General features: G+C 43.3%; 2 protein-coding genes across 2 annotated transcripts; both read left to right on the top strand.

The window, feature by feature from the left end:
• The first annotated feature begins 33,412 nt into the window (after positions 1-33,412).
• On the top strand, positions 33,413-38,385 carry LOC149275570 (DNA repair protein XRCC1-like). The gene is made up of 17 exons (XM_089504557.1): positions 33,413-33,463; positions 33,607-33,699; positions 34,143-34,250; positions 34,452-34,610; positions 34,764-34,844; positions 34,936-35,050; positions 35,171-35,292; positions 35,429-35,564; positions 35,645-35,873; positions 36,040-36,156; positions 36,364-36,457; positions 36,596-36,773; positions 36,851-36,908; positions 37,375-37,505; positions 37,600-37,690; positions 37,931-38,006; positions 38,272-38,385. Exons 1-17 carry the CDS (start codon positions 33,413-33,415, stop codon positions 38,383-38,385), a joined length of 1,953 nt encoding a protein of 650 aa, XP_089360683.1.
• Positions 38,386-66,485: 28,100 nt separating this feature from the next.
• On the top strand, positions 66,486-71,585 carry ETHE1 (ETHE1 persulfide dioxygenase). The gene is made up of 7 exons (XM_089504555.1): positions 66,486-66,572; positions 68,095-68,239; positions 69,640-69,788; positions 70,115-70,244; positions 70,487-70,576; positions 70,674-70,790; positions 71,542-71,585. Exons 1-7 carry the CDS (start codon positions 66,486-66,488, stop codon positions 71,583-71,585), a joined length of 762 nt encoding a protein of 253 aa, XP_089360681.1.
• The last annotated feature ends 504 nt before the right edge of the window (positions 71,586-72,089 follow it).

Genomic DNA, 72,089 nt, shown 5'->3' with positions numbered 1-72,089 from the left:
GAGGATGCCTATGAAGCTCAACTTGTTTCAGTTGGTTTTTACTAACTGGACACAAAGTATCAAGTTGAGTTTAGTTACAGAAGCCAACTTGATTGAGTTGGCCTAAATGGGACAAGTTGCAGGCTCATAAACATCTACGTAGTCCTGAGTAGACTCCCAGTATTTTAGAGCTTAGCTCAACATGTCTCTCATCTTGCATTGAGAAAGGACAGCATCTTCTCAAATGGGCTTCAACTGGAGAAAATCACCTTCCCACCTCAGCAGAAGGCAAATTTAACCCCAAAACTCACCGAACTCTCAATAAAGTAGAGGACAAACTTGACTGCTAACATGGATGGAAACTTGAGATACAGCTCGACGACCAACATGACCAATTTGATTGCAGTAGAATCTACAGAACTCGACGGGAAGCTCGGAATCTTTCGGCACTAATGTCATTTGGTTTAAATTCACAGCATCTTATCGGTTAGGAAACAGGCAACTTTTGTTTCCTCGAGTGGGCTAAGACTTCTTTTTATTTAATACTTTATAAGATCACTAAGCTAAGTAGTAAAGTTTAGAAGCTAGTTTCCAAGTTGTTTTACCATCCCTTTAAATATCTTTCGCTGCGCGTTTGTCCTTGTTTCACAGAGAACGGAAATGTGGTGGAAAAAACATACAAAGGATGCTCCCAAGGTCTTCTGTGCAACGAGACAATGTATGTGAACCAAGGAAACAGGAAAACGTACATCAGCTCGCAGTGCTGCACCTCAGACTACTGCAACACCGGCACGTATTACGGTGAGGAGCCTCGGCACGGCCGGGGGACCCCAAGTCTATGGGTTTGGAAACTAATTGCTGTAACAATGTGGATTTGACGTTTTACTAACTTCCATCTACATTATGAGGGGCCGACCCCAGTAAGCTTCTCCTACATGATGGGCTATGTAATGTAGAGTTAATGTGGGTACAAAATTAGTGTAATATTGGTTGTTTTTGTCCTCTGGTCCAGCTCGAGTTCCAGTGGCTGCTTTGGATTGTTTGACCTGCGTGGGGGACAACTCTTCTTGCGCATTGCAAAACCTGACATCCATTAAGTGTACCGGGGTACAGGATCGGTGCATGACAATCACTACTGTATACGTCAAAGGTGAGAGACCCCCCAAAAAACGAGGGTGTTAAGAAGCGCCTAAACCACAATGTAGAATAGAAGCCACAAGCAGACAGAAAACTATTCTAAATTCATGGGCAACACATCAGTGGATATGTCTACGTATACACGGCGCACATAAACAAGTATATACAACATAAGCATACAAATATTAACATCATGCCATGTTCAGTAACGTACAATGAGCAAAAACAACACAGAAATAGAATGCAGATAAACTTGGACGCAATGGCTCAGAAGGAGAACTTCTTGTCTATCACAGCTTGTGGTTCAGCAGATGGCTTAAACTCCACTTCTTAAGATCCAGCAGGGTAATTTAACATTATTCAATAACATTATTCTTCCTTCTACAGGAACAAGTTCAAATTCGGTGATTAAAGGCTGTGGAACGGGTAACCTTTGTGATCGGAAGCTGGAATATAACACCGGGAATGGCCTGCTGTATACGGGCGTATCGTGCTGCGGAAAGAATAATTGTAACAACAGGACGCAAACAGGTAACTCGGTAACAACCTACTGGTAAGGAAAGCATTGACTATTGATAACTCAACACCAATACCATCATCTGATGGTCCAACACCTGTACTGGCCTACTGGTAAGGAAAGCATTGACTATTGGTAACCCAACATTGATAATATCTTCTGACTAATACTGCCGATGACAGACAGTGGTTAAGTAATAATGTAGATTAATCCACATTCCCATTCCCAAAAACGCAGACACCTCCATACTGCCTCTACTATACGTTAGTCCCAGACGTAGTGGGAATGGAAACATGGTGAAGGGAGCAACAACTTCAAAGGAATTGTTCTAGGGACTTATCTAATGCTCTGGGTGCTCTGCTGCTCCTCCACAAATGTTCTTCTGTTTAGTTTTAGAGTCAATGTCAATTCCCAAAAATGTTTATTTGTGATCTCTGTCATCCGCAGTCTCAGTAGATCAGAAGCCCAATGGCCTTGAGTGCTATGCGTGCAACGAGACAGGCAAAGGCGAGTGTCGGACCAATATCACCACAGTGAAGTGTACAGGAAACATGATGATGTGCATGGACGTCACAGGTGAGACGCAAAGGCTTCATGAGAAATTATTCTCCACTGTAAGGATAAATGAGTCATAAAACAACAACTGAATCAGGAGCTAATGCTTTTGCGGGACCCAGATAGACGTGTAGATCAGTTCAACCGCTACAGCTTGTATGTGGAGGACCAAAGCCGTGCTCCAGAATGGGGCTGGATGTTTATGAAGGGTGTTCCGCAATCTCCAGTTTGTGTCTTGTTAGCCAGAAAAGTATATTTTGCTGTAGTCGGTACCTTGACAGGTCCTTGAGAGGGTAGAGTAGATATACTATCCTATACCCGATGGACATGGACTAAAAATGACCAGGGCTGGTGATCAAAGACGGTTTGATGGGAATCATCAAGCTTCATGAGTTCCAAGTATGATGAAGTTCCAAGTATTTTATGTCATGTTGCCATTTATCCATTGACTAAACAGAACATGGAAACTTTAGTCAGAGTTGAAACCTTTTATTGGGCCAACACAGAAAAAGATAAAGAATGAGTAGAGAAAAATATACGTGACCCTACATCTTTCTGTGTTGGTCCAATAAAAGGTATCAAATAGATCGGTCTCCTTACTTGAATAAGAATCACCTTTGTAGGAGACTGTTAAGAAATGCCTAATCCTAATCACTAATTGCTGATTATTTTCACATTATTTGACCTTGATTGTGTCTTTGCAGGATTTCCACGGGCAAACATACTAATGCGTGGATGCTGTTCTAAGGATGTGTGTCTTGGTCTATCAGCATCTTTAGCGATCCAAGCCAGTCAGAAGCTCTTCTGCTGCTCAGGAAATCTTTGCAATAACGGCGATATTGCGTCGTATTTCAGATCCAGCTCAACCACGGCACTGAACAATGTATATTTATTGGGAATGGCTTTGCTCTGTGTGACGAGAGGTCTCAGGGTACTCCTGTGAAGTGCCAAAAAGATGCACACCATCAGCGTCAGAACACACCATGCGGGAACGTTCTACACCACATCTAAATCAGAATATGGTATCCATTTTAACACATAATAGACTGTGAAGGTCACCAATATAACAGCTATTCCTAGAGAAACTCAACAATTGCATGAAGATTAACTTTTACCCCAAGGGTTCTTGTTTAGGAGCGCCAGTCCATTTTTTGGACCTGATCTAGACATACAAGGTGAAGGAATCTGCAATACTGCTGAAAACATGGTCCACTGAACAAAAACGTTAATCCCGGGCGAGCGATCTGAACCAAGATATGACAGCTAAAATCACAGACCATATACACCATCAAGAGTAAATCCACAACAAGCAGCAATCATTAGCATTCAGATGTCGCTTCAAGTTATCTCCAAACCCATAGGTGTGAAACGAGGCTGCTGCATACAGTGATATCATTTGTTGAATGTAATTTTTTTTTTTCATTGATTTTAAAATGTTGCAATAAACTTTTTTGGAACTTCTTATGTAATGTTATGATGGCTACATAGAGATACGTTGCCTTGGTAGAGGGAATGTAATTTCCTTTAATTGTTTCGGAATGTTTTCTCCACCCAAGTTTGAGTCCGTCCTAACCATCTCCACCATGCCAGACCTCATTCCACTACATGTCCTGCCTATGCCGCCAGTGTATTATAACGAGGGACACGCAACATGTTTTGATCAATTACTAAGCCACTTGGGAAGGAATGTGTAAAGCTGTAAATATTGAAATAAAAATGTAGACATATTTTAAATAGCCATATGAAGAGCTTTAGGGGAAACTTTTTCCCCGCTAAGAGCAAATACCAAGAGACCGCTTATTACTATTAGAAGAACAGTATGTTCTTCACCGTAAGGGCAGCAAAGCTCCGGAATTCACTAACTATGGAGGAGGGGGGAGGCTTTTAAGAATAAACTGGGTTGCTTCTTTGGTAAAAGGTATTCATCATCACATCACGTAATTTAAAATGTGCCGATCCAGGGGCTTTTCCAACTGGTCGTGGAGTCATGATGGATTTCATTCCCACTTCTCGGCAAAATTGGTAAGTACCCACGGGATCAATTTTTCGTTTATTATGATGAATTCGGATGCAATGTAATGTTAGTAATGTGCAAACTCGGATCTCTACTGTATAGTAATATTATTTTTAATTAACAAACTGTCATTGAAAATAAAAAGACTCTTCCAAAGGTGGTGTCTCTCTTTCGTGGTATTAAACTCCAAATGAAATCATATTTATAATGAAACATTTCATGTTTTTGCTTCTAATGCTAGTAAAACATTGTTATGAAAAGCAAATAAAAGCCAATGAAACATTAGATATATTCCCAATACTCGTGTAGTCTTCTCCACTCCATTCATGTCTCTCCTACATAACTATGACCTCAAAATAAGGGTGAGAAGATATCTCGTCTCCGCACCTTGATTGACTTCCTTGAACTTCACAGGTTTTGCTATAATATATCATGATACTAATCATAATAATAATTGTCATGCATTGTCATAATAATAATAATTGTCATGCAGGTGGTGGCATGGCCCAGTGATGCTCACAGACCGTCCCTCCTGGTCTCGCGGAGCAGCCGTCTTTACATGAGCACTTAGTGTGAGTCCTGTCTCAGCAGACAGAGACCAGCGATCTCCAAAGCTACTGAACCGCAGAATCTTTGCGTATAAACCATGTCGAGTTTACCCAAACGGACAAAAGGGTTGACGTGGTATGACTGAGGACTCAGGATCTCAGACAGGCATTAATCTCGCTATTCCTACGACCTGCGTCTGCTTCGATTCTGCTAAAAATGACAGATTAATCTCATCGTAGGTCGCCTGTCGGGAGGGAGCTCAGACACTCCGTGGCTCTCTGCAGATGGGACCCAGACAGCCTTATGTTTATGTCGACAAAGTTGGATAAAAGGGTTTGATTTTTTTTTTAGCCAAATGAAAAAATAAAACAAGGTTCTGACATGGGCACGGTCTTAGAGGGGTTGTTAGGGGTGCCTGGAAGGAGTAGTTGGGTGAAGGCCAAAGAATCTGTGAGATTTGTAGTCAACCGAGTCAAACTGATACATTGTGTCATTAACGTACCGCTCACACTCTTACCATATGGTGGTGGGGTGTGAAATTCTTACCCGTATTGGGTGTTTAGTGTATATATTCACACTTACTAATGTTTTAGCGTGAGTTTGTTGTGACACCCATCACAGTTGTGATGTCACGACGCACTTTGTCCATGAAGTCACGTCATTGCCCCGTCTACCTTACATGTGGGCATTGTGGTCTAAAGTCATCTTCTGTCCATGTAAGACCCCAAGCCCACCTTAAATTGATCATGAACAGTTGCCAGCAGTCGTGGAAATAAGGACATTGATTAGAACAGCCAAAATTAGGGACATAAATCTGTTGGTAAACAGGGGTGTGTATGTGTTACATACTGCGCATGTTTACAGGGTATATGGCATGTGAGGTATGCACGGGTCTGTGGTGAGAATCATACATTTCTTCTGAGTCTAGCATCACCCCTGGCAGTAGTTAACGAGAACAGTAAATTTTCATGATGTCACCCACTGACGCTATTAGAACATAAGGAGTCAATACCTTTATTATAACGTTACTCGCTTTGGATCTCAGCCAAACTATAAAATGGCCAAAATATGCAATTTTTTTGCAGTAAAAACACAGATTGCCCAATTCCATCTTTGCCTCTCTAGTCTTATATGGAAAATATATAGATTGTGGAAGGCATCTGTTCCGGTTGGAAGTTCAAGTACAAGGAGCCGCATCTATTGACCATTAAGGAGTGGGTCTTGTATAATAGCAGGCTCTGTGTGAATGGTAGACACCGGTGTCTCTGGCTTGTCTGACAGTGAAAAAAAAATTTCCAGAGCCAAAAATTTGTTTTTCAGCCTTTTTGTGCCAGGAAGTGGACGTCGTTACTTCGTCGAGGCAGTCGGGGTGTGTCTTCTTTTTATCACTAAACCTGTTCTAAGTTATGTCTTTTTTTCTCATCACAAGAGTTGGTTTTTCCATGTAAGATAAGGCAACCTCTCCCCCCCCTCCTTCTAACCAGAGAGGTTCTAGAATTGAATGGAGGGAGAAAGCTCGGGGGCTTGTTGGATGCATTCAGATATGGCCATTGCCTGGGCAGCTTGTCTTCTTCTCATCAACGTCTATCAAGGTGAGTGGACTTTGTCAGTCTTACCCTTTGGAGCCTCGGTGCTTTATGATTTATATTTTAAGTATGCAGAGACCTCTTACACACCCAATGCCAATAACTACCTAAAATGTAGTATTTTTCGTGTCCTCTTTATGTGTGCGGTGACATTTAAGTTGGACCTGGTGGGTCTATCATTGGCTCGGTCTTATGTGGTCTTCTGGCCTTTGCTTTATAGCCGGTACCTAACTGTTTCCAGGACCTTTGACCTGGTTTAACTTATGGAGAGTAAGTACACAGCAGAGGGCCACTTGTTCCAGATTTTTTCTCTGCTATCGGGGGCCCGGTTGCAGCTTCATCCCTTGAAATAGCAGCTATATTGCACAGGTGGACATGTCAAGAAGAATCTAGTATCCAGGAGATTGCGACAGAGGTTACTACACTAATTAAGGGTGACAACATTTGAATTGCACTCTCTAGGATGATATGCAGATATGATAATGAATCTTAGTAGAGCTGACATTTTATTCTTTCCCAACAAAAATGATGGACGAGGCAAAATGTTACATAATCAAAGAATTATTTCAGGGAAGAGAATGGGCATTCAACAGAACTAAGAATGTTCTTAGAACCTTGACAGTAAGAGAGTTTGGAATATCTGGGTTGACGCCACTGGCACAAATGACACGTACTCCAGAGATGTCTTTGCTTGCGATGATGTGTTTGTTTATATTAATTCTTCAGGTTAATAGGCAGAGCCTTATCTATTAGAGACACAACTGTATTAAAATAATGGAATGTGGTCAAAGAAAATTAGATGGTTTTAATAACTTGTCTCGTAAAGAACAGTTAAAGCGCCTTCTATGATGCTATTTTTTCGCTTTGTGTTTTCGAGTGATTGCCTTTTGTTTTAATGGGATCTGTTTTTTGTGATATCTGTGACAAAAAATAACATTTACGATACTGTTGTGTTGAAACATTTTAAATGGCTTGGTTTCCATGGTGACTGCCCAGAGTCTATCCGTTAAAAAACAACTTTAATATATGGTTTGCTGCTTTGGTACCTGCTACTTCTGAACTGTTTTCACATGATTTTATGTTTAAAAGTATCCATTTATAATTACCTTTAACATAACACGCTGTGCAGTGCTGTGATTCAATGCACAGGGTATGACAATTCCGTTTGACAGCATGCAATGACATGCTGGCATTCCGTCAACGTGTTGCTTGGATCTCCTGGACTAAGGTCTTTCTATTTTTTTTTACCCAAAGGACTACGGCAGTCATAAGATTTCCAAGGTAGAAATATTTCTGCTTTCTCGCCCCTGGCTCATTTCTCTTACAAGAATGGCTGAGTTGGCCATAAATAATGGATACTGAGCTAACTCTAGCCCTTCTAGATGAATAATAGAGTTGTGAATCTAAGAGGAGTCCAACGACTGATTAAGGTTTGAGTCTTTACAGCAAAACGGGCAGACTAGACGGGGGCCAAATGGGGCCGATCTGCTGGAGCCAGAGCTTTACTGTTGGTTGGTGTTCCATAATGCTGAGTGGAGCTTAAATGGAAATCTCAATTGCAAATACCTGTTTTATCGACAAAAACCCAATGCAAGACCTTGTTGGAATGGGCTCCATGGGCAATATAACATTCTTTCTATATAATTTACCTTTAACGGCCAATCCAGAATGGATATATATATAAAAAAACAGCAGTGACCACAAAGGATCAAAGCAGCCACAGGATGTAAAATACGCCACAGATTTATAACCACGTCCTAAATGCTCAGGTATTTGGTTGAAACGTTTGGTTTCGATGACATTAAATTTTGGGTGTGCCTTAGGATCACGGGACGGAAGTATGGTTAATTACTATACGTTGGTGATAAACGGGTCATGGAGCGTCGCGAGCTTGTGTTCATGTATAAAGTATTTGGAAGTTATCTTAAGTACATATATATCCTATGGCTCGGGTGCGTACAAATGTCTAATCTATATTCTTGTTTGGAGGAATTCCACAAAGATCTATTCAGAAAGTTTATGTCGCTCATACATCACTGTTGAAGGTCTACCTATGGTCGAAGGCACATTCGTCTTAATGACCATGTCTTCATCTTAAGGACATCGCCAATGACCAGTTGATGGTCAAAATGAGGTCTCCCTGCCAGAGCTACACAATGGGCCCATATCTGGTATCTGGGGCATTGCTGAACACAATGCTATTTTTAAAGGGTACTGATGATGTCACAAGGTGTCATGGTATAATGATGTCATATGTTCCTACACTGGACATAAGGGGTCTTGGAGTGAGCTTCTAACATGGTGGTGCTGAACTTACCAGCAAGTTCATATCAGCTGTAGCGTTCTTCCTGGATCCATTAGGTATTGTAAAGACCCCCCCCAACTCCAAAAGCCACATGGCACACATACAATCCCTTAATGTGTTATTTCACAATGTATTGTGTGAATGATGTCTTCTTGACGTAAACGAAATGCCTTAATGACTGACTCCTTTTCACAAGCAGCGAACTGTTACGGTTGAGGAAAGGTCATACAATAAAGGCATTACCGATGTATTTGTAAAAATGTCAGGCATGTACTTTTTTGCCTTTTTGTTATCTTAAGCCCTCGCAAGGAAGCTTTTTAACAACTACTAGCCAGCCATACCCACAAAGCTAGCATTAATTCCCAAAATAACCCATGGCTTTTATTAAACACACGCCACCTTAATGTCATTGCCCCGCGGCAGGAGGCACACCTAGGAACCCCGGAGCTTTACGATTTGTTAAATATTTCCTTCTGCAAAATCATTACCGAAAAAAACAAACATAATGTAACATTGTTTTATTAACATTCTATGAGCAAAGATTCTAACAGATACATGGGTAAGTGTTTACTGATTTATGTTAATTAATAGAATATTAAGAAACCATATTTTTAAATGGACCTCCAAATTAAATGAGAGACTCATTGGCTCCTAGAACATTAAGTAAATACCACATTGTTCGTCCATGTGACGGGCAGTGGCTACAATATCTAATTTTCCAATTATTTTGATATTTATGCATTTTTCATTTAGAATTCCAACTTACATTAAATCAGTTTTGTGGACTGAATCATATTGTTACTGAGTTTAATCCCAATTAAAAAACTATTTGTTGTCCTAGGAATGGAGATGGATCGTTATCTCGTGGTCTAACCAATAAAGTGATTTTTATTTTTATTTTAGAGCTTATTTAACCCTTCAAGTTCTATAAGCTCATAAACACGTCCTTCAAAGCAGAATTAATAGCCACTCATTCCCGGGCCCCTTAATAAGTTTATATCCTCGAAACAGGCTCATCCGGTAAACAAAAGATCAAGAACATTCTTAATCACGCTCCTTTACTTGGTTATTAAATCCTTCATCTTTATTTTATAATTAATTTTACTGTAATCAGATTCGCGGAAAAGCATCAGCTCACCGTACAAAACTATTTTTTTTTTAAATGGGAAATTGAAATTTGGCCAAAATGCTGTAAAACCCTTTTTGTTGCGTTTCATCTTCCTTGACATAATAATAATTAATTATGAAGTAGTTTAAAAAATTGTTAAAATAGAGCATTGAAAAAAGGCTGGTTAACAGGATCGATATTGCTATTAAGTTCTATATCTATTAATCTAATTATGATGGGGATAAAAAAAATGTTTAAATATGCACTTTGATGCAAAAATCGTAACTTTGATCATAAATGAAGAGTTCGCTTTTAACATTTTTTATTTTTTAAGAAAATGCATAAATGAAAATAAATTTTATTTTACAATGTTAGGTAAGGCAGTAATAGAGCAGTGCATTGTGTCCAGTCAGACATGGTGTCCTGTGAGGCATTGTTTCCGGTGGCTCCTGCCTTGCGGTGATTCCCATGGACCGAATGGGTCACGTACCTGCGCCACGTGGGGTGGGAATGAACCAATGAAACCATTCTGCACCTGCACCTTTTGTATGAATAGGTTCTAAAATAAGACACGAGCTATTGCTTTATTCCAATGTATCCAAATGGGGGATGGAGCCAACAATGAATATGTTCTGTTTGTTCTCTGCATTAGAACAGAACAATAGTAGATACAATTTAACAATAATATAGGTTGCATACTTTGGGAGTCAGGTTTGGAGTGGAAAAACCTACAGATGCAACTGCTCCAAGGCAAGCCCTGTGGTTGATTCCGACTTTGATAGCCCCAAAAAAAGACTCATGTACGTTAGGGCTTGTAAACTGCTTCTATTCCACACAGAGGGCTAATGATTTACATATAACGGTGATGTTGCATGTAAATCCGGTGGAAATAGGCAGACAAGAGTCCTCTAATCAGGATTCAGGGTGACCGAAGGACCTCAGTAAGTTGGTCACGTATAATGTCTTTTATCTTGGCTTCTCCTCATTGGTAAGCGCGGCCATTCTAGAACCCATTTCTAACAGTCATTGTTTTTCCTGTGCAGTGTTCGGTTTGCGGTGTTTGCAATGTATTGGCAACGCGGCCAGCTGCCGCATGTCTGTAAGGACATGTCCCTCTTATGAGACAACCTGCGTCTCTCTGGCATACAAAGAAGCTCAAGGTAAGTCCTTATATCTGGATACAAGTCCTTATATCAGGACGCCCATAAGGAAATGTCCATCATACTAGGCACAAAATATCACTTGTGATGGGAAATACAAGATTTAGATGTTCCAATTCATGATGACCTTAACGGAATAACCGGCATCGCTGGTGGGTCAGACAATTAAGGTAAACCACTGACAGTTATACTGATAGAGAGTGGAGCAGATGAGATTGCGTAGGGTAAGAATGAGTGGACATGGGAGAAACCATCATGCAGTGAGGACATTCAACGGTTCCAAGGTGTGTATGTTTATGCAGAAACTATGTAGATCCGAATTATAATACTTGTTCCAGAAGCGACACCAGTAGTGGTCTTCTCGGCCATACATGCCTAGTTTCAGGAATGGCATTATCAGAATAAGAGCTGATAATATATGAAAATAGCAAAATGATGAGTCCCCTATGTTGGGAATTCGTAGAAAGACACAACTTTTGAGGGCAACGAAGATAAGCTATTGATAACAAGAATGTTTTGTAACATATGATATCAGTCAAGTTTGTGGGAATGGGGCTACAGTCACCAGAATATGCTTCTGGATGTCAGTAATTGTGATACCTTTAAACATTCTAAGAACCATCGGACCGAATATTAAGATGAGGACCAACATTAAAACATTGACAAACACATCCTGAGCATACTCATTCTGTTAAGGAGTTTACTCCCTCACCGTATAAATAGGCCTCTCTTTGTTTGACTGGAGAACTCTTTCCTTCTGGTGTTATCAGGCTTTAGGTCTAGTGACACTCTTATGAAGGGCTGCTCCACTCCTGAGCTGTGCAACCAGACGTCGGCCATTGACATTGGGAGTCGATCCATTTACATGAGTGCAACTTGCTGTGAGAAGGACTTATGCAACATCAACCGTTTCTCCAGTAAGTAGCAATTGTTTACTATGGTTACATGCTTTGACTAGCATTCAACTTTACTTATGTTGTACTCCATGGAGGGATCATCACAAATCTGAATTTTTTGTTTGCTCCTCAAGTATATTCCAATCCGCCATTTGTATACATATTGCTAATATTTCATCCTGGAGTGGAATTATTGAGGGTCGTTGAGCTTATTTCATAAACCTCTGGTCTTTATTCTATCAGCTACTCCTGTATTTTCCAACCGGCTGCAGTGTTGTAGAAACACAACATGTTCTGATACCATTTTCTGTGATGGCGTCAACAACTGGTGTGTGGATGTGGCTAGCAAGAACGTTTCAGGGGGTGAGTACCGGGTATAAGCCCCACTTGCCAGATATTTCGTATCAAGGGTTCCTCTCTGAAGGTATTTTGCATTGGGTTGCATTGGGTGTGTTGTGGTAGTTTCAGTATCACTTTGTCCTTACAATTCGAATGTCAGTTCTTTCTAATTAAAACTGTGACAGGCGAGGTGCCCGGGAGGCTATTGAATAAAATCTCCTGGCCTCGTTCTTGTTGCGATACATTAATTTTGTTGTTGCTTATTTGAGGTGCTTTTTTGAAGTGTGCACCAGAACTCTCTAGCCGTGAAATTGGCCAACCAATCAAACACTGCTGCAAACAGAGCAGAGGGGATCTCCAAAAATGAAGAACCTAGGTACAGCGAGAGCGGGCAAAAGTTTGACTAGCTATTTGGGAACTTTGTCTACACCTCACGTTACGTTACTGAGAGGAACTCTCAGCTTTAGAAGCTATGTCAATTCAGCAAAAGGTTCTTCGTTTAACTCAGAAGGAACCCAGTCCTCCGTAGGATATCAGCTCCAAGTCAAGCTCCAATTTGCAGTCGAGTTCAGCATTGACAAAAACTTTACGGGACACAAGAGAGGCAGAGGAATCCTTAATAATCTAATTAACACCCTGTGACAGGGCCAGGCTAGCTGGCTCATGTGTCATATGAAGTTTAGCCGGGTCACGGAGCACTTTTGTGTCCGGTTCTGTATACTGTGACCCGGCTAAACTTCATATGACACATGAGCCAGCTAGCCTGGCCCTGTCACACACCCCCACCCCCCCCCAAAAAAAATCTGATCTGTTTCTTTAATCGATGGAGAAACCCAGGTTATCTGTTTGACTTCGAGTTGCCTAAATGAGCCAGGAGACACGAGACATGGAAAAAGTCTGTTGGTGGGCAACGGGAAATGTTTTTTACCTTCACTGTTTCTCTTTACAGCGATTACTATCGAGACGAGGTATACGAAAGGATGTGGGTCAGGAGACGCATGTAACACTACACTCGCATATAACACGGGTTCCTTTCAGCATTTTACACAATACACATGTTGTAACCACAGAAACAACTGTAACAACATCCAGCAAAGTAGTGAGTATCTTGTCTTCTGTGGCTCCCAGATATTACTGTTATCCAGCTTCACAAAGTTAACAAAAACCATTAATTTCCTTTTTATAATTAGGATATACTCCCTGCTCAATGTATAGATCATCTCCTGGCAAGTGGTCCGCAAAGAGGACATCTTGGACCTTAAGAGGATGAGGAATGGAATTTTAGCAAATCATTATAAATATAAAAAAAGGGCAAACCTACATCATTATTACAGGTTTTAGCTCACTTGTGACATTACAGAGGATCATACTGATACATTGATGGAGATTTTTTCTCTGTAATGGCACAAGAGAGCTAAAACTTTAGATACTCCCAAGCGGAGGACAAGCTATGAAGCGGCTGTCCGTTCTTTGTTTTTTATGGGACAATTTGCTGGCATATTTAATTTGTTTACTACGTACCTCCAGATCCACCAAACTTTCACCTAAAGGTTCTGCTCATCGTCTGATTGATGAACTGGGCGCCCTTAGTTAATATTTGATCCATTGTTGAAGGGAAGCAAACGGAATGGAGAATGGAAAATTCTATACTGAAAAGTTAAACTAGGAGGCTCTTAAAAAAAGAATAACCAGATATAAACGTTATTGTTGGTAGTGTACTTTAGCTGTTTCCTAAAGAAGGTCCAAGAAGATCACTGAGCATCTGCTGTAACAATTTTCTGAAATGTATCTTGAGTGGGGGATCTAAGAATATTTTTTTTTCCTGTAAACCTTGATCTGTGACTTCTTTCTCCTGCAGTTCCCACTTTGGACAACAACAACGGCATCAGATGTTGGGGTTGCAGAGATGGCGGTAATAATGAGTGTGCACCCAGCAATCAGACGGTTGTCCAGTGCAAAGGAATTCATATCCGATGCATGGAAGCATTTGGTAATTATCAATGGAACTATGAACCTTTTTTATTAGCCCTATTAAAATGTATACAAACATTACCTTAGCTGGGGGCTAGTTTGTTAGAACGTTCCGATTTAAAATTCTGAAAGTGGCCAAAAAAGAACACATTTCTAATGGAGATAGGGGGCCCAATCAGATAAGGCAGAGCGGCAAAAGATTTAGATTAGAATTACAGTTCCTCCTGTAAATATTTATTTTGTGATTTTGTTATACTCAGATCAAACGAGAAATAAGACCGTCATGAAAGGCTGCAGTACAGTGAGCTTCTGTTCCTCCACCCCACCACATCTGGACATTCCCAGCATCTCGGAGGTGCAGTGCTGCGCCGGGAGCCTATGTAACAATTTCACAAGAGAGTACGACGTCCCCGTAACCGTGAGCAGTGGCCATCGCACCCACACGGACTCCGGAGTGTTCATCTTCCTCTTCAGCCTTCTATGCGCCTCAATACGACATCTTCTCTAGAACTTCCCACCACCTGCCGCAGCTTGTTTGCACAGGAGACTTGTTATTTGTATAGTTGGAAAGCAGGGATCAAGGCTCTAGAACATAGAAGAAAGGATATTTTCTGGCTCTCCACAAACCCCCGGATTGTTTTTTTTTAATCTTTAACCCAGCAGAGAACATTAGTGAAAGTTGTGTTCTCAGGTTCTAGATGTCTAACATTTCCTGAACACGATGGAGATGAAAAAAATAGCTGTAAAGGAAAAACATCCAAATACCCAACTTCACATATTTAGTATTGCAAAGCCAAAGCTTCCAAGGTAACACCTTGTACGGACTTCATGCAGAGCCTTGTAATGAAGCAAAAAAGCATCTAATATAGTGCTAGCGGTGGAACGAGGGGGACAGGTAACGACCTCAGGTCCTATCACAGATGCCGATGTCTTTGCCACCAACTACTCTTGGAGTGAGGTTGAGATGTAACTTGCGATAGGAAATTCCCACGATGGCTCGCGCTCAACAACTACATGACCACTAGCCCGAGGGCCACATTCCAGGCATGTTTTTCGGATTGGCTAATTTGTAAGAGAGAATGCTCGTGGTTCTAATAGTTCATAAAGATGGAGCTCGACCACTGTGCTGGATCGGAACCTACTGCCCCATTTTTTATTGTATTGATGTCTCGTCTTCACCCTCAGACCTCACCGGCCTACCTCGAAGACCTCTGCGGTTTCATTAAACGTTGTGCAATGACTCTGAAGCCGACACCTGCAGGCAAATGCTTTCATACTGTGATGAAGTTTTCATTCCTGAACTCTCACCCAAGCACGTCAACATGGCAGGTCTTTTACGTTTCACCCGTATTTTCAACTGAAGAAAACCTAGTAGTAGGTTCCATGCCTGACCAGAGGAGGTCTGACAACTCAAAACACACCATTTGTCACAACGGAGGCCGGTCGGATTCTTTGTCTTTTAGTCTATTTACTTACACCCTCTTGTAACTTTGTGCCTATTTACAATCAAATACACAGCATACTTCTGGGGGAAAAAAGTTTATCGAACAATAATTTATTTCCAAGGCTTCAGGACTCCAACGTTCCCACTTAATTGCCACCCAGTTAGTATTTCCGAGTAATTGAAGTATTTTATCTGTAAATGAAACATGTCGCAAGGCTTGAAAAAATGGTATTGATCCCCCGATTGATCGCAAAACAGAAGGGAGTTGTAATTTCTAATCAAAAAAATGAAAGACGATCACATCAATATTGTCTTTCTTCCAAAAAAAAAAATAAAAAAAAATTACAGGTTTCTAATTGTTTTGTTTCATTTAAAAGATCCTTTTTTTTTTTTTTTACATTTTCTGCTCAATCAAAAACGTGTTTGTCGATCCAAGAAAGGAATTCGTCATGCCAGGTTTAAACACAACCATTTCTTTATCTTAAATACTGAAGTTGCTTCTTCCCGTGCTCTCCGGCTGCTTAGCTCTGCGTTGGGAGAAGACAAGTACCAATTTTTTTTATTTTCTTCTCCGTTTGATAAATATTCATAACTGGAAAGTCTAAGAATAAAATGGAATCTACGTCGAGATCAATTCACAGCCCACCCTATAACACTAATAATAATATGCATTATACGGGTTGCGGTAAAATGTGTTGGTCTTCATAAATGTAGGTGGTGAAAGTATTATAGATCCATGGATCCAGTTCCAGAGACAAGCCAAAAAAACGTGCAAGAACATTCACCATTTCTTCTCCTAACTCTCTGTTCTCCGTCGCCAATGGTCCTGTTTGTGCTGCTTTGGTGGGACTTTTTTGGATGAGGAACATAAAATATGGGCAGGTATGGAAAGCTCCTCAACTAAGAAGTAGGACTCCTTGGAGGACCAGTAATGAAGAGATCCTGGAGAGATCCCAGGTTGAGATATTTTATGATGACTCTAAGCAATGTTCCATTTAATTTTTCTTAGTTGGCCTGCGCAGAAAATTTCTCTTGTGCAAAAATTTTCACAGAGCAAAAATGTTGCGCGCACAATATCCGCGCCGCATAAAGTTTCAAAAAAATTATTATTATTTTTTTTTTTTGGGAAAAACTTTTGTGCGCAAAATTTTTGGATGTGGGCGCTCTCTAAAAAAGCTAAGGGAACACTGACTCTAAGTAAGTGTGAGTTCTAGTAAGGAAGAAGTAGGGTGACCTCTTCCACCAGAGCTCGAGATCTCTCTTCTGTCCACTAATTAATGGCTGAGAAGCGGCAGGCTGACACGCAAACTGATTTTCGACGGCCGGGCTTTGGTCCTGGGGCAGGAGCAGCTCTCAAACCTCTGTTTGTACACCGGTAATACACGAGCAGCAGAAGGCTACTGTCACAGCACATAAAGCCATGCTGCTCACGCACATGTGCTGCTTTACTTTCAGTCTGGGAGTTTTTAGTGGAGGCTAGAGGGTAATTCATTAGCTGGGATAATGCCAGATCTGTAGGAAATATAATCTCTTATTTGCAAGGAGGGAGAAAAATAACATGATGCTAAATTTGCAAAAGCAAAAAAATATCCCATTATCCTGTGGAAATGTATTCACAATAAATTTAAAAATAAGAGATCAAAACGACTCTGAAATAATGACAAAAAAGGTCCTTCCAGCATGAGCCTGTAGCGCCCTCTGTTGGGTCTTCTCCGTATTTGCAGCATGAAGCATAATGCTCAATTCCATATAAATGCGTTTGTGCTAAACCTCCGCATTTTGGGTCGTTTTTGCAACACTTTTGCAACATAAAGAAAACCCAAAATAACATTTTAGATATACCCTTGCTCAATAACTCTGGGTGAATTATATCAACAAGAAGCGATAATGAACAGGGTTTATGGGGGAGCCAGAAGAAAAATCCTCACTTAGTGATCCCGCGAACCGCTAAGAATTGTCAGTGCCCCCTATGTAAAAAAATAATTTTGAGCGTCAGAGGTGGGCATCGGGGGCATGTTAGAGCGGAGGGCTGCACATTATTCTGGTTTTAAAAGGGTTCATGACAATTAGCTTTTTTATTCTTAGAAATATATTTGCAAAATTGATTTTATAATTAGGAGTTAAATTAAAAATATTAGTTTAAATAAATTAGATTATAAATATAATATTATGCCAGAAATCTATATAATGTGCTCAAGAAATAAAAGATCTAAGTAGACAAAGTTATTTTATGCCGAAATTTGCTACAAAATGTTTTGTTTTTTTTAAATTAGACCTGTAAAAAATAAAAAAATCAAGGAATTAAATTACATTTACAGAGATACATTGTGATGTGTAGCTCTTTTGTTGTTGTTTTCTTTTGAAACCAGAACCAAAAAAACATTCCACGGAACTCACCGCTTCCTGCGCGGCCTTTTAACCCCTTCCTGTTTGGCCATTTAGTTCAAGAAGACCTTAGGAGCCTCCAACCTCTAACAAAATGTCATTTTTATTTAAAAGGCACAGAACTATGGAAAATCTTACATATAACATTAGGTAAAGTAACAAAACTGCTATTTCTTAGAGGACCAAACAGGTCCAGATATTAATGTTCAAAGCTTTGTAATTTCTATGTATGTATCGATGCGCTTAATAAATGTATACGCAGCCATATTTATTAAAACTTGCTTTATCGCATACCCTGGTCTAAGAAGGTTTTTTTTTCTTCTTCTTCTTTGGCTCAAACTGGGAGATGAGCTTCTTAGGGGGCAGAACTATAAACAGATCTATTCCGATTGAAAGGGTTTCTTTTTAATATTTGCGTGAACTGGGGTAAAAGTGGGGCAAAAATGTGATTGTCCAGGACTTCAGCATTAACCCCTTAATGACAAAGCCAATACAGGCTCACAATGCATTGTTTTTAATGGGTTAAAAGGACAACCAATTGTCCCTAAGGGGTTAAAAAGCACCTGTCATCAAAAAACTAACCATATAAAATAAAAAAATTAAGCTCCAGATAAGATTTTTCTGCTTGCCAATAAAACTCTCGGCTGAAAGCAATGCTTACGGAAGCAAAACAAGAATAAAGCACTAGGTAAGTGTGTCTCGTGATACAGTAGTGATTTCCCTTAACGGCGTACAGATACATTTTCAATAACAGAAGTCGACTTTTAAGACGACCCTGGTGGGTAATTCTAATTCTTGTACAGGAGAAGAAACATTATTGCACTACGACATTTCTCCAAACGATCTGAGAATGCGATCAATACACAACGTTACACAAATAACCTGTTAACCTGCTTGTCTAATGCAGCCTGGAGAGAAATTACAGACAGGGTGATGATGTCATGGTAGACACAGTCGTGATATCGCAATGGCCGAGGATGTCACTAAAGGTTGTCCGCCAAATATAATGCGTTTCTCCTTTCCGGGCTCTTGGAATATCAGAATGGACATGGCTGTGATTTATTGTTATGGAATAAAAACACTCTTTCAGTATTATGTACGTTAAAGGCTTTTGGAAAAAGCCATCAGCATGTACAGCTTAGAATAAAGAAGAGGGAGGGGATGTGATGAAAAACATTTAATTACATTGAAAATCATTTTAAAAATGTCAGCCAGAACGTATGCTCTCTCCTTAAAGTATTTTTTTTAACATTCTAATTTTTATATCCGGTTGTAATGTCCTTCTACCGTCTTAGGAACTATGTGTATTTAGGAGTTGAAAGGATCATGTTTCATACTAATCACTGTATTTCCAGCTCCTGTGAGTTTTGTGTATTTTTCGATAAGGAATTCCTTTGTCTTAATGGCTCTCAGCTTCAAGCATTAGAACACAATGTTACTTTCTCAAAATAGCGAGTCTTTCCATCCGCTTGCTAAAACCCTTGGTGACTGGGCATCCTATTAGGCGTCTCCATGTAAGTCTTATTGTCCACCATACGATATTATTACCTGTTTCGTACAATTTATCCAATACTTTTGTCGATGATAATATTAACAGCAGTCTGCCATGTCTTAGCAACCTATAACTGCGCATGTATACGATGCTGGCGACATGTCACCAAGCCAAAAGAGAACAGACCCCCAGCTACCCTCGTAGCTTCTCTTACAGAAAATCACGAAGACGGGATCTATACAATTAGGGGTGTGCGCATAGATTCCACTCAAAAAGGATTCACAGAAAATTAAATAAAGGAAACGGCAGATGTGGGGGGGATGCATGCGTTATGGGGTCCCATTCATCAGGAACAGACAATTCCCAAAATGAACCAAAACCATGCACGCCTCAAATAAATGTGTGAATATTTATTTAGGAATAATGCCAACAATTCCACCCAATGGTCTTCATCTGATGAAGACCATTAGGTAGAAACGTTGGTATGGTTGCTATTCAAATAGAATTCCAGATTTCTTTTGCTTTACTCCTTAGATGACTTGACATCTCTCCACCACCATTGGCATTTTCATATCGCGACATGGGTACAGTACTGGTTCCATGAAAAACCTGGTATCGTAGTGATTGCGGATCTTTAACATCCCACCTACCTTGGCTCCTATGATCCATGAGAGAGGAGCTTATACATAAAAAAAAACACAGTTTTTACAAATAAAAGCTCCACACACAAAAAAAAACTACACAAATATTCAATGTATGTTCCATTTATAAATATACTGTATATTTTTTGGAAATTCCCTTTTGAAAGAATTATGCTAGAATACATTTAAAAAATGTAAAGCATGTCACGCTTTCCCTGTACATTTATAGCTTTCTATACATACATAATCCATGAGCAAATAAAAGCAACACCTGCATGGGGTAGACAGACCCTGCCTTGGAATGCACTCTTGGCTAAGAGAAGAACTGTAAATCCGTGTACTAACCAACCTAAAGAGCCACCCAGGTCCTTACTACTCTATGTTAAGGGTGATACAACACACTCATCCCAGTTGGTGTCCATGTTACCCCTGACTATAAGCTCTTGTGCTCAGGGATCTTTCATTTATTCCAAAATTCATTAATACATCTCCCCCTGCAGCCAAAATCATGGGTTTAGTGCTGAAACCAGCCACAAGGGTGGAAATCGTGCATGGTGCCCATAGGTAATATTTCCAGTAGTATTTCCCATTGAAATGTGACTCAGTGAGGCTTAGAATGTTGACGAGAGTAGGAAACATGGTTTGCGACATTGTGTTTTCAGGACCAAGGACAGAGACGTGGATGTCACGCTCCTAGTGAAGTTACTGGTTGACCCAATCTTTAAGGGATGTCATTTTAACAAACATTTTATCAGGAGCAGGGGTTCACCAGCTCTCCCGTGGTGCTGGAACGGGTCCAACGCTCTCATAATATTGACAAATCTGTAATTACTTCTCAAAATGCTTTACAGCTACAGGAACAATTTGACAAGGAGGCTTTATTGATGGCTTCGCTTATGACAACCAACAATAAAACCTTTAAAAACACTTAATTTTAAGCAATGGGGACACATGCCAAGAATACGAATTTATACTTGGTAAGACATAGGTAAGGGTTAAAGTGGATTTTCTAAAATCACTGACTAGTACGCAGGCAGAATTACATATTGGTCTTGGAGACAGAAGATTTCTGGCATAAGAAGGTATGTATGTACTGTGTTTCTTCTCAAAGTATCAAAAATAAGAACCAATGCCAACAAAATGTTATTATGTTACTGCAGCCCGATCTGGGAGTAACTATTCCAGTGTAACCATACAGACCAATTGAATCATTTAAAATAAACCCATGTGGTTAAAAGCTGATGTTGCACCAAAGGAGAGGAGGGTAGGAAATCCTTCTCTCCTGTGATTAACGTTGCAGCTGGCATCGGATAATGTATTTTAATGTCTTCCTGCCCCTACCCCGAGGGGACTTGTCCAGTTGCCCCTCCTACAATGCGCTGGACTGAGCAGCAGAGCACTGCAGCAGTCTACAGCACTGTGTGTCTTTGCATTTTACTGACAGGGCTTAATGGGTTAACAGATGCCCCTCCTTACTTGGTCCGTTGATGCATGAACAATGGCAGGAAATTGGTTAAAAAAAGGCATTTCCTACATACAGTAATGTGTAATGGAAGAGTAGCAAAACGCTATCTGGAAGTGATGGGGTTACCTCCTTCCTTTTCTGGCGAAAGTCCTAGCCGTGAAAGTGTTAAGCCTGAACGATTCGGATGCGACATGCGTCAATTGCAGCTGTGGGGATGTCCCATAAAACTGAAAGGCTTAACAAGTTTCTTACTGACTTTCCAGTGGTGAAATGGTTAATGGTTCGATCGATGCTTTACGATTGTCATAGGGAAAAGGTTAACCGATCCTCTCCTGTTTCTGGGTCTATGAGACCGAAAGGGTAAACACAGCCTTCCCCTCAGTCTGAGGAACACCATCCGTCTAAGCAATGGTCAGCGTGCCAGGTGGTGAAGGGGTTAACCACAGCCTTTCTCCTTCTCGCCATGTAGGCCTTGACACTAACTGGTATTCCTATGGCTTAGTGATGCCCTGTGTATCACTAATCATACAGAGGGTTAACTGTACGTTTTTGTCTGATAATGTGCAGTACCCCATCTAACTGCCCCTCATCTGGCAGATCTCTGTGGATTCACTGCACCCTTCCTCAGCTAGGGAGAGTGGGGTGTAGTTTTCCAGCAGTTAGTGGGTTAACTACTTCAGTGCCCAATTCGGTGATGTTTTTTAAATGTTGGTCATTGAATGAGTTAATGGCTTCCTTAATCATTCTGTAGATGCCACACATGCACTGAAGGGGTTAAATGCTTCCTGAGAGATACAATGTAGATCACTTAAACTGAAAGGGTGTCTCTGAGTGCTGAAGTGCAAGTGCCTGGCATTGAAGAGGTTAACCTCATTCCCTGCGCCATTAGGTGGGGTCTGCCAATAAGAGGGGTGACGGCCCCCTTTAGAAACGGGGTGCAGGTAACTTACTGGGGAAAGCTGGTCCCCAAGTCTGTGTGAGCAATGGCATATAGCTGTGTGGCTGCGAGGGGTTAATTGCTCCCCTCTAGTTGGTGCCCTGTGGTTTCTGGCAGCGTAGGGGTGCAGGCTGATGATTCTGCTATTAACGTTTAGCATTTTGTGAAATGACGCACAGTTATTCCTCCGGCTCGGCTCTCATTGGTCTGCTCCCACCCTTTCTGTCTTTTCCAAATCCTGCCCCGCTCCCCCCTGTCCGCCCTGCGTATAAAACGCCACACCCTGACGATGTGATATCAGGACCCAGCTTCCAGCGGCCGCATCTCTGCGAACCCTGCGTCATGAGCTGCTGCGTGGCTTTCCTCTGGCTGCTGGCCGCCTTTATGGGAGAAGGTGAGCACATCCTCGCACATCTGATTCCGAGCCGCCGGGCAGCGGGTGAGACGCAGGGCGTCTACGTCCCCCGTCGGAGTCTGCCCCCGAGCAGACATCTATAAACCCCCTTCCCTTGCCGCTTTCCGGGCTCCTAATGCCATTATCTGCAGTCGCCTGCCTGTGTATGTCTGATACAATCGTCTGCTTGCCTGCATTCTAGAACACAGAACATGTAAGGTGCTGTGAATTTTGCGTGGGTCGGTGTTTATCGTTGATCGAGCTGACTGCGTGTCTACAAGAATAAACATCTGCATGCGAGACCTGTGTGCGTTTGCAAGTTTTGTGTCTGCGCAGGTCTTCGAGGGGCTCTGTGTGTGTATGTCTAGCTGTGACGCACGTTGAACATGCTCAGTATCTTGTTTCTGGGTGTCAGACAGCTCAGACCTATGAGACAGACACGTGTTGGCAATAGACTCGTGCTAAGGGCGGGTGGGGGAGCAAGAATACAAAAATATATATCCTGGTTCACAGTGAGATAAGATACAATTTGATGGGGGAAAAAACTCAAGAAATGCGTGCGACATCATCAAGAAACGTAACATACGGCTTTATCGACGCAAAGGTGGGGGGCGACTGTAGAAATTTGGTTTCCAATTTGGAGATCTCTTCCCAAGAGTTCATGTAAACCAAGCAATGGTTCAGTCGTTCGGTTTTATGATCAACCCTAAATCTTGTAATGTTTGGGGGTCCGGGTGGATCATCTAAGTTAAAAATTCAGAACGGCCATAAAAAATTCCATAGACATTCCAAGTGTAGAATGTCCCGCAGAACGGGTCTAACAGACCCCAAATTCAGATGGGGGAAACCAGTTGCCGAAAGCTGCGGGTAGGACACATCTAATGGATGCCCAATGATAAGGAGATGACATCACAGCTATAAGAAATGTATCCGCTGGCAAAATTAGCCCAGAACGTTACTGCAGATCTGTGAATCACGCGGTCTAATTGACTTCCTGAAAGAAATCCAATTACTGCCAGATATTTTATGGTTCCAATTACTTTTGGCTTTGTTAAGACCGTGGGGTTTTTTTTTTTCGCCGTCTCACCCACCTTACGGAAAATAGAACAAAGTACAGACCCCACCCAATCCAAACCTCAATACAGATACAACTTGGGGTCTATTCAGTAAAGAGGGCAAACATCTCTTCAGTATGGAGGACCAACTCCAATGAGGTTCTCCTACGACATGGGCCGAGCTGGCCTTTTAATAGGACCTTATAAATAAGATCTCCTACAGGAAGCATTATGGAGGGCCAACTTAGCCCCTCTTCCAGGAGAACTTGCTTGGGTTTGTCTTTGATAATGGATAGTAATATCAGGCAGTTGAAATGTTGAACACGCCTATAAACTCCATCTTTGATGAATAGACACTATAGACATTTACCAAAAACAACCATAAACTTGGGTTAGTTAGATTATGGAGCTCTAGTTGCTGTAGGTGACAATTCCTGGAACTCTAAGCCAACCAAGAGAATGGTTGAATGAATAGCTTAGAACAAAGATATTTTCCGAATATTTAAGTACAACACTGAAAAGACGCAGCTCTTACAGATGGGTAACCAGACCACCTCACCTACATCGAGGTGTGGAATATGTTACTGTATGCAGGGGGAGCGTCTATCGAGCGTCTATCAAAGCTTCTAATCTTTCCTCAACCACGATAAAAACTACTTTTGTGGACCAAAGACTTTCATTTGTTTCTCAAGATTACCCTTTGTGGCTGCCATAACCTGATTTATGAACCACTTTTGTCACACTAAGTTTGGTTGATAAAGAAAAAAAAAAATAGACATCTTTGTTCTTCTCAAACTTGCACATTGTGTGGGTCTTCTGTCTCTGCCGATGTCATTGAGCTTGCGGTTCTGTGTGCGTTCCATTTAACATCTCGGGAATCGTACCACATTTTGTGTTCTGGTGAACGCTTATCTTTTTGGGTCAAGGAATTTGCTTTGATGATCTTCTCACAATGCCACCTTGCATGGTACTGATGGTAATGAATGTCTGATATTAGACATTATCTCTGTCCAGATGTAACAATCTTGCACAGATCAAAGTTTATTTCTGGAAGTTCCAGCGATAGGATCAGCTTTAATAACCAGTTCACCCCTACCCAACCTCGCCTAACTAGTTCAGTAATAAGTGGAGGAAAGCAAGCGCCACGTTGCATGCCTTGATTCGTGGATGCTAACACCTTTAAGTTGTTTTCAATGTCATGGTTCCCAGGTGGTTGTTGGATGGGCCATTGCTTCTCATTATCCTAAAATAGACTCAGAGACACCTGATCCGGCCGAAACTAGGTCATATGAGTGTAGAATTTTTCCATCCACCTGGAAGCTGCAGCATCATGTCACGAAAAGTGAGACACTTAATAGAACGTTGTACTAGGTTCTCAGAGGGAAGAGGGGAATGACACGTTATATCAAAAAGAATTGCTCCCACAGAAGAGCTGGTCTGTAGGCTAGGGATAGAAGCACCGCATGGAGAGAGATGGTTTGTAGGTAAAGCTGGCATATCATTGAATAATAGTCTAGGTGAAAGTCCAGGTCTAAGTAAGGCACAGGACCAAGTCAGAGAGTAGATCAGTAAGTTAGGGCTGGTAATGAACAACAGAATAAGAAATATATGTTGTGAAGGTCAGGACCGGCAGCAAAGGATCACTAGAATCCTTCTGAAGTGATGACATACATTTCCTAAGCGCTAAGAGTCCTGTCTGTCCTACTTTAACTGGAACGGCCCCAGATTTTAAGGAACTGTCCTGGAAAGCTCGGCGATGTGGTCCCAGTTTTTATCATGCATTTATTTCACTGTTACAGATATTATCGGACTGGGCAGGTGCAGCCATGAGTGAAAGCGTTGGCATCAGGCCTATTTAACCTTGTTCTAAATTTAAGGATTTTTAAATGAATCCCGAACAAAACAATCTTCCAAAAAAAAAAAAATCCCATTTCAGCTCAAATGAATCAGTTTGTCTCCTCAGCCTTCTCTCTGGAATGTATCCACTGCACCAGTACGACGGGGAACAGCTGCACAGGAACCAAGAAAGCCTGCCCCGCAGGAGAGGACCATTGCATCTCCATTTATACCGAGAGTAGCTTACGTAAGTCCCCGCATTTCATATCTTAACTACTCTGTATAGGACGGTAAATGCGTAAAAAATCGAGACGAAACACAATATGCCGATTTTTCTACGTGGCAACATCATTCTGATTGGATTTCATGCTTCAGCATCTCATTTGTGCTTAATAATTAAAAGAAAATCATAATGTACAAAAAAAAATATTTAGCCACTTGCACATCAGGTACATCAAGAATATGCTGAATTTAAGTTGAAATTTTAATTATTTTTCCCTCATTTTCATCATCTATGTGCTTGCATGTGTGCAGCCATTTTGCTCTGCTAGGTCCACGCCCCTCCATGAAATCAGTAGGCTGGTTATATTCTGGGGATTATAAATGATATTTTTGGGATAATTTGTCCTATGCCTTCAAGGGAAAAAAATCATCAATCTTATTTGACATGTTTTACATTACTTTTAGTGTAGGATATTGTTATTCTATAAGAAACAAGATATTGTCAATGACTCCTCTTGCCACCAAAACGACAAAGCCTTCTTTCTCTTCAGAAAGCGGAAAACTCAAGCAATTTGTCAGATCCTGCGCAGTTGATAAGCACTGCAATCAGACGTCCCGCATGACTTTCAATTACACCAGTCATTACAGGTCCAGCAAGTGTTGTAACAGGTCAGAATGCACCCCTGATGCGATAAACCGTGAGTATCTTCTTCTTCTCTGCGTCAACAGGCTTTGCTAGATATATATCTAGATATATATGGGTAGTGAGTGGAATGTGGAGATGGAACGATATCTCAAAAAAAAGATATGGAGATCCTGGTGGGGCATAGGTGGACCTGTGCATTGACCGGTCAGAATCAATATGGATGCACTCTGTCCGTATCCAAGAATATTGGTCCAGAAACACAGAGAACACAAAAACCATGAATAGACAATAGCCTTATGTCTGATACCATCGTTGATGGTATGTTGATATGACATAGGAATTATGCTTATAAAGACTCGTTTGTAAGTCAGGAATAAGATTTGATGTCATTGCATTTACTATACGTAACCAAGGGTAAACCTCAGCTCCTACATCATACCTGCATTATACCTAACTAATGATGTCAGATGCTTTCATCACTAAAGCCCATGGTACAGACCCTGGAGGAGGCACCTCTGTGGCCCTGAAAGCTTTTGTGTCTCTATGTTTTATTTTCTAGGTTTGCCCAATAAAAATGATCACCCCTGACTAAAAAACCCCTATCTTGTCTTTGACTAATACAGCTTCATTCTTTAGGGGTTATTTAGGGGTATTTAGGTTTACTTTTACCCGGGGTGAAATCCTGATGTGGTCATTTTAATTCTAAAAAGGTTCACAAATAAACCATAAATCGTTACAGTAAAACGATACAATAACGTTATATCAAAGTAGATGACCGTATCAGAATTTCCTAGTGATACATCTATCCCACTTGTGCCAAGGTCAGTGAGCATATAATTTTAGGCGTTAACAAAACAACAGTTTCTATCAGAGGTATTCCGTAGAACATACCTTATAGCACATGGTTGGAAACATGTTGAGGAACATAATGCAAACACCCACCGAGTCCTCCTTGAGAGGAACATCCGCTGACCACAACCTTGGCCACGAGAAATGAATTAACATTATTGGTGAATCTCGTTTGAAATTCTTGTCCCAGTTTATGAAAAGAGAGAGAAGAACTCTGTCACCTGTCCTTACTGCGATGAGAAGAGTGAAGAGTGCAAAAAGACCATGCCCATCCAGTGCTTGGGAGAGGAAAATAAATGTATAACATACAGTTACGTCAAGATGGAAGGTAACGTCTTCATATTGTCTACTTTGCGACACGGGACATTCCTGGGTCTTCCCGACATTTCCTTTTTATTTTGAGATGACAATTGTTCCAGGTTATACTAGAGCTTGCCCAATTCTAGGAAGCTACACTTATTTCTGAGTAAAATCCACAATGAACTCATTTTCTATTCTAGTGAGAATTTTCAGGTGGCCCATGGCCACTGCCAAACCTACAGTGCATGCAAGGTGGCCATATCTGTACGTATGGGCACCCTTAATGATCTCAGTTAGAGCTTCGGACCCATAGTAACAAGGGGTGAATATATATATAAGTGTCATATAGAGCTGGCATTATTTTCACAAGCCGATAGTCGTATTAATACTTTTTATTACTTACGTGTTATGACTTTAGGTGACCTGTGGAGTAAAATTCTCGGCCCTCTAGTTATCCTATCCAAGGACCGGTACTTCTGAAGTAATGTTAAGCAATTCAACATTTTTCTTCCCTTTTCCAGCTAACAACAATAACGTGACCCACACAATGAAAGGCTGCGCTACTGAAGACATGTGTGAGGCGAAGAAAGAGGCCCTTCTTTTGGGAGAAAAGCTCATCCCCAAGTCCGTGGTCTGCAGCCGTGGCTCCATTATCTCCAACCTGCTCTTCCCGGGAGTTTCTGGCCTCCTATTTCTAAAACTCCTCTCCTAAGAGCTGATTGCGGAGATCGGGGAGAGGTGGGGGGGGTGAATATTCAGAAGGAACCTTCTGGGTGGTCTTCAAGGCATTGCGAAGCAAGGTTTACCCCACATGCATTATACGAGCAGGGCAATGCATGTTCATACACTGTATATTTACGGCAACATGTAGATCTAATTAAATGTGCAATCCCATTTACAATCATGTTATGTATGTGCAAATAATGTATTCCTATATATATATATATATATATATATACACACACAACACAAGCAGAAGAACACAATGTATCTCTTATAAACAGTACTGGGAAAATGTATTTACTATATGGTGTGTGCCAAGCAAAGCATGGCTGAGAACATATCAACGTAATGCTTGTGACATGCAAGGCACATACGTGTCTTTAAAAGCAAAACATTGTTTTCATCATACTCAGCGGAGGGTCAATATTTTAATACCGAAAACCTCCGCTCACTCTTTCAAGATACCAAGACCCCAAAGAGCGGACACCGTCCGGGTCACAAAAACCTGCAGCATCTACGCCAAAGTCTGTATTTATTTATTTATCGATGTTTTTTATTTTCTCATGGGCCATAGGCGCTCACGGGGCTCACGCGTGCGAAATGCGACGTTTAGCTTTGCTCCATTTACAAAAAAAAGCAAACCTTATATTCCAAATTTGTGTATCTTTTCGACTTTTTCCTGCAAGTGTGTGCGTTCTCTCTCTTTTTTTTTTTGGTGGCCTCCACTGGGAATTTAAAGTTAATAAAATAAAAGTTTTTAATGAAAAAGAATTGAGCTTTAAGAGTTTTTATCGCACGGAGGTCATGTTGAATTGGTGATCTGTGGTTAAAGTGTGTATCGTAGACATCTGGGGCCAAAGGGCAGAAGGTAGGTGTCCTGAAGTCCTTCCATGCTTAGAACATCTGGGAGAAGAGGACAAGCAAGCAAATGTCCCGTTGATGTAAAATGATACTTAACTGAGCCAATCGGATGATTTTCATTATCTTTTAGGTTCCATTAAATTGACATAAAAGCCAGGTAGACGAACGAGAAGAACATTGGGAGAACTTTACACCAAGTCCGTGTGTAGGAACTGTCCCACCAACTCCAAGAGCTCCCGTCAGCCTCGGCATTATTATTTATGGGTTTACATGGCGCCAATAAGCTTTTTCTACGCGAGGGTCGAGGCATGTACAAAACTTGGGTCTACTGTCGTTGGTAAGCCATACGGTCCTCAGTCATGAAGCCAAAAGATTTCGCTAGCCTCCTAAAAGAGGCTCACGAGAGCAGGACATTGTCAAATTGAATGTTGCTAATGTTACAGTTATTATATTTTCACTGTCCCGTAGTGTAATGGCGCTACGGAATCTACCGGTGCTACATAAATAGACATACAAAGACGGTTGTCTGTGGTTATAATTCCATCAAGGCATTGTGCTTCAAGATCTTATTTAAAAAAATATCGGAATGTACAGTATAAGCCATGACACCTTTGTTTTTGTTTTTTTACATATAAGTATACTCATATGTACATGCTAACATATAAATCGTGTGTGCCTGTTGAGAACAAACATACAAGCGGAACAGATTGATAGTTGATGACTACGCGTAAGGGACAATCTACGTGCTCTCAGAATTCATGTTAAAATTACATACGTGACAATCGCCTACCGTCCCAATGGCCTAATTTTGCTAAAGCTGCCAGCGCACATAGACAATACATACATCTGGTACACGTGGCGCTGATGTGTGATGGCAACATGTAAAGTGGTTGGGTGTGACTTGTCACACATGGTGAATATAGTGACACTATCATGACTTTCGTTGTGTTGGACAGTCATGTTACAGCCACCTTTACAACCGTCCATGAAAATGTGTGTGAATATAAAGGTAAGCAAGGTTATTGTCACACTCACCACCGCTGTCTTCCGCTGCTTGCCTTCCTCATCTCCGCATTCCAATTCTCTTGCACAGCCGATGCCGGCTTATCAGGAGGGGTTGGCTGTGCAAGAATGGTGTTGGTTACGGTCGCCATGGCGAGGTGTCCTGGTTACCCTGCACAGCCGATGCTGGCTTCTCAAGAGGGATGGCTGTGTGAGAATGGTGTTGGTTATGGTGGCCATGGCGACGGGTCCTGGTTACCCCGCACCGCTGATGCCAGCTTCTCAGGAGGCACGGGTGTAAAGAAATGGTGTCGGTTATGATCCCCATGGCGAAGTTTCCCGGTTACCCTGCACAGTCGATGCTGGCTTCTCGGGAGGCACGGGTGTATAGAAATGGCGCGGGTTATGGTCACCGTGGCAACGGGTCTTGGTTACCCTGCACTGTCGATGCCTGCTTCTCAGGAGGTGCCGGTGTGCAGGAATAATGTCCTCAGAAGGCCCAAATTTGAAAATAAAAGCCAGCTGCTCAGTCTATACGATGCTTAGCTGTTCCTCCTGAACTCGCTTGGCGATTATTGTTGGTGTTCCTTCTGTGTAGCGAACCTGTGCTTGTTTTTTCTGGACTACGCGTGTCTCTGGCACCCCTTATCTCAGCTTTGTGTACTGATAGGCCTTCTGGATTAACCCTTTGGACTCTGCACCCGTTTTCACTCACTGGCGGCCACTTGATCCCTGGGGCTCAACCCTTGGGTGGTACTGGTGGGCCATACGTGAGTGATCGCCTTCCCTGCTCCCAGGAACCTCTACGCTGGTACCAGAGGTTGCCTTCTAAAGGATTTTCTTCGCCTTTGATCTAAAATGCCCAATATTTGAAAAGTCTGTGCAAAAAATACACACACAATTTTCTTCATAGCCCTGATTACTGGCATCCAAAGCCACCAGGAATTGTTTCTTAGGAATTGTTTCTTAGAAATTGAGGGACGATTAGAAGGGTGACATCATGGAGCATACAATAAGTCAGCCCCATAAAACAATCATTCAAATGTGTAGACACCAAGGAGACCCTGTAGGCCTATAAGTGGCCTATAAATATATTTTGACGAATAGTTGGCAGCCTTTCCGGCCTTTATATGATGTGCTGGGCCGACATTTCTTTAATACCAACGTCAGTTGACAATAGTCGACTCTAGAAAGTTCCATCCTGAGGGTGTACAAAGCTGACAGAAAGTACCTTCACATACACGCGGTATCTATGGGCGTACAAACATGGCAGACTTACGCCGTAGCTCGGGGTGTACCAAGATGGCCGCCAAGCGGAAGTGGTTCTGCACGGCCTGTGTGTACGCTACAGGCAGTGCAGGGATCACTTCCGGGGCGGGAGGTTCGTGCGCGGCATCTTCCCGGGAACCGATTGTGTATCCAGTAGCCGGATTAGTGCGGTGTGTGAGTACACAATGGCCACGTTGCGTGTGTACAGCTGGCAGGGCTCCCGTGTGTGAATGAAGGGGTCACTGTGTGTACCCGGTACAGCGTGTGTATGCCTGCCTGCCTGCCTACAGTGTGTGTACACAGTGCAACGTGTATGTGCATAATACTGTCAATAAATGCATGTGATGTGGTGTAGCTCTGTTTGTATATCTCTCCATTCACCGTATTCTTCATGTATGCAAACAGCCAATACACCGAGATTTATTCGGTAATAGGCTAGTTATGCTTTTAGCTCTAACTTCACTATTCATTAGGAAGGGCTGGTCAGGCCCTGTATAATGTATAGTTCAGTGAGATTTAGTTGTACACGCTTCCTAGAAGAGGTGGTAGAGGGTAATACAGCGAGGGGGTTTAAATATGCATTGGATAGGGGTACGGCTCCTGAATCTAAGACGAGACCAACGCCAGATCGGGGCCGATCTGCCGGCAGGTTCTATGCTTCTATATCATACGGCGCCAAAGAAATTCTCCCAGCTGCGGCTGGTCGCTGGCGTTGAGGACTTAAAACAACGTCTTGTTCCAGCTCACCGTTTAGTGAATAGACCCCATGTTTGCATGGGTGTATATGGTCTCCATACGGCCCTGGGTTTAATTCCCTCGGCAACGTACATTTTCTACAGGGGTCCCCAATAAATGGCAGATCATGTGATACAAACCACATCACAGAGGCTCTCGTTACTCCTCCACACATTGATCGCGTTATTCTAAAATACTCATTTTGTGTTTCTATCTGATGGGATATTGATCACGTTTTTATTGCTGGGAGTGATACAGGGCCGTTGGAACACAGGAGTGATGGGAGTGAGAAAGGGCCATTGGAACACAGGAGTGATGGGAGTGATAAAGGGCCATTGGAACACAGGAGTGATGGGAGTGATAAAGGGCCATTGGAACACAGGAGTGATGGGAGTGATAAAGGGCCGTTAGAACACAGGAGTGATGGGAGTGATAAAGGGCTATTGGAACACGGGAGTGATGGGAGTGATAAAGGGCCATTGGAACACAGGAGTGATGGGAGTGATAAAGGGCCACTGGAATGCAGGAGTGATGGGAGTGATAAAAGGCCATTGGAACACAGGAGTGATGGGAGTGATAAAGGGCCATTGGAACACAGGAGTGATGGGAGTGATGAAGGGCCATTGGAACACAGGAGTGATGGGAGTGATAAAGGGCCTCTGTACGCCTATTAAGATATTCTATTAAAATCAGCCGTTTCCAGCTACAGTAGTCATTTACAATATTAACCCCGTCTGCGCTGGATTTCTGATCCATTTCATGTTATTTTAAAGAACAAAATGTGCTTTTCTTTCAAAAACAAGGAAACTTCAAACTTTTGAACAGTAGGGTACATTCTATAACCGCTACAAGGCCTGAATGCGTCATTCTCGGCACTCCGGGGATTATTTGACCTCTTGCTATCTGCTGACCCTTCGTGTGACTTCCATTCGTTTTTTTCCCCGCAGGGCTCATGCTTTGGTTCCTTCTGGATCTGTGAAGCAGAGGAACGTCGCCGGTGCTGCCTGCGTGTCGGAAGCGGAGCCACCTGATCCCAAACAATGCCTGAGATCAAACTGAAGCACGTGGTGTCGTGCAGCAGCGCGGACACGGTAACCTTTATTATGGGCTTTTACCGGGATTTAGGGACTGAAATAAAATCGGGAAGTTTATTACGGTTAAACGTGGTTTTAATTCTTTGTCTGTGAGGAGTGCGTCGCTGGTTTTTCTGAGGTTGTCTATTTGCCCCCCGCAGACTCACACGGCTGAAAACCTGCTGAAAGGAGACACCTTCCACAAATGGAAATCTCGGCAAGTTGGCGAGAAGCAGATTTCTCTCATTTTGCAGGTATGTGGAGTCCAGAGAACGAGTAGCTGGGGCAGTGAGCCTTAAAGCCCCCTTGCAGGCTCCTTCCCAAGTCAATAGTTGATAATTGGGCCGTTGTCTAATGAGCTAATACGAGATAGGTTCCGTTTGTTCAGGCTTTAGCGTTTCAGGGCTTAGAGGAAGGAGTGCTGGAACGGCCTCCCAGTAGAAGTGGTAGAGGGTAATACAGTGAGGGGGATTAAACATGCGTGGGACAGACATACGGCTCCTGAATCTAAGACGAGACCAACGACCGATTAAGGTTTGAGTCTTTACAGCAGGAGGAACGGGTGACTAGACGGGGGCCGGACGGGAGGTTGGAGGCACTGGTTATATTCACTAATCTATGGTGCTAGGTGTAAATCAGAGAGGGCAGGTGGACAGATGTTTGTAATGTATGCACTGATGGGGTCTTTGGCTTGCAGTTTGAGAAGGAGGAGCAGGTACACAGCATCGACATCGGAAACGAATCTTCTGCCTTCGTGGAGGTGCTGGTTGGACGCTCCACGTCAGTCAGTGAACAGGAATACGAGGTGCGTCGTACGGCTCTTGAGTGTGGGTGACGTTTTTAAGGATGGCGCCGATTGCATGTAGACGGTTATGAGTCTTTTTAGGGAAAGGGGTTATTTTATCCGGCCCTTGCGATGCGCCCACCCCCACCAAATCCCCCCTGCACTTTCTTGCACGTCCGAGAACGGTTGGCTAAATGCCGAAAATGGTTCTGTGCCCATCAGGTGATCCTGGCGACATCGTCGTTTATGTCTCCCAGCGAAAGCAAGAACGAGAAAAACCGCAACAGACTGAGGATGTTCGGCCCGGACAAGCTGGTGAAGGGAGCGGCGGAGAAGAAGTGGGACCGAGCGAAGATCGTGTGCACGCAGCCTTACAACAAGGTCAGTAACGCGTCCTTCGACCCGGGGCCGTCTTCCCCGGAAACACGCGGGGAGCAGACGTCGTGGAGCTGGTTTGGGCGTCGGAAGCGAGTTACTGTAATGGTCGGCTTCATTACCTTTTGCCGTTTTATGGCCGTTTTCTGTTTCTCTTAGAACATCACGTACGGCCTGTCCTTTATACGGTTCAACTCCCCACCAGAGAAAGATGAGCCTTCTCCCAGTGACTCCTCGCCGGTAGGTACCCAGAGAGACAGGTCTGGCGTTTCAAACATCTCCTGTCCTAATAACAAAATTAATTAAACTTTGGTTGTACTAAACTTTACAGAAAGTGACAAAGTTGGGACAGTTTAAGGTTAAAGAGGAGGAGAGCTCGCCATCCATGAGACCCGGGAGCCTCTTTTTCAGCCGCATTGGAAAACCTCAAGACTCGTCCCCAAAAGGTAATCTTCTGGCACCACAGCTGTGCCTATGAAGCCGTGGAGCGGTATTAAGGCGATTCTGCCCCTGCTGTATATATATATATATATGTGTGTACAACCTGTGGCTTTGTTGCTTCACAGTCCCGCAGGCCGCGCAAAGCTACGCGTCGGTGGCCTTACAGGGCGGCAGCAGCTCCACAGAGACCAGCCCCACCGGCGAAAAGCAAGCGCATAATACCCCTTCAAGCAGTAACTCACAAAAGGTACGGCAGAGACCCGTGTGTCCTTCGAAAAGCTCTTCTACGGTTACTTGTCCTTGGTCAAGAGCTCTTGCGTAAATGTTGGCGAATGTCCCTTCCTTCCGTTCCGGATGAAGTCATTATGTCAACTTGTGCTTAGGAACCATCCGGCAAGAGAAAGTTCGAGTTCAGCAAAGAATCTACAAGCCGCCCTCCTGCCAAGAAAACCGAGGTCAAGGAATCCCCGTCTCGGCCCAAAGAGAGCGCATCACAGCCGCCGCCAAAGAAAATCAAAGGTAAGCGGGGACTAGGCTCGCGTTTTCACCTTACATGCTCTCCGTTATGAACCAACTCATTCTAATTTAACCTTTTCCAGCCGATTCCCCGGCTACCCCGCCTGTGAAGAAGCCTTCGGCCCCAGAGAAACCTGTTCACAAGAAGTCCCCTCCTGCCTCCCAACCGATGGAGATGAATGAGATCCTGCAGGGCACAGTGTTTGTGCTCAGCGGGTTCCAGAACCCCTTCAGATCTGAGCTGCGGGACAAAGCGCTGGACATGGGAGCCAAGTACCGGCCGGACTGGACCCCGGACAGCACTCATCTCATGTGCGTATCGTTCAGACACGAGTCCCTATAACGATGTATCGTGAAACCGCTAATGGCTTCCTTGGCCAGGCTTGAGGGCCTTTTAATGAACGCAGGCTGGACAGGATGCCGTCCCTCGTGTCTTCTCGGCGCAGAATGAGAACCAGTCTTGTGTTTCTTCCCCCAGATGCGCTTTTGCCAACACCCCCAAGTACAGCCAGGTCAAGGCCGCAGGGGGCATCATTGTGCGGAAGGAATGGATCTTGGACTGTTACAAGAAGCAACAGCGCTTGCCGTATAAAAAGTGGGTTTCTCTTTTTTTTGGGGGGGGGGTGCTTTAAAGTTCAGGTAGCGAGCTAAGAAATAGGCAAACAAATCGCTTGGATCCCTTTACTTTTCTTGGCAATTATTAAAATGACGAGAATAATAGCATCTCTGTAAACGCATATGTCGGGGGGGGGGGGGTTATATTTCGGTCTCGTAGGGATAAACCATTTTAATTTTTCTGCAGGTATCTCATGGCTTCAGCCGACTCTAGCAGCGAAGAAGACGATGATAGTGAAGACGATTCGCCGCCTAGACACAAAGCCCCTGCACATAGAAAGGTAAGAGGAGCTTACAATCTAGAGTAATAAAACAAATGAGGTCCTGAGTACAATAAGCATGGCTAGGGCTCGTACCGTGTGCCTCGAGGGATACTGGCATCACGATGATCACCCGGCCTCACTTTGTCTTTGTTTTAGAATCCGGATTCTGGCCGAACCCACCAGAAACCCGTTCCCAGCCATGCTAAGGCAATCCCAACGAGGCCAAAGGAGGAGGACAGCGAGGACGAGAAGCCCAAAGCCACGGAGACCAAAGCAAACCACTCGCTTAAAGCAGAGGATGAATACGGAGGGAGCACAGATGAAGAAAACGCAGGTTCTTAGGAAACGAGGTTATCTGTGTCCTGCGTGGGCTTTAGGTCTTCAGTGCCATTGACTAGTATTTGTTTTCAGGAGATAGAAGAGGTCATAAGCAAGAGTCTGGAAGTGACGCCGACAATGAATTAAAGAGGTGAGCGTAGAGTTGTGTGTATATTGGGGTGTGTGCGGGATGTGTCTAGCGTACCCAGGAGCAGGTGGTCACGTCTTGCGTGAGTTCTTTATGGGTTTGTTCTTGTCATTTTGTGTTGAGTTTGGAGTCGCCTGCTCCAGGTGCTCTTGTAGACATAACCTCACACAGAACTGGTGGAGCTGGATTTCCACCCCATGGCAGTCTTTCCTTCAAATATATCTTCAAATATATTCACAGGCACAGCTTCCGTCTGGGCTTATATAGCTTGCCCGATCCCACCAAGTGCATGCTCGCGGGATCATTAGACACGCGGTGCCACCACTTCTAGGGAAATGCTGGTTGTACCTACTTGTGTCTTCTAAGCAGACGACTGGTGGGTCTGTCAGGATTTCTTTATCGTTGATAAGACCACCGGTGCTGTTAAGAGGAAGCAAAGACTTCCTAACATCTCCCTTCTGGACCTCAGGGTGGAAGCAGAAAAGAGAGTGAAGAAGGAGACGAGCCCGCCACCAGACAATGATCCTTACGCAGGTTCCACGGACGAGAACACGGACGTAGAAGAGGCCGAGGTGGACCTGCCCATCCCTGAGCTACCCGGTGCGTTTGACACCCAGAACAGTAGAGAAAAGATGGAATCTATATTTCTGGATATACAGGATAACCGAAAACCTTTTCTTCCATTTATTTACAGATTTGTTCAGCGGCAAGCACTTCTTCTTGTACGGCGAGTTCCCTGCTTTGGAGCGCAGGACGCTGCTGAGATACATCGCTGCCTTTAACGGGTAGGTGCCAGGCTTTAGAGGGTGGTGGTACTAACCGGAGGTAAGAGACCCCTCTGGCCAAGACTTTGGCTTTCGGCTGCAGTTGTATTCTATGCTGCAGACTGGCTCATGGTTGTTTAGTCAGAGACCTCCAGGGAAAGCCAACTGGGCATAATTAACCCGCTAGTGGAAAGTGGGCAGCATACCGGTCCGGTATCGCTGTGGAAATCCCTGCTTATTTAACCCATCATTGTCCTGCAGGGAGCTGGAGGAATACATGAATGAAAAGGTCCAATATGTGATCACCTGTCAGGAATGGGATGACAGCTTTGAAGAGGTGAGTCCTATTGTGTTCTATCGTTTGTCTTTTCTTTAATTTTTAGTTTTATGAATGCAAATAGAAGAAGTATGTGCTAGTGACCCATTGGCGAGAATCGGTGATTTTATATATATATATATATATATATATAACCCTCTTTCTATATGCTCTACCTCCCTGGTGTTAACATATGTAGCTCCAGAGACATGTTCTTTCATTCTTTTCATTCGCTTTGCTGTGTGCGTATGAATGCTCTATTAACGTCTCTCTCTCTCTCTGCCAGGCTCTGAATGACAACTCCAACCTCTCGTTCGTCCGCCCCCGCTGGATCTACAACTGCAACGAGAGGCAGAAATGCATCCCTCACCAGCCATACGTGGTGGTGCCGCAGGAGTAAGGAGACGGAAGAGCAAAGGGGGAGAAACTATGGACCTGCAAGGGCCCCTCCGTACAATGAGCTCCGGAGCCCCGGGGGTCTTCTGATTACTACAGATGGATTTGTATTGCTGAAAACACCCCGCACTCCGCTCGAGGACCCCTCGGGCTTTGTTCACTGGTAGTATGTAGGTGCCGTGTGTTTCTTCCTTTTTAAAACAAGGCCACCCGCTGCGTGATGTATATTTTGTAAAGAAAGGTCTTTTCTTAAACATTTATGAGATTACCACGGACTAATACCTTTTATATGACTCCTTTTTTTACTGCGCTTCGTAAAATAAAGGGGAATCGGTAACGATCTGCTTTGGGAGACGGACTCTTGGGTCAAAAATGACTTTGCTTGGCCCTTTTAGTATAATAGAAGTCCGGGTATCTTGGTCTGTCCGTTTCCTGAGAGGCACCGCGTGCGGTGATGTCGGTGCCTGAATGCCTGTTACAAAAGTGGCCCTGCATAATGTATAGTTCAATGGGTGAGGAGACTGAAGAAATATCACGATATAGCTATTCATTATACAGGGCCAGCCAAGCCCTTTTTTGCAGCAGAAGATCACTGGGAATGGACCTTTATAATGTATAGCGAAGTCAAGAAGCTGAGACCACAAGTCTCCTGCCAACTCTCCCTTTAGTGAATCGAGCCCATCGCGTAATAGGATTAAGTCTGAAGAGATCTGGCTACGGATATTGTTAAGGAGCAGGTGGCGCATGTCCAAAGTATCGACATGTCTGCCTTGATGTTGGCTTTGCTCAGGTAAAATAGTTCCTCTTTACACTAATTATCACTGTTGTAGTGAAAAGCCCGTTCTGTAGGTCGTTTGATGAAATAAAAGTAGCGGCACTGTTACGCCGTGTGGGGGCCGGGTCGCCTTAAGTACCGTAACAAACGTGGGTCATATATGGTAGTTATCAGTGCGCTAGGCGTGTGAAATGTAGCAAAAAAAAAACAAAAACGTTTTTTTTTCTAATTTGTAAAAACATCTTTTTTTTGAAGAACAGAAATAAATGTCTTCTGGCTGGTTTTACAGTATTTTTTACAATATGCTTAATATATATATATATATATATTATATATATAATGTGTGTGTGATGCATTGGCAGAATGTCAGAAGGTGGAGATTTTAAATATATATATTTTTTATAGTTTAATATATAGCGCCATCAAGTTCTGTAGCGCTGTACAATTGGTGGACAGGACATATATATATATAATAATGGGAAACCTATTCATCAACATGGCATTTTGGGAGTAAATTTATGAATTCTGCTAACCGTAACATTAAAAGCCGTAATAATGGGTAATTCGCTGCCCGCACCAAATACAAGGATATTTTGATACAGAATATGTAAAACCAGGTTGACTGTATAAAATAATCTCTTCTTTATCCCTCTGGCTTTACAGCCTTCTTCGGAAGGCCCGGGTAATCTAGAAGCAGACGGCAGCCGTGTACTGCTTTTCATCTCAATACAAAGGGCCGACATCAGAAACTTCCCCGATGCCCCCTTCAGCCGTAAAACAGAAGAAAGCGAGGTTTCGAAATGACTTATACAAACATATTTATTCTCTCTCGCTAATGCATCGTTAGTAATATCACACGGAGAATTACTTTAATAAAAGCATCCTACGGAAGGCATTTTTAACAAAACAGCCAAGTAAAGAGTTGCAGGAGGAGGTGAGTATATAGCTTGGGAGGTTGACCGAAGAGATCGCCGAGACGTTCCAATAATCCGACGGCAGCAAAGAGTCCGTACCGAAGCGCGAAGAGATCGGCGGTGGGAAACCGTGTCGGCGTGCGCCGAGGTCCTTATTGTCCTTTCGCGAATTGTCCTGTGAGGATCAGTCCTGGAGTCAGCGGGCAGCGTCTACTCAACGGGACGCCAACAGTACTTAATCTTTCTCGGTTCACGAGCGTTCTACTCGGTGGGAGGACAAAGCCACGCAATGGTAAGAAGAGCCTTGTGTCTTCAGTAGACGTTACTCCATGGAGATGCGCTCTCCTCTCTATCACGTCTCTGCGGAATTTAAAGCCATCGATTGGATGCTTGAAAGCTCCTCGAGCTCTTAAATTGTCCCCTCCGTCAACGTGTTATGTTCTTCTCCGTTCCAATGTGCAACGCACAGTCTTTTACCTTTTTATTTGTTTTTTTTACCCTTGGCTAAAACGCTGGCAGCGTGACTCGTGACCAGCTGTAACCGGCTAGTAGGAAGAGAGTATATTAATGTGGCATCCTTTGGGTTATTCTGAGAGGAAAAGGTAAAAACGTTAGCATTTTATTTGAATATCTAGCAGGTTTTTTTTCGTCTCTTTGTTACACTGCGAGGTAAATAGGACTTGGAGTATTAACGAGCTGTGAGGGTGGACGGTTCTTGTAGGTGGGTTTCCTAGAAGCAGAGCGATTTTTCTGTGAACTTACAGTCCCATCACGGAAAAGGAACGTGTCGCTAATTCTATAGATTCGGAATTCGGTCAATGGAAGACAAAAGAAGTATTTAAATTAATATATAACAGTTCACTAACGGTAAATAAGCACAATTGAAAATAGATAGATATATTTATATTTTAGGTTTTGTAACCAGACCCCTCGCGTTTATAGTGAAAACTTTACAGACACCAAAAGAGGTTCTTAATTATTACAAAAGGAAACAAAAAATCTGGTCGACTCAATTAAGACAGCAAAACGCAACAAAGTATTTCTTTCCCTACAGAGGAGCTTTTCAGCTCATCTTATAAGATAGTGATGTAAAGCTTTGACTTTGTAGCACCAGGACAGGGTCATATACAGAAGCATACAGTCTATAGAGAAGATCTAACAGTTTCTCTACCCAAGAAGGAAGCCACGGTGGACTCTTGGGGGTCTTTACAGACTTGTACTCTTACAAAAATAGATCTGCGGAAAGATTATTTTGCTTAAAATCCTCCCAACCTTTCGCCGTCTACAACGCTTCCAATTTTACCACGTTTGCCGTTCTCTGGGAACCGTTTACGGTCAGAGCGGCGAGTCCAAAATGGAAGACATCTGGGTTTGTCCCCTTCCCTCGCCTTTCCGTTAGAGTCTAACGTTTGTTCTTGGCTAATATCGCGTTCCGCGTTCTCTTTTGGGTTCCGAGCGACGCGTTTTCTAGGGTTGGAAGGCTGTAGCTTCCTAAAACACACAACTAAGATGAAACTTCCCAGTGTATATCATCAAACCGTAGTGGTGGATATAATATTTGAAAACCTAACAAGCTTAGTGCGCGTTTTTAGGTCGTCGATGAAGATTAACCAGTTGGGTTGGCGCGTGGAACCACAAAATGGCGCGTCCAACATTTTGAGGTGTTGCCGAGCATTTGGGTCAAACGCTAGAACGTTACAAGCGCGCTCACGGTGAAAAAAAAGTATATTTTCATCGAGCCAAAGAAGTCCAACAATACGTAGCTGGGCCGTTAGCTCAAACTTTTCAACTAGGTGGCCTCGGCTGAACCTACGCTACTTCCACTACTGAGCCGGATCAGAGCTGTCCGGAAATCCCATCGAATTCAGCGGCCGAGTCCTGTAGCTTTACGAGCTGATTAAACATTCTAATAACTTTATATAAATATAACGCACAAACTCGATTTTATTGCATTTTCCCCACCCGGCTCGGATTATCAAACTTATCAGCTTTTTTTTTTTTTTACTGAAAAGCTAACATTTAAAAATAAAAATATTTTTTTTTGCCTTAGCTCCTTGATCACGGAAGCCGACTCTGTTTTCCAAGAACGCAAAAACAGACTGCGGTTTACGGCCATCTAGGATTGGAAACGGACGCTCGCGTCCTAAACTCTTTGGGGGGGGGGGGGGGAGTTTTTTTGGTTTTAGCCGATAATACTATGTCGTAAGCGTCTTTTCAGCTTTTTGGAGCTCAAAAGGATAAACCGTGGCATTGGATTTTTAACCATTCTTTGGTATGTGGTGGGGCGAAGAGACCCACCAAGGCAAGCAAACGGCCCCACGTTCTTAAAGCCACGAAAACCAAAAGGTAGGGCTGGTCTTCCATCCTCTACCATGTCGGAATTTTCTCCCTCACATTAAATTACATAAATTATTGAATTCAGTTGGAATTTCTTTTCCAAGAAGACGCATAGAAAATTCCATAAATAACCATAAAGCTCTCCGATGTTTGCCTGCAACGCCGGTAAAAAGACTGAGCTACGTTGGAACGGCTAACCTTTTGGATAGTCTGGTCTGAATTAAGACGGATGCATCTCATTTCGAAATTCGTAAAGCCAACCCTACGAAAATCTCTCGGAAACACAAAGAAACCCGGTAGCTTGGGTAGTACCAAGATCGGCCGACGGCCTCAGAAACCGCCGACAAAACCATTTCCTTAAAAGTAAAGTTTGGCGTATGTCTGATTCCATCATCGGTTTGTCCATCAGTACATAATCCCAACGTCAACAGTAACCGGATCCGAAAAAGAAAAACCCCAACAAGAATAAATACGACTGTCACTCATTATAACGCAACATACGAGAACAAAAATCTAAAAGTGCCATCGGGATAAGAACTAGGACTCCACTAACCTAAATATTAGATTTTCCACGGGGGCTGTTGGAATAGCTGCCAAAGATAAAAATGGCATTTTCCGATTAAATAGCTGATTTTATTTTTGTGATCAGCAGTGGAATAAAAATGACTAAAGTGCTTCCCATCTCCTGCAATGGAATCAGGTCTCGCTAGCCTTTCGGTAACTCGGGGTTTCAGTGCCCAGGGAGATACCACCCTGTTGTCCACGTTTTGTCCCATCGTCACTGAATAACCAGAGAGAACCGATGGAAAGTCCATTCCTTACACGGTTTAAGTACCTGAGGTGTAGCCCTTCTCATGCCAGGGGCTCCCTATGGGCTGAATGGTTTTGATATCATGCTGTCCAAGTAGCTAAAACTCCTTTAATACTTGGAGAGATGATGGCAAGTCGCATGGAGACCCTGCCGAGTCGGCTGTTTCTGTCCCGATGAGCATGGCAGGGACTTGAGCGAAACCCACGCAAGCTTAAAGTCCTGAAAGCGGTCGGGAGAACCCGTCGATGCTCACGGGCTTAACACAGCGAAGCCGGCAGGGTCTAAGCCGCCGAGGGAATCTGCCCAATTCGGTGGCCGAGGCCTGTGGACTTAAGGTCAAGTTCAACTAGGTCATCTATCATCATGAATGAATGTTGCGTGCAACTCGGGATTTAGAAAATAAGACCGCTTGGGGTATTACTGCAGTCTATAAAGATGCAGCGTTGCCAATTAACTTTCTGGACACTCCTGGTTTAAACCCCCCCCCAGCTCTCATATGAAGAATTTCCCTAATGTTTCTTAATATATTGCTTTTCAGGTCTAGGACTTGGACCGTGCCTGAGTTTCAGACACGTGCCGGGGCTTTCCCTGTCTACTTCTCGTGCTGTGTGTACACAGCTGCTCTCTCTTCTTCTCTGCCTGTACTTCTGATGTCCATCAAATCTTGGCTCGGCTTCCAGCAATACTGCCCCCCAAGTTCGGGATCGTCCCTCTTAGCGTGAAGTTTTTTGTGGACGGTGAGGTATGTTTGCTGCAGAAAACTCTCGCCGCATTCTGAGCAAGTGTACAGAGGCTGCTGATCATGCGATCTCTGGTGCGCTACCAAGTTAGACATGAGGTTATACCGCCTTGGACACTCTGTGCACTTGTACGTGCGCTTGCCCCTAGGCATAACGCTCTTTCCCCTACTCTCCTCACTAGATTCAGTTTTCCTTGGCCTGCCTCTTGCTCTGGGAACTGCATAATCTGTGCTTGGAATAGAATTCATAACCGTGCCCTGCTCTGCGTGGCTCTTCAAGTGATACAATAAGTTTGATTGCTGTCTGAATCTCTTACCGCAGCACTGGCAGGCGTACGGCATCTCACCAGTGTGAGTGCGCAAGTGGATCATCAGGCTGGTGCGTTGGCTGAACTGGCGGTTGCATTCGTGGCAGCGATATGACCGCTCCCCGGAGTGGATCCGTTGGTGAACCAGCAAATTTGATTGATGAATGAATACTTTGTCACATTCGGGACAGTGGAACTCCTCTTTTGCGCTCTGATTCGGAGTGCCAGGGGACATACCGTTCTTAGGGTTGGATTCCAAATGCATCCACATGGGTGGGTGTCCAGGTGGGGATTCTATCTCCGAGCCCATACTGCTTTCTCCTCCAGCTTCTATCCCTGAAATTGAAGGAGAGTTAGGCAGATGTTCCGCGGTACACTTAAGTAGACCTTGCACCGTATTGGTCTTTATATGGTACAGTAAGTTAGACTGCTGTCGGAAGCGCCTCCGACACTGCAGGCAAGAATACGGCATCTCTCCGGTATGGGTTCTTAGATGAACCATCAGGCTCGTGCGCTGACTGAACTGCTTACCGCACTCTTGGCAGCGGTAAGTCTTGTCCCCTGAGTGTATGCGCTCATGGACCAAGAGATTGGATTTGTGGTTGAAGGTCTTAAAGCAGCTCCTGCACTTGAAAGATCTGTCGGCCAACGGAGAGTTGGCACCTGACGCTGAACTGACGCACTCGGCGGTGGTGGAGATTTCACTCAGGTTTACGGTCTGGGGAGCCTCAAAAAACTGCCCGCTTTGGTTCATTTGGCTTCCATCGGTGAAAGGAAAGAATGTCCAACGACTTTGGCCAACACTGTGCGGCTGAAGCATCATCATGTCCTGAAGGTTCTTCCCGGTCTCCTGCCCTTTCAGTGTCTCTTTCCTTTGCTCTGGAACATCATCATCTTGGAAAAGCTCCCTGTGGTTCCTGAGATGTTGGATCAAGTTTGACTGCTGCCGAAATCGTTTCTCGCACTTCCAGCACTGGTATGGACGTTCCCCTGTGTGAATACGCAAGTGGACAATCAAGTTGGACTTGTTGTTGAAACGTCGCGGGCACTTCCAACACTTATGAACAGCTTTTCCTGTCAACAGGGTCATCATGGGGCCTTGACCTATGCAAGGATTTTTCCTTGGCCTTCCTCTTCCTCGAATTTGGAAGGGGCCCTTTATTGGTGCTTTCTCTGCAGGAGGAGCCCCTACCCTCTGATATTCTGTGCTGTTTCCTGGCTGGGGGATAAGTTGTAGCTCTGAGTTATTTGGAACCCCTGGGGCATTGTTCCCCTCCGGACGGGGTGGAAGCTTAAAGATTGGCTGCGGGAACCCTTCAAGTTCATGTCGAGAAGACAGCATGCTCTCTGTGTATGTATGTGGCAGGCCCCTATTAACGGGATACTGGACCTGTATCTCTCTGCATTGCATGATGTTATTTGGCTGTTCCATGTGAAGCTTTTGGTGGAGAAGGAGGCTGGAGGTCGTAGGAAACCATTTCGTGCATTGGTTGCATTGGTAGGCCCTCACTTGTCCATCTTCCCCTCTCACTGCTCCAACACTGCCGATATTTAGCAATTGTGAGTATTCTCTCTCAACGTACTGGCCAGATGGCCCAATCAGCTGCCCACAGAGCTTCACCATCTGTTTGCTGGGACTGCCAATGGAAACCTCTGTTTTCGGGTCAGTCTGTCCCGCGTGGCTTTTCATGTGGTAAAGAAGGTTGGACTGCTGGCGGAAACTCTTCCCGCACTGCTGGCAGGAGTACGGCATTTCTCCGGTGTGGCCGCGCAGGTGCACCATCAAGCTGGTTCTCCGCGTGAAATGTTTGCCGCATTCCTGGCAGCGGTATGATCGGTCCCCGGTGTGAATGCGCTGGTGAACCATCAGGTTGGATTGATGCGTGAAGCGCTTGAAACAGTGACCACAGACATAGGGTCTTTTACAAGCTGCAGGCTCTTCTTCTTTACCACCTTTCAGAACAGGGCCTTTAGTACCCCAAACCTCGTTACCGGTGTCATTGCCGTCAGATATCAGATACATCAATGGAAGTCCGGGTGCCCTGTTCTCTTCGCTCCAGTTTCCTCCATCAAGCTCTTCCGCTCTCTGGTGGCTCTTCATGTGATGTGTAAGATTGGACTGCTGACGGAAGCTCTTGCTACACTTGGTACAGCGAAATGGCGCCTCTCCTGTGTGAGTCCGTAGGTGGACAGTGAGGCTAGTGCGTTGGTTAAATTTCCTCCGACACACGTGGCAGGAGAATGGCTTCTCGCCTGTATGTATACGTAGGTGAGTGACCAGTGACGACTGCTTGCAGAAGATCTTATCGCACACAATGCAGCGGTATCTTCTCCACTCACATGTGATCTCGTCCGGTTGATCCGACTGAACCAGCTCGTGGCCAATGCCCTGGAACTTATCTTGGTTGTGGGTCTCCTGGTGCTGCAAAAGCTCAGACAGATCCTGGAAAACAAAATTGCAGAAGGAGCATTGGAAGAGACCCCAATATCTCTGGCTTGGTTGTTCTGAAGACCCAATATCTTTTCTTTTGTTTGCATCCACACTCCTTGCCTGCTGGTCAATATTAGGCCAACCATGTGGCCTGCAAAGCATCCCACTTACTTTGTCCACTTTACCAAAACTTGTTGGCATTGGTGTAACTCCATGTAACACGGGCTGTGAGCTGGTGTCCTCCACGGTTCTTGTCACCCTCGCTTCTGTTGCCCCTTGATCTGCAGTGCTTGGCTCTCTGGCTCTTGGCTTATCCATGAGAGTTAAGGCCGTAGAACTTTGTGCAGTTGGATAACCATATTCTGTTGACACAGAGCCAGGCTGGCAAGTTGTTTCTGCCTCTATCAAGCGTTGCGATGGCTTTTCTCTCCAGCGGTTTTGGTGTTCGTCAACATTACTCAAAATCATCGGAGTCTGAGAAGAAGACTGGCCTTCAGGTATCTTCCCAAGGAGGGGAACAAATGGTCTCCCATCCTCTGGCCTTATAGCGGTCCAACACTCTGAAACTACGGGGACAAAAACAAAAATGTGATTTTGGCACTCCTCATGACAAAGTATCAAAAAGTACAATATTTTGATTACGGTTATTCAATTCTTACTTTCGTTGCGACTATTCCTTGCTCGACTGTCCTCCTGAACATAGGAATCTTCAGAGGTTTCCATCACTGCCAGAAATGGTGCTTACAAGATTTTGAATTCTAAAAACAAGGACACAATATCAGGTACACAAATCAGTGTTGGAAGGTAATACGTTAAAGAGATATTCTGAGGATGTGTCATGCAATGGAGGGCACCATTTTCATGGGTTTCTCCACTAAAAAGTTGTTTTGCCGCTTGAACTCCTTGACTGTGTACTATGAAGGACCATCTCCGAGTGAGCTTTTCCTGCTACTAGGGTTTAGCTGTAAAGTGTATAGTTAAATCAGTCTTGAAAGTAACTTAAAAGAGAACAATGCAGGACAGGCCTCCTCAGACCCTGGCAAGATTTGGGAGCGTACAAAAAGCAGAAGACTGTTTATTAATTCAACCACGCACTTGGAGAGACGATCGGGGATAACGAGTCCACCAAGCCAAGTCACCTAATCATCCAGAACAGAGGTGGCCCACAGAATGCACCATAACCAAACCAAATGTGTGATGGGAGTATCAAATGTGCTCCCTTTGATTTGTATGTTATTATTACTCAGCTGTTAAACATCTAGGTCAATAGAGAAGTATCATAAAAATAAATGCCCCGTTCTTACTCTTTTTTTGTTCAGACAGGGTTAGGTGAAGGTTGTCCTGGTCTACAATGCTGCCCTGGAAGGCTGGAAGGTTCCTCCACGACTAGGATATCTACAGGTCTCCCAGCCGGTCGGTCTGTTCACCACGAGACCACCAGCTGGAAGAATCAGATGTACTTGCTGTGAACATCGATACCTGTTGTGATACCGGCAAGTAGCGGGATATATAGTCAGTGGTGCCACCCTGCGTCCAAGAAGAAAACCATGTGAAATGAACAGCCACATACATTAAACTCAGTGTCGCAGGCATCCTAACAGCCAATTATACGTTTGAGGCTTACGAAAACCAACCGTCGTACCACTATAGACTTCTCTGCGCTAGAATTAACAATGTGGGACTCCAGGACTCACCAAGAGGGACCGTATCCTGATAGTGGTCAGTCATCATGACATAGTTCCTTAGTAACGGTTCAGTGTTGTCTACTGGATATAGACATCTTCAGACACGAGAAAATCCTACAAAGAATGGAGAAAAAGTGAGGTTTCCGTTATAACACGAGGGGTGATTTCAACAGGGGGGAGACTCATACGACGGCACACAGACCCACGCCTTTACAAGTCGTACGTCGTTACATGCCACAAGGAGTGAGATGTCTCTCCAGTCCGTGTTATTACATGAACAATATGATTAAGCCGGAGAAAGGAGGCTCCGTGTAATAAAAAAAGGGAACTGGATATATTTATTTAGCTACAAAAGGGTCTCTCGGCTTAAGATACCTGTAACTGCAACTTCTTAATGATATCGTGACTTGTCTTTAATGAAAACACCCGGACACATTAACAAGTAGGCGGCTGACAAGATTAATGGCCAAAATCGTGGACACCCCGAGAGCTTCCACTAAGGATGAGACTCCGTTTGAGAGAAGGCAGCCAAAACCTGGCCCCCGAGATGTTAGATGTTACATCAAAAGCTTTGGACCACCCTGGCCATGAAGAACCTGGTGAGGACAACTTCTCAGAGCAGACCGCTCATGAGGTCAGCTGAAAATCCTTAGGTGCTTTCAAGAGGGAAGTGGTTAAAATAACCAAACAGGACGCATGTAACCAACATTCTCTATGATGACGACCGTCACGGAACACATAACACCAAGACATTTATTTACGGAGACCCCTTTTAAACGTTTCTAGTAAGTTATGGGAAGACCCCTCTTGTGACCCTGAGACCCTTCCTTTGGCCCAGGCGTTGTATGAAGACGCCCCGTGTATCAGACGCCCCGTGTGTTATACGCAGCACTCCCTGCGATAAAATGTTTTCATTTCAAAAAAGGAAAAAAAAAAAAGAAAGCAGAACCTTATTTTCCCAAAAGAACAAAAATAAACATTAAAAGAGCTGCGGCAGGCGAAGGCGCAGGCCCACCCCGTCGAGCTGGAATCTGCCGCTTACGAAGGGGATATATTTTTATATTGTTGCTGAAAATACGACAGCCACGCAAAAACCACATAAACAGCCTTTAACCTCTTCCCTCCCACAGCCAAGCCTTTCTTCCATTTAGAAAGGCAAACGACGCCGTGGATAATTGTTAACGCTGATGCCGCTTCTCTCCAGCTGCTTTGGACTACGAATCCCATCAGGCCAAACTGCCGTGGGTGGACTGCCAATCACATTATCCTAGCTGTTGCTTTCCTCAAGCGAAGTGCAGCCCAATCCCATTCGCCTGAGCACCGCAAGCTGCGGCTGATGGGAATTGGAGTCCGAGGACGGCTGGAGAGAAGCCATTTGTTGGGTTCTTCAATCTGGATGTAGAGATACGAGCGGCTGAACCAGTTAGTGGCTTAAGAATCAAAACAGATCCTGATCCAGTGACGACTCTGGGTTTAAGGTTTCTATGACAACGGCCAGGCACAAGAGACTAAGAAAACAATCATATTACAAATGAAAAATAATAATAATAAACCGAGACGCCTGAAGGAATGCGCGAAGGGAGCATTGGAGGAATGTCGGAAGGGCATGCGCGCTTTCCTTTGTCGGCTCGGCCTGCGTCTGACTACCGATAAAGCTCTTACAACAACTTGGACGCAATACTGGGCAACTGGCTTTGAGTTCTGGGCAATGAAGTCCAATAAGAGCTTTGAGGTGGCCTTGATCAATCGATGCCTAGGATTACAGATACAGGCAACAGCCTACAGCCCCAAGCATCCACACCAGCCACAAACGCATATTACTCAGCGAGTATACTCCTGCTGATCAGCCCCCTCAGCGGGCGGGAAGCGATTTGTGCGCATGTACCAAGGGGTCTCATTAGAGGGCGCTACAGCTGTCTAGTACCCATGATGGAACACCATCTCCTACACGGCGAATGGCGGAGAAACAGAGCAAAAATATATAAGGGGACGCTCAGCGAGCATATCCCCGAACGCTCACGCGATGGCTGGAGAGTATCGCTAATGGCCGCTAACTGGTCTATGGCCGCCGCTCAGCCAATGCTCGCGAAGGTCTACTTGGGCAAAGAGGGACGATGCTGCTTTGTGATAAGACAGACATACGGATGACGAGCCAGACGCCAGATTAAAAGCACTTTATTTGGAAGCCTAGCGTTTCATAAAAGCTTCCGTGAATGGTTGAGGGTAACGGGTGACGCATCGCGCTTATCTCCGGCATCGCTGTCATGGAATGACGCCCCGGTGCCCATAAAACCAGCTTCTGGCCTAACGTTAACACGAGACACTCGGTACTCTTACCACCCAAATGCACTAAAACATAAGGATATAAAACAAGATCTTTGCGTCTTCGGGCATTGGAGCTCAGACGGGCCCTTTAAACCCGCTCATTACCCTCAAGGGCAAACGGAAACATTTTTTTTTTAATAACACAAAGCTCTGTTCTAAATTTATTGCAGGAAGACCTCAGCGGTAGAATATAATGTTTGTAGGAACCAGGAAGCCGCAGAGCGATCGTCGGGGTAAATTAAAGTACGGAGAGCGCTTGGAGGGCAGGACGCTGCCAGCGTTAGAGGGGGTCTAAGGAATTAGGGCGCAAAGGAAAGAACCATCAGTTTTCTATCAGCGGTGGACCGAACCATTTTTCATTTTCAGGTTTCCATGTATTTAAGGTGTAATGGTGGAAACATACAGAGCCGCTAAGAGTTAAAAACCCACCAGGGCCATTACAGACTAACTAGGGGGTCTTATTATATATGATCCGATTCTGAAAACACGTGAGGTTCGGTTTAAATAACACCTTTGGTGCAAAGTTTTAAAAGTGATCTTATCGCCACGGCAACCGATGGAGCGGTCCTGCTGATTGAAACATCCTATTGGTTGCTATGGAGATAAGATGACTTCAAACTTTGCACCAGAATTCCCCCCCCCCCCCAAAATACGTTAAAACTTTTTAACCGTTTAAACGGCTGCATTGGCGCCTTCCACACGGCTAGACGTCACGTCTTATCCAATAACATACATGTAAAAGCGAGTGAGCGTTACAGGTATGCAGGTCATTCCTTTATGTGCCTGGGTGCAAATTTACTAATACATTATTAATAATGCGGCACTCACAGGGTTAAAATCTCTCATCCTGCCAGTAATAATAATAATATCAATAATAATATCTCAACTAGCTAATAATAATAATAATACAAATAATAAAAATACAAATAATAATCTCAACCAGCAGACAATAATAATAATAATAATAATATAAATATGATCTCAAGTGGCTAATAATAAAAATACAAATAAAAATTATCCCATATCTTATCTCAACTGGCAGTAAATAATAATAATAATAATATCTCAACTAGCTAATAATAATAATAATACAAACAATAATAATGACAAAGCTTATCTCAACTAGCTAATAATAATACAAATATTACAAACAATAATAATACAAATAGTTATCTCAACTGCCAGTTAATAATAATAATAATATTAATATCTAATAATACAAATAAAAATCATCATGTATCTTATCTCAACTAGCAGTTTACAATAGTAATTAAAATAATATTAATAATATAAATATCTAATAATACAAATAAAAATAATCACACAGCTTATCTCAACTGGCAGTAAATAATAATAATAATAATAATAATATAAATATGATCTCAAGTGGCTAATAATAATAATACAAATAAAAAAAAAATCATATCTTGTCTTGGCTGGCAGTAAATAATAATAATAATAATAATAATAATAATAATAATAATTGCATTTTTACTGGGAAAGTTGTTATGGAAAAAAGGGGGAAACGTATTTAATTTTCTCCAGCCACAGCAATAATCAAATCTAAACAAAATACCCATAATACGAGTCTTCCATTATTACATGATTTGATAAACATAAAATAAGTTAAAATCAGGCAATCCTGTGGCGTTAATAATGTTCAGCAGTCAGCCGGGGCAGTCACGGGGATCTCGATATAAATAAAAGTCAAATAACGGAAACGGGGGGTTCTCGGGGGGCTGCATTTTGACATTTTGCATCATTAACCCCTCTTTGGTCATACGAGGGCCTGTGGTCTGCAGGGAGCTGAGGGGTTAAATTCTTCATAAATAGAAGGGGGGTATAACATCCAGCGAGAGATGGATTCGCCCCTCCGCTCCTCCCGCTATCTGCCCCGGGCCCCCCGCCTTATACTCACCTTGCTGATGGTGGAGGGGGCGCGGGGGTATCAGGGCGCTGGCTGAGGGGGTGCATGGGCTTTGGGGGTGCACACACAGAATGCTTTGTGCAGGGGGAGGGGCGCAGACACAGAGAAGAGGGGGGCTGGCGGAACTGCCGTGAGCGGCTACGGCGGCCCGGGCAGGACAAACCTGCTCCGCTCTGCAGCGGGATGACGGAGAACGGGATACTCAGGGGCCCACATGGCAACCCGTATACAAATATATCCCATATAATGTAGAAATAATAATGTAGACAAATTATTATGTTATACACTACATGTAGTATATAAAACAATATATATTATTTTTTTTAATATAGTTGCGTGTTACTATTATTGTTGATGTTATTTAATAAATAATATGTATATATATATATATATATATATATATATATATATATATATAAATAATAACAATTATATATATATATATGTTATATATATTTTCCCAAAAACTTGGGTATTTGGAGTTCCGTAACCTGCGTTATTTGTCTTGTGGATAAATAAACATTTATCGATAGAATATATAAGTGTCATTTATTTGTTACATTGTTACACATACAATCATTAAAAAAGAAGTTCTAGAAAAACTTTTAATGTTGCAAAATCTACTCGGATCTTTCAACTTAGCGATTCTGGTCCAAAAGTGATCTCCATAGCAACATGCTTTTGGACTATTCCATTTGTTGCCTGAGGTGGTTAATTAACTAAAACTCAATTATGACCTAAAATGGGAATAATTAGCGATTTAGCATTTTACATGTGAAAGACACGGGGTAATCCTACGTGTTTACGACGCCGGACGTATAATCTGTATATATCGGTGTAAAACGTCCCCCGGTTATAGAGCTCTGTATAAAGTCTTCTCTATTCCGGCCGTAAAGAAGAAAGGAATAAAAGAGCGAAGCAAGACAAGACAGCACAGACCCACTCCTTATAAATAAATGAGGGTTATCTGATCGGCCGGTGTCAGGGTACACGATCCCTTTGTTACAGAATCACAGAGTGTCCTTGGTCTGGCAGAGGACACACGTATATGTGTGTGAATGAAGAGCTTTCAAGACCTCAGAGGTCCATTCTTCATTCAGATGTATTGCGTAAAGAATGAAAGCCTCAGATGCCAATATAATTGGCACAAATTATTTTTTTTTTCTGGATCCCTCCTTGAATGATGGAGAGTAAATATAAAAACATTCCGGCACCACGTTCCAGACTCACCAATACAATTTTTTTATTTTTTATTATTTATTTTTTCACTTTTTTTATATTTTATTGTTATTATTTTTTTCCAGGCAATCTCTTCAAGAAATTGGGAATTTCTTTAAAACAAAAAATAAAATTTGTCTTTTTAAAAAAAAAAAATATAACGTTGATTTATTTTTAGTATTTCAAGGAAATAAATTAAGTAAACTTGAGCAACCATTTCACTATTTTTTTTTTATTGGTTAAAATGTAAAAAAAAGTTTTATTTTAAATTGAAAAAAAGTGTTATTAACTGTTAGAAATGATACTAAGACACAATTTTTCATCTAAAAAATAATTTTCATTCCAGCAAAGTATGGAATCTTTTACACATATGTATTTAAAATGTTTACACATATATTTAGAAACTTTTTACACGCATATTATGAAATTTTACTCATATTTTAAAGTATTTTACACGTATATTTAGAATTTTTACACATATATTTAGAAATATTTTACACGTATATTTAGAATTTTTACACATATATTTTGAAATCTTTTACACGTATATGAAATATTTTTCTTTATAGATTAACCTGTTACTCCCCTTATATTTTTGTTATCTTAGATCTTTTATATATTTCAATCTGCAGGAATAATAATATCATGTTATTTCCTAAAAATTCTGTCCCTATGGGGTTTCCGCCGTTGTCTTTTATTATAAAGCGACCATAAGGCAGGTTCTAGAGGTATCATTGTAGCTCGGAGACACCTGTTCATCACTGACCCTGTCTGTAACGCTATACCCTCTGGAGGACACCTGATCTTTCTAATGGTTCCTCTCCAGGAAGCAGAGGAGGATCCCAACTCATTCGGGTTTAGAATTTTCCTTCTGCTGCTATCTAGATGCTTTTTCTCCAGATAGTAGGAAACCTCACCATGATGAGGCTGGTCATTCCTGGAAGCCTCATGGATGTATCTGGACCAAAGGACTAAGCTGTGCTTTTTAACCATTCTTCATTGTGGCCACCCAAGTGGTGGGATGAAATATTGAGAAGACCACGGTGGAATGGCCACTGATCATGACAAAGGTAAAGAGGGGACATCTTTTCCTAAAAACTAGGGTCTTCCGTAACCTGCGTAAGATTTCTTGAGGATAAATACACATTTATTGATAGGAAAAAAAAGTGTCATTTTTTTGTTACACTGTTACACATACAATCATTGAAATAAGTTGTAGAAAAACTTTTAGCGTTGCAAAATCTACTCGGATCTTTGAACTTAGTGAACGTTCCCAGTTATGTGGTTCTGGTCCAAAAGTGATCTCCATAGCAACTGTTAAGTGGAACAGCCTCCCAGTAGAGGTGGTAGAGGGTAATACAGTGAGGGTATTAAACATGCATTGGATAAGCATATGGTTCCTGAATCTAAGACGGGACCAAGCTGTAAGGCTTACATTAAAAATTGCTTTATATATATATATATATATATATATATATATATAAATTATTATTGGTTTTAAGGCTAAACTCTTCTTTTTTGTTTGTTTTAATTTTTCTAGAAACCATCGAGAGTTTGTCTGTTTGATATTTTTCCAGGAGCTCAAGGGGAAGAGGTGGGATTCTGGTTTTGTACAATAAATATATGGCTTCAGATGCATTCACATATAGATACCCCACAAACTAAGTCAGATAAACCCCCTGTGTATTTTGTTTAATCTATAAACATTCCCTGCTGTTTCTATACACATTATCGGGGCTTTTAGGGCTGTAGAACCCTGCGATCCCCTCATACCCAGCAAACATTCTGACCTCCTAGAAAAGAGGGGGCATCAAGGGAGGAAAGAGGGGCACCCGTGGAGGAAAGAGGGACATCTGGGGAAGGTAAGAGGGACACAGGGATTTGAGTCCCCACGAGGGATTGTCTGTCTTAAACTGGGATTCTTAGAAGGTATGATCATCTGCTTGTGTTACACAAAGTTAGATCTCTCTCTCACTCTCCTTTCCTCCGTCACGTAGGATGGGAATTCTTCTACTTCGCTACCAGAATACTGCCTTGAGGCCCGAATATCGGCTGATGGCTGCATCTCCCAGGTGGTTGACGAAGCCGCCATAATTATATCAACTGTGACCGACCAGCAGAACCAGAGTGAGGACACCGGGCGTGGGGAGGAAAAGAGGGAGCAGATTGGATCTGTGAACGATGGAGGATTGGCTTGATGTTCTTGGAGATGTGGCAGTGACATGAGTCTTTTTTTGTTTGTCTGGTCCTTCAGATGTTTCTGGATCTGAGACACCCTGCAGTCCTGATGATCGAGAATCTTTGTGTTCCCTGCATCATATTTCCAAGATACTCCTTCACATCTCTGTCATTGTGACCATAGCTGCCACCGCTCTGTCCATCTGCCTCTTATGTGAGTACCAGGAACCAGGGGCAACTTTAAGGTAAGAGGGCAGGTGCCCAGTGGCCCATAAAACTGGGATTTTCTATTATCGATAATCTATATCAACCGGGCCAAAGGGAGGCAACAGGATGCTCCTTGGTCGCTGACCAAGAGGGACAGTCTTGTTTTAGTGGATATGGATAGAGGTGTAGCAAGAGGCATGGCATTACTAAGACTATCTATCATCTATAGATAGCAATTTCTGGAATTAAGTCTGTTAGGGCTGTAGAACCTTGGGGCACCAGGAGGGACTGTTCCTTCTAAAATGGGACACTTTGCAGGGATCTTAACCCTTCTCTGTATCTTTCTGTAAAAGTTATCCTGTTGCGTATTAAATCCCATCCGTTTGCTGATTTTTCTCAGTGCATTATTTCTACCACCCTGCAGTCCAACAAGCCTGTCCTGATTTTTTAGAGAATTGTGACCAGTCTCTAAACTGCTCACTTGGAGGAAGTGCCAATCTCTGTCCTCCCAGCAGGCTTCCGAGCAACCGGACCAGCGCCACTGGTAAGTAAGACTTATACGAACCCAGAGTCAATCTGTTTCAGTTCCTCCTTGTATCAACACAGATGACTGATGGGGTGGCCGGTCCCTATTGCCCAAGTCAAGGGTTGGGATGGGGATCTATTCATCTTGGGTGCAGTTCATCATCTATGAATTCCTGTAGACCATCAGTACCAGTGTCCAGAGTGCCTTCCAGATGTGTAGGAAATGCTGGCATCACCCACATTTAATAATCTTCTTAGATCTCAAACTGGAAGGCGAACTTCTAGGCTTAGATCAGACAGACAGAAAAAGGGAATTCTTTGTAATTTTTACAATTGTCTGCTGAACTCCAATAATCCAACCCCTGTTCTTGAAATGTTCCAGTGGCTCGGTCACTCAATGTCCTCCTGTTGGATCCACAGAATACAGGAACCCTGTCTTACTGCTCACAGGCCGTTCACTGCTACAGGTGTATAGTGCGAACGCGGGGAAGTATTACACCGTGTGTCACCAGGGCTGGATGCCGACCCACGGTTGGACTGTATGCAGAGAGCTGGGGTTTGACAGGTTGCCTTTGTAAACAACTAAGTACTCTGCTCTGCTTAGACATGACCGTCTCTGTGTTTTTTATTTCTCATTTGTTCCAGTTCCGTGACCCCTACGGAATACCTTCCTGTTTGCCTGGCTACCTATACTCTTGAGTGGCTACCTGTCTACATTCTAATTCCCCTCTATAGGATTCTGTCCTCTGTCTGTAAGTATTCCTTTTTAAAACTCCATTAACGATTCCTGCTCTCTCTCTCATGTCTAGCCACACACTCTCTTCACCGGTACCGCTCACTGCCACGGAGCCCACCGTCCTGGAAGCGTTTGCTGTAGTGAATAAAACCATTGGCTCCTCCAGTAATATTGAAAGTTTCCTGAGCCCGGTGTAAGTTCCGTTTTCTATCACTAAAACAACCACAGTGGGGCGCTGTTCCCCACACTCAATGGCATTCTAAACATAGAAGTCCTGAACAATCCAGGTGCCAATCTTTACTCCAGTACGGCCACCAGCGGCGACAGGCTCATTCCACGACTATGCAGAGTCTGCGCCTGAAACATGAGTAGCCTGTGTACAAAAGAAGGTGTAATTATGAATGTGTGTGTTTTTTTCCCTTCACATTTTATGCTCTTGGTCCTTGGGGTTGCAGACACTGGCATAGAATCTCTTCTGTCTTCACAGAGTGACCTGTCCCACTCAGGAAGGCGTTTCGCTTCACTGTACAGGTGAGAGGAGGCACCATACCTTACTCTATTAGGGAGAACCATACCTGTTAAAATAGGGAGGACCAAGGTGTAGTGGATAAGGAGAAGGGAATTCAGAAGGAGGGATGGCCTTTGGAGAACCTGTATGTTGGGGTAAGAAGACCCTCATCCAGAGGCTTGCCTAAATGTTCCATTAAGATCATATAAATCCAACTCTAATTGCAGATTGTGGACGTCCTGCTGGGGAGAGTCACCGTATTGTAGGGGGCTCACCAGCTACTTGGGGTCGCTGGCCATGGCAGGTCAGCCTTCGTTGGGATGGTCGCCACGTTTGTGGGGGATCAATCATCTCTTCCCAGTGGGTGATAAGTGCTGCCCACTGTTTCGTGCTGTGAGTAGCTTTTGCTCTTCTTGTGTTCTCTTCCTTCTGACTGCAACACAATCTGCGAATATGGCGCTTTCTCTTTTATCTTAGTTCCAGCTTCCTAACAGTTGGAAGATGGAAGGTCCATGCCGGTTCGGTCTCTCTAAACCCAGCAACCTCCCATTCCGTCCGCAACATATATTATAACGGGCAGTACGACTCCGAGACGAATGACTATGATGTGGCCCTCTTGAAAACCAGCCAGCCAATGAGATTTTCCGGTAAGCCCTAGGACCTCTAAGACTCTGTGTCCGTCAGGGTCATAGATCCAGACACACGCAGGCAACAGAGACAAGGCCATCTAGAGTTCCCTTTAACTGCTGTTCCCAACCTCGTATGGTAGTTGAGTTGATTTGTTCTCATCTTGAGTGTTCCTCGCTGACCTTTCTTTTTACCCATCTTCTCTTTCAGAGACCCTTCGTCCTGTTTGTCTTCCTCGGACCCGCCAACAATTCCAGACCACAGGAAATTGCTGGATTAGCGGCTGGGGCCATGTGAGCGAGGGTGGTAAGGAGCTGACTGAGGCTTTACTCGGGTGAAAGTTCTCTTTTATGGCTCAACCAGACACACTGTAACCTTATTTCAGAAATCTATAGAAAGACAGCACATTAAACCAAGGACAGGTAATGTTCATCCTACAGGTTATCAACGAAGAACAACTCCCATAATTCCAGAATTTAGGTAGTAAGAAGTAAGACAGGTCAACCTGGAGAAGAAGACCTGTCCACAGGGGTTCTTCTTTCTGTCGGGCTTTCTCCAGCCTCCTTCATAACATCTCTGTTGTGGTGATAGACATTACAAACAGAATGCTAGTAAACAATGATTTAGAATGTATTTAAATATGCATCCATATTTGTTACTTTGCTTTTACTTGTGCATCTTACGTAGTCTATGCGAGACGATGGTCCATCAAACCTTCCCTTCTTTCCTTTTCTCTGCCCCGAGATCCCCTTTTGGTCTCTCTGTCTTTCTCCAGGTCAGCTGTCTCCTGTCCTCAGGGAAGCCAAGGTGCATCTAATCAGCAGCCATATCTGTAACCAGTCTTCCCACTATCCGGGGATGATCAGCTCTCGCATGCTGTGTGCCGGGTACCCGGACGGCAAAGTAGATTCATGCCAGGTACAAAAAACTCTATAAATTCTGCTTTAGACAGACAGGAGCCATCATTTCCCCCGACCATTATGACATGACTCAGGTCCTTCTCCTTGATAGAACATTCTTATTACTACCAAATTCTTGTTTTTCTGTTAATTCTACATTTTTCTATAGAAGTTACATTGTTTGCATCAGGCTTCTACTCCCATACATAAAAGTAAGACACATCAGGATATTTTGACATGGCATTCCCAGATTTTTTTTTTCATGGGGTCCAAAATAAAAAAAATATAAAGTATATCCAAGGATTTCCAGGGGGTGACAAGTGGCCCTTCTTTGTCCCCTACTGCCGACAACCATGTATTCCAAATATATGTTAATCCTGTAATGTCTAATCTACCCCAAAACTGCTAAGAATAGAGGAAATCAATAATTCTAAAAATAATAATAAAAATATGTAATTTATTATATATTAATAATACCATATTTTCTAGATAAATGTATAAATGATAAAAATCTAAAAACTAATTCAATGTGTTTTTTTGGAGCTAAAAATCTGACATTTATCTGTGAGTTGCATCATTCTTTTTTTTTTTTTTGGTGCGTTTTTTTCCTTTAGCGCAGTCTTTTTTTCCACATTTTTACCCCGTTTTCACACCTATAATGCTTTTCGAAATATATTATATTTACCAGACCAGAAGAGTAGGATTGAACTCTCACAGCGATAAAGTTGAATTGCTATTAGTTAGTAATCCTTTACATTTTTATACCCATCATAAACCAAACTCGTACTTTATGTGCTGTAAATACTATTTATAATAAATAATGTCATTAACTTTGCTGCCGGGGACGTAGGGTTTGAAGTATTAATCTAGTAATGACCCCTAATAGCCGCCAGATATTGATTTATAGATAAACTCCCTTTCAGTTTAATGCATCAATTTTTTTATTGTTTTTATCTGTAAATAGAATTCTGTAAATGTAAATTATATATATTTTTTAATTAAATATATATATATATATATTTTACAAAATATATATATTTTTACACAATTACAAAATTGTGCAAGCATCTCAAAATTCATTTCCTCTGTGGTCCAACGACGCTTGTCACTGATTGGCTGCTTGAATCAGCCAATCAGTGGCAGGAATGGGGAGATGATACCAGAATGCCAGTGTTCTAAACCAGAACACCCTGTAGCCAATGTGTGGCAAGAGTAAGAAGGATTCCATCATCCATTGGCTGCTTCCTTTGCCCCCATTTCTTGGTTGTGTCGCCATGAAACCACCACTACATTTTCGAGTTACTCGATCACCACAATATATGTAAAATACTAAAGGTTTGCAGTGCGGGTCCTTTCTCACTGCGGGTTATATTGTAGACAGCTGGGAGATAGCTTACCCCTGCCTTACATGAGTTATCACTCCGTCCCATGCTTAACTGGAACTGATGCACGAGGGGTGATAGCACCGCTCTCCGACAAGCTGATTACCTATGGAAACCTGCCATATAGTGTCCTGATAAACGAGAATTATCTCTATATGGGCCATTAGTGACAATGACTTCTAACCCAATGCTAATATATCGATTCCTGGGTTATAAGACAGAAGAAACTTCTTCAAAGAATTCACTTCAAGCAGCCGATCCATTTAGGGGCGGCCCAGTGCATGCTGGGAATTATACGCCCCGGGAACCAGTATCACACTGGTTACAGAATACAGATATGTGTTAAAAACGTTTAATAAACTTTGACTTTTCCAGAAGCAAAAGATGCTTTGAAGGTGTCCACAGTAGGGTATCATCTGGGGGCTTTTACCTCTCCTCAGTGCATATTTGCCTCCCATACATGAGCCCACTGCCTCCCACCTCCTATGAAGAGCAGGGGAGGAAGAGAATTTTGGAATCCTTTCTTGTTAACATTCTTCTTGTAAATGTGTCTTCTTCAGGGTGACAGTGGAGGACCCTTGGTCTGCCAGGAAGACGGTCTATGGTGGCAGGTGGGGATCGTAAGCTGGGGTGAGGGCTGTGGTAGACCCAACCGCCCCGGGGTCTACACTAACCTCACTGTACTTCTAGACTGGGTCTATCATCGGCTCCAGGTGAGTTACATGATGAGCTTTTGAGGAGAACACCCAACACAACTGCAAGGAGCTTCCATGCGCAGCACATTCCATTAATGGTTGGAAGGGGATCATGATGGGGATTTCAGGAGTGGGTTTAATTAGCGGTCGGAGTGAGTCAAGTCCTGTCATTAACCACCTCGATTTCTCTCCATCTAGACAGACGGCGGGATTCCATGACGTTGTAAGAAGTCACCAATAATGATCTTCGAAAATGAGACGGAAATAAATAAATATTTGAAGAAAAAAATGATATCTCAGGGTCGGACGATCCCGTGGAGATTCAGCGTGTTACTCAATTACAAGTCCGACAGGCTGTAGATTCCGCGGGTCTGATGAGCCGATTCTGAGTGTTTAATAAAGTTTAATAAAACTCTCCCCAGCGCCCTCTTGGCTCTTCTTAGATCCCAGTATGACAAACCACAGTCTACTGGTGTTTCCGAGTTTTCAAGGGTTATTATCGTAAGTGAAAATGTCTCTATTTACAAATCATTTTAGAAACCTAGAACTAGCTGGCAGATCGGCCCCCATCCGGCCCCCGTCTAGTCACCCATTTCTCCTGCTGTAAAGACTCAAACCTTAATCAGTCGTTGGTCTCGTCTTAGATTCAGGAGCTGTATGTCTATCCCATGCAATGTTTAAATTCCCTCACAGTATTAGCCTCTACCACTTCTGCTGGGAGGCTGTTCCATGTATCTACCTCCCTCTCAGTAAAGTAAGAAAGGATTATCTGGACACCAGCAAAAATGGGGAGTCATTCTGCATAAACACCCAGTGTAGTCAACAACTTTGGCTAAAAATCAGACCCACTAATTAGATGAATTTGGTTCATGCCCTAGTATTATATCTATTATCACAAAGATTATATATGACCTGGAGTGACTGTGTGACCTGGAGAATCTGCCCCTTCTCCAAGAGACTGGGGTAAATAAATCATAAAACTACAACTAATAATAATAACAATAATAGCAATAATAATTATATAATAATAATAACAACAATAATAACAATACTTAAATACTACTACTAATAATAATAACAAAAATAATAATACTTAAATAATACTACTACTACTACTACTACTACTAATAACAATAATAGCAATAATAATTATATAATAATAACAAAAATAATAACAATACTTAAATACCACTACTAATAATAATAATAACAACAATAATAACAATAATAATTATATAATAATAATAACAAAAATAATAACAATACTTAAATACCACTACTAATAATAATAATAACAACAATAATAGCAATAATAATTATATAATAATAATAATAACAAAAATAACAATACTTAAATACTACTACTAATAATAATAATAATAATAACAACAATAATTAACTGATAATAACAACACATTCAATAATAATAAACAGAGAACAAAAATAATGATATAATAATCACACAAATAATAACAATATTTAAATAACAAAACTAATAATAATAACAATAACAATACCGGTAATTATATAATAATAATAATAATAATAATAACAACAAAAACAATACCAATTATATAATAACAATAATAATTATATAATAATAATAGTAGCAACAATAATAATAATAATAACAATAATAATAATAATAACAATAATAATAATAATAAGCCTGTGTTCTTTCTTCTCCTGGCAGTGCAGTTATTAAAGTGGCTGAGCATAATGAGAGTTATAGACCGAATACAGTGAGTTGCCAAAAGCTTGCTTTGTGTTTCATTAGATGGGAGGAATTAACCCCTCCTGTTCATAGCATGTCAGGCTCTGAGGTTGTGAGTGGCAGCCGGGGAGTTAATCGGTCACGTCTGCACCCTTGTGGCGGTTTGAAACTGCTGAATCATGTTACATAGACAGAAACACAGAGCCGCCGTGTGTGAGCTCCCTGTACAGACAACATGCGTGTTTGCTTCACCGTCAGAGGAATGAGAAATGCGTATGAATGGCATCCGTCCACCGGCTTCAGTATTTAGTACAAGCCACGACAAAATTAACCCACTCAGTGTCAGAAGGGTGTCCAAGCCTTGGATCTCCTACACGCTTTCAGTTTCCTGAAAGGGTGGTGGATAAGTGGAACATCCTCCCAGCAGAGGTGGTAGAGGGTAATACAGTGAGGGTATTAAACATGCATGGGATAGACATGCGGCTCCTGAATATAAGTCGAGACCAACTACTGATTAAGGTTTGAGTCTTTACAGCAGGAGAAACGGGAGACTAGACGGGGGCCGGATGGGGCCGATCTGCGGCAGGTTCTGTGTTTCTATGCCGTGTACTGACGATGAGCTCGTTCCTGCACACACACCACGGTTTCATTCTGTGCCAATGTGGATTAAGTGCCCCAGTGAAGGAGTCGGGTTTGGGGGGAGTCTTGGTTCTCTTGTACGGCAGTGCGGGGGTTAATGAGTATTGTCACGGAGGAGACAGGAATGCGTGTGCGGTATGACAGGTGTGAGCCGTGTACGTGTGCGTTTGCACAGCAGCAGCGCAGGGGATTTCCTGTAAATAAATGCCCCAGAAGTCAGGACATCTTAAGGGTCATCGGCAGAACTGCGCACCCCCCCCCACGGAAACCCACACGCCATGTATGATGATACATGGCTGTAATGCTCCCTCTAAGGTGACTCAAAAGATTTTTGGGGGTTCATAACCCCTTGGGTGAAGTTCAGTTCTATAGGCTCTCCTATTTCTACCTCCAGCGAATCAGAATGCCAGGGGGGCGGAGCTTGGGAGGCAGCGTGTCACTCAAGCGAGCAGCGATCCCAAATACCTGCGATAGAGGGGCAAAATCGTGCCTTTGGGGGGCAGTAGGGGCCCCTACACACGTCTGTTTAAGGAGCCTCATTGAATTCCAAGCTTTCTTTTTACCCGCCTACGCGGAGCCGGGTCTCTGAATCTGCAGCACTTAGGGGGGGGTTGGTCTAATCCAATGGGAAACTTTGGTGGATCTTCTCTTACAAGAGGGAGACCAAGAAGATCCCCCGTTGTGAGGCAAGGGGCCAGATATCTATCTATATAAAAACCTAGAACCCGCCTGCAGGTCGGCCCCATTCGGCCCCCCGTCTAGTCGCCCGTTTCTCCTTAATCAGTGGTTGGCCTCGTCTTAGGTTGCCCGTCCCGTGTCTCCTTTTTACCAGCAGCAAAGAATTCTGGGTCATTCGTGTTTTTGGTGGAGGTTGACCTGGACTTGGGTTCCATCTTTATCTTGGAAGTTGACGAGACGTTGGGATTCATCACGATGACTCTGCAGGTATCTTATTCTTCTTGCTGTCGCGGATCGAGGTCCCAGCAGAGGTATTCTTTCCAATATATATATTGCCAATATCCTCAATTTTTACCCCGATTTTGGCCCCCGATATCCTATTATCTTCAAGTTTCAGAGCAAGAATCGGACCCCGAATCCCTAAGGAGATATCCGATGCAACGTGTTTATTTAAGAAGCAAATGTTTATTATTATTTATTGATTTATATATCGCCGTCATAGTCCGCAGAGCTGTACAAAATTCCACACGTATGTCACGAGGAGCATTTCAAATCGTAACAATACGGTAATAATTCAGTTTCTGAAATCTCTATTTTCGGTTAATGGATCACTTGTTATGTTTCAACGCTCGGTCATAATTGCTGCAGAGGGATTAATCAGAGAGACAATTAATACGAACGAATGCCGGCGGGTTTCGTTACTGCAACCCGGCGCTCTATAATAACCCCGCGAGATAAACCTGCCCCCCCCCAAACCACACAGTTCTGGAACTATTTATGAAGATAGTCGTTTAACCCTTTCCTGCACAGTTTGCCCATAGGCCAGGAAGTTTCCAGTAACAGGGGGGGTTAAGTGGCATGGTTGGGGTATTTCCATGTGGGGGATGGGTAGCCCCTCTTGCCCATGGGGGCAGATAGAGTCTTAATATTTGGCCCCCCTCCACCATGACCATGTCTGGAGAAGATGATTATCATTGGTTGGGGTCCTTTAGCTTTTACCCCCCTACTGGCCTCAAACAGCCCTGTGGGGCCCTACCCAATGACCCTTGACTATATGGCATACAACACAACACCTTTACTTGCCCATTGTACAGCGCTATGGAATATGATGGCGCTATATAAAACAATAAATGATAATAATTTGTATAAGGGAGCCAACAGGGCCAGTCCTCGACCAAATAGGGCCCTGGGCAATAAGCCCGTTTGTTGCCCCCCCACACACCATGCCTTTTTTATACATTTAGATCTTCTGTGCCCCCCACGCATTCCGAACGCATCCCTTTTACCCCTGACAGGTGCCAGAACAACCTGTACACATTGGGGGCAGTTTTGCGATTGCCTGTGCCCCCCGTGGGGGTCCACATACCCCAGACAACGGCCTGATACTCCTGGCCCTGCTGCCGAACAATATGGATACAAAATAACAAACACATATTATTACAACAGCAATAACAAAAATAACAATAATAACAAAACAATAATAATAATAACAATAATAATAACAACAATAGCAATAATATTACACAAGCATCCTTGTAGTTTCTTAGAATCTGTTAGTCTTTAGTAATTTCAGTTTTTCCTCCCCAGTTAGGGGCCAATGTCACCCATGTGTGGCCCCTGGGGCAGTAACTGTGGGTGTAATAACGTATGGGGCAATACATACTGTACGTGACCGCTCTACAGGCTGCAGTGGGGTAGGGGTTAATCACTGCTGGCCACACCCCCTCCCCCAGGAGAGTGCCGTGTGATTGGAGGAGCAGGAGGTGGGCGTTGCTGCCCTGGGGGGGATTATCAGGGAGGTGTGGGCGGGGAGGGGGCAGACAGCTGGGGACAGTGACACTGGGACATGTTGGGAGCAGCGCTGGGAAGGGGACTGGTGGGGCAGGTCAGAGGATTCAGTGCCATGGCCAGCAAGGGGCTCATCTTCAGGCAGGTGAGTGGAGATCATTAACCCCTTCCTGGCTCATCCTCACATCAGGCTGCACTGAAACTCCCATCACTCTCGGCCCACAAAAAGGTTGGCCTAATATACCCCCCCTGTCTGTCTGTCTACCTACACAGACTGGTTTAACACTTTCAGCACCTTTAAAGGTCCAGTTAACCTCTTCTTGCCCTCAGTGCTTAAGGAAGAGTTAAAGGAAGGTGGTCTGCAGCTGGCAGGGTTAGGCAATGCTTGCCAGTATAACTCTGGGGGGGCTACAAGCCTCACTGTGCCCCCCCCCATTTATTATTCACTGTCTTGAAATGTTGTTTCTGAGCATGATGGGAGTTGTACTCCACAGCAGCCAAACATCCCTGCGCTGTTCACTCATTTGCCGAGGATTCCCTGACAGTTGAATTTGGGGCAGAACAATTGGAATAAACAGCAAAATTGTTTGGATAGGGGTCTTCTTAACCCTTTACGTCCCTGAGGTTTCACATAGCACTCGAAGACCCAAATGCAGCCTTCTTGCAGTTGAATGAGATTAACCCCCACAGTACAAGGAGGAGCGAGCGAGCGACAAAGCCCTGGGGATGAATTAAGGTGCCCCGTAAATATTCTTATTAACCCTAAGGATGCTGAGACACATTAAAGTTACAGGCGGAATTCTTTCATCACACGTCCCGGCCGAGTAGAATTGCTTTGTTTCAGGAAGTTAAACGGCTGGCTGGAGGCGTAAGGCGGATATTTGCTAACGCGGTTTGAAAGAAGATCTGGAAGCGGAGTGAGGAATGCGGGGACCTCAGGAACCAGCCGGGGATACTTTGTTACATTTCAGTCCCGGCAGCAGGGAAATCCCGGGGTGGATGACAAGGTTAGCCGGTTGTTCAGGCTGCAGTCCCCTCCTTGCGTGTTCATGGCAAGAAATCCACTTCGACTTTTACTTCCACTAACCATCCTTAGAATCTCAAGAAAATAGAAGCATAGAATCTGCCGGCAGATCGGCCCCCATTCGGCCCCCATCTAGTCGCTCGTTTCTCCTGCTGTAAAGACTCAAACCTTAATCAGTCGTTGGTCTCGTCTCAGATTCAGGAGCCGTATGCCTATCCCATGCATGTTTAATCCCCTCACTGTATTACCCTCTACCACCTCTGCTGGGAGGCTGTTCCACTTATCTACAACTATCTTCCATTCCATCTCAGCCTCTCACCCTCTAGTGTTAGATTCCGGTCCCTTGTTGTAACTTTTCTCCTCCTTTATTAAACCACTTTATGTATTTAAATGTCTCTCCCCCATCCCCCTCTCTCTTCTCTCCCCCAAGCCGGACATATTGAGCTCCTTTAGCCTTTCCTTATCCTTTTTACCCCGCAAACCAATCAGCATTTTGGTTGCCCTCCTCCGAACCTCTCCAGAAGGTCAATATTCTTCTAGAAATGGGGTCTCCAGGACTGTCCCCACTACTCTAGGCGAGGTCTGACCAGAGACCCTCCTCTCCACGCTCAGGTTTACTTACCCCACCTTCTCTAATTCTCAGTTATTCGAACCGGTCAGCTGCACGTACACCTATCTCCTCGCCGATCAGAAGACCAAAGAGGCCGTCCTGATCGACCCGGTGCTGGAAACGGCAAATCGAGATGCCCAACTGGTTAAGGATCTGGGTCTGAAGATGGTCTACGCGGGTAAGAGCTGCCTGTCCGGGGTGGCGATATATCGACGACATCTCTCACCTTCATCCCATAAAAAGACAAACAAAATTAATATTAATGGTCAAAACTGGACAAATGACATCATCTAATGTAACAATCGCTGAATTAGAGTCAGCGACCAGGAAGTACAGAGCTCTGGAAGTCTCCGTTGACCACCAATGGGCGACGTTTCTAACTGTTTGGGGTTTTGTTACATTGTCTCTATAGAGAACAATCTAAGATCGTAATACTCCTCATTTTGACATTGTCATTATGTTACAATAATAAACTATTATGTCAGGCAGCGCTGGGAGGAGCCAGGAGTGCTTGATGATGTCATAGATTTCTATCCATCAATTTTATTCCTCCCCGCGATGCCCAGTAGCCTAGACACTGCCCGCACTATTATAGCCCATGGCTTTTATTGGGTACAGAGTGCAGGTTTTCTGCCCATAAATGTGTCATGTGACATAAACCGGGGGGGGGGGGGGGGGGGGGCAGTAACTTAATAAGAGTCTGGAGAAATTTTCAAGGACGCCATCATTAACCTCTTCATCACCGGGGAGCTCACAATGCCCCGCTCCACTAGTGTAATAATATGACACGGTATCGAGACGCAATTTATTAACCGATCAAATGATTAATATTTTTTTGTGTTTATGTATATTTTTTTACCAAAAAACTTGAAATTTTGTATCCCAAAAATGGATTTTACGCGAGAATGGAGACACGGAATGGTGACCTCACGGAACGTTCCAGAACAAATCATCAGAAAGTGTTATGAAGCAGGCGGACTTTGTCCCCGTAATAGGGTTTATTGATCGTGAAGGTTTTGCGATGTGTATACGAGGTCGTCGTTGGCGTCTTGTGGCAATGAAGTTGTTTATTGGCTCCATACGTAAAGTCTACAACCACAATCGGCAGCTTAACAACAGGGAGGGGTAACTTAATGGGGAGGAATAATCGTGCAAATCTTGGGAACAGGTAATTAAGTCGCCTTTTAAGAAAACCTCATAGGGTGGTAACGAAATCACTGCTGCCCTAAAAATAATTATCCACGCTACGTGGTACTGGTTAAAGTTTGATAGCAGATAGGGTGCTAAAGAATAGTGCCCTTTGGATAACAACATGTCTTGAAGAAGTGAAACTGTATTGAAGTGGAGCAGCCTCCCAGCAGAAGTGGTAGAGGGTAATACAGTGAGGGTATTAAACATGCATGGGGTAGACATACGGCTCCTGAATCTAAGACGAGACCAACGACTGATTAAGGTTTGAGTCTTTACAGCAGGAGAGAGGGGCGACTAGACGGGGGCCGGATGGGAGCCGATCTGTTATCTGTACTCCCCTTTAATTCATGTAAAGACCCAACTCTATTTCTATTGATCCACGTGCAGCCAACACTCACTGCCATGCGGATCACATTACGGGGACGGGGTTGCTGAAGAAGCTGCTTCCCGGGTGTCAGAGCGTTATCTCCAAGGACAGCGGAGCCATCGCCGACATCCACATTCAGGAGGGGGACGAAGTCAAGTTTGGGAATTTTGTGAGTACCGAGCGGCTCCTGCTTTCTCTAGAGTCCCTCGAGTGAAGGACGAGCTGATTCCGTTTCCATCCATAGCTTCACCCTTTTCCCTCATTAGTTACTTAGCTTGGCTGTGGATTCCGCATCTTTACTGCCCTTACTGAGGCAGAACATGAAATCGCTTCTCCTCTCCCATGTTATATTTTCTTTAGGGTCCTAGTATTATTATTTTTTTTTTTCTGGACAAAGTAGACGCCCCGTTTCCTTCTACGGGTCAAACCTACCCCACAAAAAATGGAACTAATAAAATAAGGAATTTAAGCGATACTTTGTATTTCTGCTCGTAGTTTCTGGAAGCGCGCTCCACTCCCGGTCACACCGACGGCTGCCTCACTTACGTCCTGAACGATAAAAGTATGGCGTTCACAGGGGACGCCCTGCTTATCAGAGGCTGCGGACGCACAGATTTCCAGCAGGGTGAGTGTTGGGGCGAGCAGTCACTCGCTCGCTTGCTCGCTCGCTCTCAGAAGTGACGGTTTTATAATTATTTTCCATTTTTATTCACAATTACATTAATTTGAATATTTTCTTTTATTCTCCCAAAATGAGGCGGATAACAGATGTAAATAGAGAGACGCTGGAGATAGTGTGTGTGTGCGTGCGTGTGTGCTGTTCTAGTATCTTTTAAATGGTTAACTTCTCCCCTTGCTTGCTTTCAGGCTGCCCTAATACTCTGTATCACTCCGTGCACAGCAAGATCTTCACCCTGCCAGACAGCTGCCTCCTGTACCCTGCGCATGATTATAAAGGTAAGCATGTACCACGCATTTCTGATGGCACCCGGTGGACTTTAAGGGTACGCTTTGAGTATCTGGTCGGACCTTTCCCTTTTTGTCTTTTTTTCAGGTCAGACTGTAACAACCGTGGAGGAAGAGAAACGTCTGAACCCTCGACTGACTAAGAGTGAGGGGGAGTTTGTGAAGATTATGAATAATTTGAATCTGCCGAGGCCTGCACAGATAGGTAAGGAGATGAGAAAGTGCCACAATCTCCATAGTGATTGGTACTGAACATCGGGGCTGTACGGAGCTCCTATGAAGCTCACCGAGCCTGCTTAGGATGTCACTATAACACTTTAATGAGGAAGCAATCTCTGCCTGGCTGCCTTCGTCTTCGGTGATAGTGGCCCTGGGGCCAGCACAAAATTAAAGCTTGGCTTGCACTACCCTTGATAACCACTAGATGGCACTGCTTTCTGATTTGAGGAATATGCCCTGTGCAGTACTTATAATGGCCACTAGGCGTCACTGTGCCATAACACGTGTTCCGATGTCTAGAAAGTAACGTCGCATTTTAGAATGCTTTCCAAAATAACAAGAGGGAAATGTAATTAGGATTTACTTGCCAAACTGAATTAGATGCCGACAAATGTAACCTGATAATTTCCATTGGCACAAAGTGGCCAATTGAGTGGAATCGCTGGCATGCTCTAATTATGTGCGGCAACTAAATCATCCCAGCGTTTTCTTTAAGCCCACATCTAGAATTCTTAATTGTTTTTGGAATTCATATCTCAACCTATCATCTATTCTGGCCTCATACTAAGATCTAGAGTCACATAAGCTTCCAAGACCTCAGCGGTCCCTTCTACATGCAGGAAACCACATGACCCACAAAGTTTTTTTTTCATATCCCCAGCTATATGATGTTTGCTATGGTCTGAACTTATTAAGGTTTCTAACATCTAATGTCTAATCCTCGCTTCCCCTCTTAGACATCGCTGTGCCAGCCAACTTGAAGTGTGGCATTCAGGATTAGTGATGACATCACCGATTCCCTGATGACCTCGTTGAACTGGCCGGGAGAACCCACTCCTGTGCCTGCCTGACCTGTCTTGAATTTCTAAAGCAACTGAATTCATCTTTGATATCTCTTCTTTTCCATTCTGTGACGTAACGACGACTGTCGTGGATTTGTAACAATAATATGATATTTTTGAAGCATTTATGATGACCTCATCGTTGCGTTTTATAATAATTCTCCTGGGAGCCATAAGTCTCTTGAATGTAGAGAGTTGGGGGAAGGGCACTTGTCCTTGTACATATATGTAAAGATTATTTTTGAGAGTAAAATGTTGATTAAACCATATTTGGAATGTTGCCTTTATGTCAATGTTCTGGTGCTTTCTGTTATGTGGTGAACCCCCCAGTTCCTGATGCCCCTCTTTCCTCCCACTGATGCCCCTCTTTTCTAGGAGCTCGGAATGTTTGCTGGGTATGAGGGGATTGCAGGGTTCTACAGCCCTAAAAGCCCCGATATGTG

Source organism: Sceloporus occidentalis, unplaced genomic scaffold (genome assembly GCF_023333645.1).
Source record: "Sceloporus occidentalis isolate IW3139 unplaced genomic scaffold, rSceOcc1.0.p SCAF_279, whole genome shotgun sequence".
Taxonomy (NCBI): Eukaryota; Metazoa; Chordata; class Lepidosauria; order Squamata; family Phrynosomatidae; genus Sceloporus; species Sceloporus occidentalis.
Note: the sequence above shows the minus strand (reverse complement) of the source record. Positions and strands in the feature narration are given on the sequence as shown.

Excerpts from the sequence above, each read along its gene's own strand:
- LOC149275570 (XM_089504557.1), top strand. The coding sequence starts at position 33,413 with ATGCCTGAGATCAAACTGAAGCACGTGGTGTCGTGCAGCAGCGCGGAC. Across the intron at positions 33,464-33,606 it reads CGTGCAGCAGCGCGGACACG|ACTCACACGGCTGAAAACCT; the intron begins GTAACCTTTATT and ends TGCCCCCCGCAG. Across the intron at positions 36,909-37,374 it reads GCCGACAATGAATTAAAGAG|GGTGGAAGCAGAAAAGAGAG; the intron begins GTGAGCGTAGAG and ends TCTGGACCTCAG.
- ETHE1 (XM_089504555.1), top strand. The coding sequence starts at position 66,486 with ATGTTGGGAGCAGCGCTGGGAAGGGGACTGGTGGGGCAGGTCAGAGGA. Across the intron at positions 70,577-70,673 it reads CCCTGCGCATGATTATAAAG|GTCAGACTGTAACAACCGTG; the intron begins GTAAGCATGTAC and ends TCTTTTTTTCAG. Across the intron at positions 70,791-71,541 it reads GCCGAGGCCTGCACAGATAG|ACATCGCTGTGCCAGCCAAC; the intron begins GTAAGGAGATGA and ends TTCCCCTCTTAG.